General features: G+C 47.7%; 1 long non-coding RNA gene across 18 annotated transcripts; it reads right to left on the bottom strand.

Annotated features, from left to right (window-relative positions):
• Nucleotides 1-1,861: 1,861 nt before the first annotated feature.
• On the bottom strand, nt 1,862-48,712 carry LOC147090508 (uncharacterized). 18 transcript variants are annotated; one of them, XR_015075329.1, is made up of 20 exons: nt 48,556-48,707; nt 46,139-46,203; nt 45,130-45,194; nt 40,369-40,433; nt 39,089-39,153; nt 38,072-38,136; nt 33,649-33,713; nt 32,368-32,432; nt 31,359-31,415; nt 26,599-26,663; nt 25,385-25,449; nt 24,376-24,432; nt 19,682-19,746; nt 18,401-18,465; nt 17,392-17,448; nt 11,431-11,495; nt 10,422-10,478; nt 5,717-5,781; nt 4,309-4,365; nt 1,862-2,042 (listed from the first exon to the last, which is right to left on the bottom strand). It is a non-coding gene; the product is annotated as an uncharacterized LOC147090508 (long non-coding RNA). The 18 variants fall into 18 exon arrangements; XR_015075327.1 differs by lacking the exon at nt 26,599-26,663 and adding an exon at nt 12,643-12,707 and having other exon boundaries at nt 48,556-48,706; XR_015075330.1 differs by lacking the exon at nt 19,682-19,746 and adding an exon at nt 12,643-12,707 and having other exon boundaries at nt 48,556-48,704.
• Between the last annotated feature and the right edge of the window lie 12,236 nt (nt 48,713-60,948).

The following is a 60,948-nucleotide window of genomic DNA, read 5'->3' as shown; positions in this document are numbered from 1 at the left end:
GAGAGGGGGGGAAAGAGAGAGAGAGGGGGGGAAAGAGAGAGAGAGGGGGGGAAAGAGAGAGAGAGGGGGGGAAAGAGAGAGAGAGGGGGGGAAAGAGAGAGGGGGGGAAAGAGAGAGAGAGGGGGGGAAAGAGAGAGAGAGGGGGGGAAAGAGAGAGAGAGGGGGGGAAAGAGAGAGAGAGGGGGGGAAAGAGAGAGAGAGGGGGGGAAAGAGAGAGAGAGGGGGGGAAAGAGAGAGAGGGGGGGAAAGAGAGAGAGAGGGGGGGAAAGAGAGAGAGAGGGGGGGAAAGAGAGAGAGAGGGGGGGAAAGAGAGAGAGAGGGGGGGAAAGAGAGAGAGAGGGGGGGAAAGAGAGAGAGAGGGGGGGAAGAGAGAGAGAGGGGGGGAAAGAGAGAGAGAGGGGGAAAGAGAGAGGGGGGGAAAGAGAGAGAGAGGGGGGGGAAAGAGAGAGAGAGGGGGGGAAAGAGAGAGAGAGGGGGGGAAAGAGAGAGAGAGGGGGGGGAAAGAGAGAGAGAGGGGGGGAAAGAGAGAGGGGGGGAAAGAGAGAGAGAGGGGGGGAAAGAGAGAGAGAGGGGGGGGAAAGAGAGGGAGGGGGGGAAAGAGAGAGAGAGGGGGGGAAAGAGAGAGAGAGGGGGGGAAAGAGAGAGAGAGGGGGGGAAAGAGAGAGAGAGGGGGGGAAAGAGAGAGAGAGGGGGGGGAAAGAGAGAGAGAGGGGGGGAAAGAGAGAGAGAGGGGGGGAAAGAGAGAGAGAGGGGGGGAAAGAGAGAGAGAGGGGGGGGAAAGAGAGAGAGAGGGGGGGAAAGAGAGAGAGAGGGGGGGAAAGAGAGAGAGAGGGGGGGAAAGAGAGAGAGAGGGGGGGAAAGAGAGAGGGGGGGAAAGAGAGAGGGGGGGAAAGAGAGAGAGGGGGGGAAAGAGAGAGAGGGGGGGAAAGAGAGAGAGGGGGGGAAAGAGAGAGAGGGGGGGAAAGAGAGAGAGGGGGGGGAAGAGAGAGAGGGGGGGAAAGAGAGAGAGGGGGGGAAAGAGAGAGAGGGGGGGAAAGAGAGAGAGGGGGGGAAAGAGAGAGGGGGGGGAAGAGAGAGGGGGGGGGAAGAGAGAGAGGGGGGGAAGAGAGAGAGGGGGGGGAAAGAGAGAGAGGGGGGGAAGAGAGAGAGGGGGGAAAGAGAGAGAGAGGGGGGAAGAGAGAGTGAGGGGGGGAGAGAGAGAGAGGGGGGGAGAGAGAGTGAGGGGGGGAAAGAGAGAGAGAGGGGGGGGAAAGAGAGAGAGAGGGGGGGAAGAGAGAGAGAGGGGGGGAAAGAGAGAGAGGGGGGGAAAGAGAGAGAGAGGGGGGGAAAGAGAGAGAGAGGGGGGGAAGAGAGAGAGGGGGGGGGAAAGAGAGAGAGAGGGGGGGGAAGAGAGAGAGAGGGGGGGAAGAGAGAGAGAGGGGGGGAAAGAGAGAGAGGGGGGGAAAGAGAGAGAGAGGGGGGGAAAGAGAGAGAGAGGGGGGAAGAGAGAGAGAGGGGGGGAATGAGAGAGAGAGGGGGGGGAAGAGAGAGAGAGGGGGGGGAAAGAGAGAGGGGGGAGAGAGGGGGGGGAAAGAGAGAGAGAGGGGGGGAAAGAGAGAGAGAGGGGGGGAAGAGAGAGAGAGGGGGGGAAGAGAGAGAGAGGGGGGGGAAAGAGAGAGAGAGGGGGGGAAAGAGAGAGAGAGGGGGGGAAAGAGAGAGAGAGGGGGGGGAAAGAGAGAGAGAGGGGTGGAGGAGAGAGAGGGGGGGAAGAGAGAGAGGGGGGGTGGAGGAGAGAGGGGGGAAGAGAAAAAAACAAGAGACAGAGAAACTATAACTGCTTGAAACCAATGCTCTGAAGAATATTTAGCAGCCAAAACAGGGCTGTGTGTCCAGTCATTTTAATAAACATGCAAGCCAATAACATGTCGGCAAACAACACAATGTTTGGGCTCCAAGCTTCATCCAAGAGTCCAGGAAGGTTGAATTCATTTGGGGATTCTCCAGAAATCCTGCTGTGGCTTCACCCTGTCCCCAGCCTCCTTCATACCAGACGAGGAACCTCTCTGTGAGAAGATAGCACAAGATAATGAGATACTTCTTGAAGCGTAGCCTCTGTTGTAATGTCAGAAACGCGGCAGCCAATTTGCGCACAGCAAGCTCCCAGCCAGGACACCAGGGAGGAACTCCCCTGCACAGCGGCAATCTTATTCCAAAAACACACCCGAGTGATTCTGCAACAGTGGAAATGGCACATTAATAAGCACCCACCCCCCCGTGGCCAATAGCCTGCCAGCACTCTCATTCAGACTCTCATGGGAAGAATGGCCACTTGGCTGCAGTTACCCAGGCAACCGCACTGGAGAGAGAAGAGGAAGGAGGCGGTGGGGAAAAGCTAAACAGAAAACCCGTTCTGAACACACATTCCTCCTTAAATTAGCGAGGCCGCACAGCAAGATCACACCGTGCACTTTGAATGAATTTCCCTCCATTCAGCTTTCTATTTAACACACCTCATCTCAAGACTGGTTTAGACATTGCACCTTGACCTCTGGGTGCCAGGGTTCAAGTCAAAGGTCAAACGCATGGAGCTTCCGGCCAGATGTAAAGGCGGAGCAGGGTTGGCCAGGTCCCAGACCAGGGAGGGGGGGGGGGGGGTACTTCGCAAAACTTCCAGAGGCCACCAAGACAACAAGTTGGGGGGGGGCGGGGGGGGGGGGGGAAATGTCCTGCAAGCGGCGATTTGTTCGGCAGGGCTGGTTTATTTTAGTGAGGGGGAAGCCGGTGAGCGGCCTGCGCGGGACCTTTCCCATTGCTGCGCAGCTGAGAGGGAACTTTAGGGGTGGAGGAATATTCACGGCATCAATCAGGGTGTGAGCTACTGCGGCTAGAGATTGCACGGGAAAGCTCAGAGGGCGTTCGCTCTGCAACGACCTCCGGGAGTGACCGATGCAAATACTCCACAGTCCCAACAGCTTTTTCGGGGGAGAGAGAGTTCCAGATTTCCACTAGCCTTTGTGTGAAGAAGTGCTTCCTGACATAACCCCTGAACGGCCTGGCTTCAATTTTAAGGGTACGCTCTCGCGTTCTGGACTTCCACCCCCCCCCCACTACCAGAGGTTCCCCTACACTGTCCCATCAAACACTCCGAGGACAGGGAGAGCACGGGTTAGATACAAAGTAAAGCTCCCTCTACACTGTCCCATCAAACACTCCCAGGGCTGTTACAGCACGGGTTAGATACAGAGTAAAGCTCCCTCGACACTGTCCCATCAAACACTCCCGGGGCAGGTATGGCACGGATTAGATACAGAGTAAAGCTCCCTGTACATAGTCCCATCAAACACTCCCACTGCATGTACAGCACGGGTTAGATACAGAGTAAAGCTCCCTCTACACTGTCCCATCAAACACTCCCAGGACAGACACAGCACGGGTCAGATGCAGAGTAAAGCTCCCTCTACACTGCCCCATCAAACACTCCCAGGGCAGGTACAGCACGGGTTAGATACAGAGTAAAGCTCCCTCCACACTGTCCCATCAAACACGCCCAGGGCAGGTATGGAACGGGTTAGATTTAGCAGGAAATTCCTCTACTCTCTCCCAGCGAACGTCATTCTCACCCTCACAACGGCACCTTAACCTGCTGCAGTGCAACATTTAATTTCTCACACCAGTCGTCCTGAATGCAAGGAGTGAGATCGACCACTTAAGGCAGTCTTGGGCCATTGGCTCATGGCCATCAGGAGCTCTGTTCAGACTGCACCCCCCTTTAATCTGACACCCTTGCACTCCAAGAGACTGTCTTCCCCCTCATCCCCTTCCAAGTATTACAGCTGAAGGCCCACTGTCCAAACCACCACAAAACCAAGTGCCTCCATTTGTAATGGTTTCAAGTCACAGCTGAGGTCAACGTTCAGGGGTCAGACCCTCGCTGGCAGAGGTTACTCTGAGGCCCCACTGGATTACAGACGACAGGAGGCTCAATCCTCGACCGGTATTATAACAGATAACGTCCAACAGCTGGTCAAACATACCACAGAAATACACCTGCCATTCCCCTCCACTCCCCTACCCATAAATCAGAGCACAGTGGGCAGCGACAACCTTCCCACTGGCTCCGAACCATAGACAACAATCACATGGTCAGCTCAGGATTTGTCCCATTAACATTCGGCACAGCAGGGGTCACGGGTCAGACACTCGCTGCTTCCTAGTCTGGGTGTGTCGTTACTCTGAGCCACCTTTGGCAGTACACAATCCAGGGACAGGAGTAGGTACAGTGGCAGGTGGCTGGGGGAGACATTGAACACAGCAATACAGCAATCGTACCTGCGACACTGCGGGAACAATGGTCCACTTCCACATCTCAGAGCTTCAGACTCCAATCTGCAATTCCATCCCAGAAAAAAAAGCAGATTTAATCGGTGCAACAAATTCAGAAAATTGAGCTACAGCACGGGTTAAACACAGAGTAAAGCTCCCTCTACACTGTCCCATCAAACACTCCCAGGGCAGGTACAGCACGGGTTAGAGACAGAGTAAAGCTCCCTCTGCACTGTCCCATCAAACACTCCCAGGGCAGGTACAGCACGGGTTAGAGACAGAGTAAAGCTACCTCTACACTGTCCCATCAAACACTCCCAGGGCAGGTACAGCACGGGTTAGATGCAGAGTAAAGCTCCCTCCACACTGTCCCATCAAACACTCCCGGGGCAGATACAGCACTGGTTAGATACAGAGTAAAGCTCCCTCGACACGGTCCCATCAAACACTCCCGGGGCAGGTGCATCACGGGTTAGATACAGAGTAAAGCTCCCTCTGCACTGTCCCGTAAAACACTCCCAGGGCAGGTTCAGCACGGGTTAGATACAGAGTAAAGCCCCCTCCACACTGTCCCATCAAACACTCCCAGGGCAGGTACTGCACGGGTCAGATAGAGAGTAAAGCTCCCTCTACACTGTCCCATCAAATACACCCAGGGCAGGTACAGCACGGGTTAGATTTAGCAGGAAATTCCTCTACTCTCTCCCAGCGAACATCATTCTCACAACGGCACCTTAACCTGCTGCAGTGCGACATTTAATTTCTCACACCAGTCGTCCTGAATGCTCGGAGTGAGATCGACCATTTAAGGCAGTCTTGGGCCATTGGCTCATGGCCATCAGGAGCTCTGTTCAGACTGCACCCCCCTTTAATCTGACACCCTTACAATCCAAGAGACTGTCTTCCCCTCATCCCCTTCCAAGTCTTACAGCTGAAGGCCCACTGTCCAAACCACCACAAAACCAATTGCCTCCATTTGTAACGGTTTCAAGTCACAGCTGAGGTCAACGTTCAGGGGTCAGACCCTCGCTGGCAGAGGTTACTCTGAGGCCCCACTGGATTACAGACGACAGGAGGCTCATCCTCGATATAACCGACAACGTCCAACAGCTGGTCAAACATACCACAGAAATACACCTGCCATTCCCCTCCACTCCCCTACCCATAAATCAGAGCACAGTGGGCAGCGACAACCTTCCCACTGGCTCCAAACCATAGACAACAATTACAGGGTCAGCTCAGGAATTGTCCCATTAACATTCGGCACAGCAGGGGTCATGGGGCAGACACTCGCTGCTTCCTAGTCTGGGGTGTGTTGTTACTCTGAGCCACCCTTTGGCAGTACACAGTCCAGGGACAGGAATAGGTACAGTGGCAGGTGCTAGGGGGGAGACATTGAACACAGCAATCGTACCTGCGACACTCCGACGGTGCAGGAAAAATGGTCCACTGCCACATCTCACAGCTTCAGAATCCAATCTGCAATTCCATCCCAGAAAAAAAGCAGATTTAATAGGGGGCAAAAAAATTCAGGTACAACACGGGTTAGAGACAGAGTAAAGCTCCCTCTACACGGTCCCATCAAACACTCCCAGGGCAGGTACAGCACGGGTTAGATTTAGCAGGAAACCCCTCTACTCTCTCCCAGCGAACGTCATTCTCACCCTCACAACGGCACCTTAACCTGCTGCAGTGCGGACATTTAATTGCTCACACCAGTCATCCTGAATGCTCGGAGTGAGATCGACCATTTAAGGCAGTCCTGGGCCATTGGCTCATGGCCATCAGGAGCTCTGTTCAGACTGCACAAAAGAACATAAGTAGGAGCAGGAGTAGGCCATACAGCCCCTTGGGCCTGCTCCGCCATTCAATAGGATCATTCCTGATCTGAACCTTGACTCACCTCCACTTCCCTGCCCTCTGCCCGTAACCCCCAATTCCTTTATCTGCTTGGAAACTGTCTATCTCCGTTTTAAATTTATTTAATGTTGCAGCTTCCACAGCTCTCTGGGGTAGCAAATTCCATAGATTTACTATCCTCTGAGTGAAGAAGTTTCTCCTCATCTCAGAATAAGGGGCTGCCCTTTCAAAACTAAGATTATGCCCCCTAGTTCTAGTCTCACCCATCAGTGGAAACATCCTCACCAAATCCACCCGATCAAGCCCCCTCACAATCTTATATGTTTCGATAAGATCGCCTCTCATTCTTCTGAACTCCAATGAGTAGAGGCCCAACCTACTTAACCTTTCCTCATACGTCAACCCCCTCATCTCCGGAATCAACCGAGTGAACCTTCTCTGAACCGTCTCGAGAGCAAGTATATCTTTTCTTAAATATGGAAACCAAAACTGCACGCAGTATTCCAGGTGTGGCCTCACCAGTACCCTGTATAACTGCAGCAAGACTTCCCTGTTTTTATACTCCAGCCCCCTTGCAATAAAAGCCAAGATTCCATTGGCCTTCCTGATCACCTGCATACTAACTTTTTGTGTTTCATGCACCAGGAGCCCCAGATCCCTTTGTACTGTAGCACTTTGCAGTTTTTCTCCATTTAGATAATAACTTGCGCTTTGATTTTTTCTGCCAAAGTGCATAACCTCACACTTTCCAGTATTATACTTCATCTGCCAAGTCTCCGCCACTCACTTAGCCTGTCTATGTCCTTTTGCAGGTTTTTTGTCCTCCTCACTCACTGCTTTCCCCGTCCCATCTTTGTATCGTCAGCAAACTTGGATATGTTGCACTCGGTCCCTTCCTCCAAATCGTTTATATAGATTGTAAAAGAGTTGGGGTCCCCAGCACTGACCCCTGCGGAACACCACTAGTTACTGATTGCCAGCCCGAGAACGAACCATTTATCCCAACTCTTTGTTTTCTGTTAGATAGCCAATCTTCCAACCATGCCAGTATATTACCCCCAATCCCGTGATTTTTTATCTTGATCAGTAATCTTTTGTGTGGCACCTTGTCAAATGCCTTTTGGAAGTCCAAATACACCACATCCACTGGTTCCCCCTTATCCACCCTGTATGTTACGTCCTCAAAGAATTCGAGCAAATTTGTCAAACATGACTTCCCCTTCACAAAACCATGCTGACTGTCCTATTAAATTATGTTTATCCAAATGCCCTGTTACTGTTTCCTTAATAATGGACTCCAACATTTTACCAATCACAGATGTTAGGCTAATTGGTCTATAGTTTCCAGCCTTTTGTCTACTTCCCTTCTTAAATAAGGGCGTTACATTAGCAGTTTTCCAATCTGCCAGGACCTTTCCGGAGTCCAGGGAGTTCTGGAAAATAATCACCAATGCATCCACAATCCCTACCGCCACTTCTCGCAAGACCCTAGGATGTAAGCCATCAGGTCCAGGGGATTTATCCGCCTTAAGTCCCATTATTTTACCGAGTACCACCTCCTTAGTGATTTTAATCGTGTTTAGCTCCTCCCCCCCCATAGCCCCCTGTTTGTCCAGTATTGGGATATTTTTAGTGTCCTCTACTGTAAAGACTGATACAAAATATAGGTTCAGCGTTTTTACCATCTCCATGTTCCCCACCACTAATTTCCCAGTCCCATCCACTAAGGGACCAACGTTCACTTCAGCCACCCTTTTTCTTTTTATATAACTGCAGAAACTTTTGCTATCCGTTTTTATATTTTTTGCCAGTTTACTTTCATAATCTATCTTCCCTTTCTTAATTAATCTTTTGTTATTGTTTGCTGGCTTTTAAATGCTTCCCAATCTTCTATCCTCCCACTAGATTTGGCTACTTTATATGCCCTTGTTTTCAGTCGGATACTGTCCTTTATTACTTTACTAAGCCACGGATGGCTATCTTTTCTTTTACTCCCCTTTTTCCTCAGAGGAATATATTTTTCTTGAAAGTTGTGAAATATCTCCTTGAATGTAGACCACTGCTCTTGTACCGTCCTACACTTGAATCTATTTTCCCAGTCCACTTTAGTCAATTCTACTCTCATACCTTCATAGTCTCCTTTATTTAAGCTCAGTACGCTGGTTTGAGATCCAACTCTCTCACCCTCAAACTGAATTTGGAATTCAACCATGTTATGGTCACTCATTCCAAGGGGATCCCTTACTAGGACATTTTTTATTAATCCTGTCTCATTACACAGGACCAGATCTAAGATTGCCTGCCCCCTGGTTGGTTCAGTTACATACTGCTCAAGGAACCCATCCCTAATACATTCTATGAACTCTTCCTCAAGGCTGCCATGCCCAATTTGATTTGTCCAGTCAATATGAAAGTTAAAATCCCCCATGATTATAGCTGTCCCCTTATTAAAAGCCCCAACTATTTCCTGATTTATACTCCGACCAACAGAGTTGCAACTGTTAGGAGGCCTATAGACTACACCCACTAGTGACTTTTTCCCTTTATTATTCCTCATCTCCACCCAAACTGTTTCACTATCCTGATCCTTTGACCCAATATCATTTCTGACTATTGCAGTGATTCCATCCTCGATTAACATAGCAACCCCACCTCCCTTTCCTTCCTGTCTGTCCTGTCTGTCCTTCCTAATTGTCAAATACCCCTGTATGTTTAGTTCCCAGTCATGGTCACCTTGGTCAGGGACAGGATGGTGTGACTAGGAGTGAGGCAGGTACGGGGATCCAGGGGGTAGTGTTGGAGGAGCCGCAGCCCTTGCTCTTGTCAAACAGGTTTGAGGCTCTTACTCCCTGTGAGGATGGGAATGGTGACTGCAGGGAGGATGAGCAACCTGGCCACAGCACCATGGAACGGGGGGCAATTCAAGTGGGGGGGGAGTTAAAAGAAATGTTGCAGTGGTAGGGGATAGTACCGTTAGGGGGATAGATAGGGTTCTTTGCAGCCGAGAGCGAGAGTCCCGAAGGCTGGGTTGCCTGCCCGGTGCCAGGGTTAAGGACATCTCCTCTGGACTGGAGAGAAACTTGGAGTGGGAGGGGGAGGATCCAGTTGTCGTGGTCCATGTTGGTACCAACGACATAGATAGGACAAGGAAAGAGATTCTGCTGAGGGAGTTTGAGCAGCTAGGGGCCAAATTAAAAAGCAGAACCACAAGGGTAATAATCTCTGGATTACTACCTGAGCCACGTGCAAATTTGGCTAGGGTAAATAAAATTAGAGAGTTAAATGCGTGGCTCAAAGACTGGTGTGGGAGAAATGTGTTTTGCTTCTTGGGACACTGGCACAGGAGAGCGCTGTTCCGTTGGGACGGACTTCACTTCGCTAGTGCTGGGACTAGAATCCTGGCGAATCGAATAACTAGGGCTGTAGAGAGGGCTTTAAACTAATTAGAGTGGGGGAGGCATTAAGAGAGCAAAAAATTTAAATGGGAGAAGGCAATAGAGCACGGTAGCAGGGGAATTAAAAACCACAGGGTGTTAGGAAAGGACAGAATGTATAAAGATAAAGGTCAAGTAGTAAAAGCAGGAATAAATTGTCACAATACATATTTGAAAGTTCTTCATCTGAATGCACACAGCATTCATAACAAAATAGACGGGTTGACGGTACAAATAACTACACATGGTTATGACCTGGTGGCCATTACAGAAACCCCCCTTAAATCTGACACCCTTGCAATCCAAGAGACTGTCTTCCCCTCATCCCCTTCCAAGTCTTACAGCTGAAAGCCCACTGTCCAAACCACCACAAAACCCACTGCCTCCATTTGTAATGGTTTCAAGTCACAGCTGAGGTCAACGTTCAGGGGTCAGACCCTCGCTGGCAGAGGTTACTTTGAGCCCCCACTGGATTACAGACGACAGGAGGCTCAATCCTCGATATAACCGACAATGTCCAACAGCTGGTCAAACATACCACAGAAATACACCTGCCATTCCCCTCCACTCCCCTACCCATAAATCAGAGCACAGTGGGCAGCGACAACCTTCCCACTGGCTCTGAACCATAGACAACAATCACAGGGTCAGCTCAGGAATTGTCCCATTAACATTCGGCACAGCAGGGGTCACGGGTCAGATACTCGCTGCTTCCTAGTCTGGGTGTGTTGTTACTCTGAGCCACCTTTGGCAGTACACAGTCCAGGGACAGGAGTAGGTACAGTGGCAGGTGGCTGGGGAAGACATTGAACGCAGCAATCGTACCTGCGACACTGCGGGGATAATGGTCCACTTCCACATCTCTCAGCTTCAGACTCCAATCTGCAATTCCATCCCAGAATAAAAAGCAGATTTAATAGGGGCAAAAAATTCAGGTACAACACGGGTTAGAGACAGAGTAAAGCTCCCTCTACACTGTCCCATCAAACACTCCTGGGGCAGGTACAGCACGGGTTAGATACAGAGTAAAGCTCCCTCTACACTGTCCCATCAAATACACCCAAGGCAGGTACAGCACGGGTTAGATTTAGCAGGAAATCCCTCTACTCTCTCCCAGCGAACGTCATTCTCACCCTCACAACGGCACCTTAACCTGCTGCAGTGCAACATTTAATTTCTCACACCAGTCGCCCTGAATGCTCGGAGTGAAATCGACCATTTAAGGCAGTCTTGGGCCATTGGCTCATGGCCATCAGGAGCTCTGTTCAGACCGCACCCCCCTTTAATCTGACACCCTTGCAATCCAAGAGACTGTCTTCCCCTCATCCCCTTCCAAGTCTTACAGCTGAAGGCCCACTGTCCAAACCACCACAAAACCAAGTGCCTCCATTTGTAATGGTTTCAAGTCACAGCTGAGGTCAACGTTCAGGGGTCAGACCCTCGCTGGCAGAGGTTACTCTGAGGCCCCACTGGATTACAGACGACAGGAGGCTCAATCCTCGACCGGTATTATAACAGATAACGTCCAACAGCTGGTCAAACATACCACAGAAATACACCTGCCATTCCCCTCCACTCCCCTACCCATAAATCAGAGCACAGTGGGCAGCGACAACCTTCCCACTGGCTCCGAACCATAGACAACAATCACATGGTCAGCTCAGGATTTGTCCCATTAACATTCGGCACAGCAGGGGTCACGGGTCAGACACTCGCTGCTTCCTAGTCTGGGTGTGTCGTTACTCTGAGCCACCTTTGGCAGTACACAATCCAGGGACAGGAATAGGTACAGTGGCAGGTGGCTAGGGGGAGACATTGAACACAGCAATCGTACCTGCGACACTCCGACAGTGCAGGGATAATGGTCCACTTCCACATCTCATAGCTTCAGACTCCAATCTGCAATTCCATCCCAGAAAAAAAAGCAGATTTAATCGGTGCAACAAATTCAGAAAATTGAGCTACAGCACGGGTTAAACACAGAGTAAAGCTCCCTCTACACTGTCCCATCAAACACTCCCAGGGCAGGTACAGCACGGGTTAGATGCAGAGTAAAGCTCCCTCCACACTGTCCCATCAAACACTCCCGGGGCAGATACAGCACTGGTTAGATACAGAGTAAAGCTCCCTCGACACGGTCCCATCAAACACTCCCGGGGCAGGTTCAGCACGGGTTAGATACAGAGTAAAGCCCCCTCCACACTGTCCCATCAAACACTCCCAGGGCAGGTACTGCACGGGTCAGATAGAGAGTAAAGCTCCCTCTACACTGTCCCATCAAATACACCCAGGGCAGGTACAGCACGGGTTAGATTTAGCAGGAAATTCCTCTACTCTCTCCCAGCGAACATCATTCTCACAACGGCACCTTAACCTGCTGCAGTGCGACATTTAATTTCTCACACCAGTCGTCCTGAATGCTCGGAGTGAGATCGACCATTTAAGGCAGTCTTGGGCCATTGGCTCATGGCCATCAGGAGCTCTGTTCAGACTGCACCCCCCTTTAATCTGACACCCTTACAATCCAAGAGACTGTCTTCCCCTCATCCCCTTCCAAGTCTTACAGCTGAAGGCCCACTGTCCAAACCACCACAAAACCAATTGCCTCCATTTGTAACGGTTTCAAGTCACAGCTGAGGTCAACGTTCAGGGGTCAGACCCTCGCTGGCAGAGGTTACTCTGAGGCCCCACTGGATTACAGACGACAGGAGGCTCAATCCTCGATATAACCGACAACGTCCAACAGCTGGTCAAACATACCACAGAAATACACCTGCCATTCCCCTCCACTCCCCTACCCATAAATCAGAGCAGTGGGCAGCGACAACCTTCCCACTGGCTCCAAACCATAGACAACAATTACAGGGTCAGCTCAGGAATTGTCCCATTAACATTCGGCACAGCAGGGGTCATGGGGCAGACACTCGCTGCTTCCTAGTCTGGGTGTGTTGTTACTCTGAGCCACCTTTGGCAGTACACAGTCCAGGGACAGGAATAGGTACAGTGGCAGGTGGCTAGGGGGAGACATTGAACACAGCAATCGTACCTGCGACACTCCGACGGTGCAGGAAAAATGGTCCACTGCCACATCTCACAGCTTCAGAATCCAATCTGCAATTCCATCCCAGAAAAAAAAGCAGATTTAATAGGGGCAAAAAATTCAGGTACAACACGGGTTAGAGACAGAGTAAAGCTCCCTCTACACTGTCCCATCAAACACTCCCAGGGCAGCTGCAGCACGGGTTAAACACAGAGTAAAGCTCCCTCTACACTGTCCCATCAAACACTCCCAGGGCAGGTACAGCACGGGTTAGATTTAGCAGGAAACCCCTCTACTCTCTCCCAGCGAACGTCATTCTCACCCTCACAACGGCACCTTAACCTGCTGCAGTGCGACATTTAATTGCTCACACCAGTCATCCTGAATGCTCGGAGTGAGATCGACCATTTAAGGCAGTCCTGGGCCATTGGCTCATGGCCATCAGGAGCTCTGTTCAGACTGCACAAAAGAACATAAGTAGGAGCAGGAGTAGGCCATACAGCCCCTTGGGCCTGCTCCGCCATTCAATAGGATCATTCCTGATCTGAACCTTGACTCACCTCCACTTCCCTGCCCTCTGCCCGTAACCCCCAATTCCTTTATCTGCTTGGAAACTGTCTATCTCCGTTTTAAATTTATTTAATGTTGCAGCTTCCACAGCTCTCTGGGGTAGCAAATTCCATAGATTTACTATCCTCTGAGTGAAGAAGTTTCTCCTCATCTCAGAATAAGGGGCTGCCCTTTCAAAACTAAGATTATGCCCCCTAGTTCTAGTCTCACCCATCAGTGGAAACATCCTCACCAAATCCACCCGATCAAGCCCCCTCACAATCTTATATGTTTCGATAAGATCGCCTCTCATTCTTCTGAACTCCAATGAGTAGAGGCCCAACCTACTTAACCTTTCCTCATACGTCAACCCCCTCATCTCCGGAATCAACCGAGTGAACCTTCTCTGAACCGTCTCGAGAGCAAGTATATCTTTTCTTAAATATGGAAACCAAAACTGCACGCAGTATTCCAGGTGTGGCCTCACCAGTACCCTGTATAACTGCAGCAAGACTTCCCTGTTTTTATACTCCAGCCCCCTTGCAATAAAAGCCAAGATTCCATTGGCCTTCCTGATCACCTGCATACTAACTTTTTGTGTTTCATGCACCAGGAGCCCCAGATCCCTTTGTACTGTAGCACTTTGCAGTTTTTCTCCATTTAGATAATAACTTGCGCTTTGATTTTTTCTGCCAAAGTGCATAACCTCACACTTTCCAGTATTATACTTCATCTGCCAAGTCTCCGCCCACTCACTTAGCCTGTCTATGTCCTTTTGCAGGTTTTTTGTCCTCCTCACTCACTGCTTTCCCTCCCATCTTTGTATCGTCAGCAAACTTGGATATGTTGCACTTGGTCCCTTCCTCCAAATCGTTTATATAGATTGTAAAGAGTTGGGGTCCCAGCACTGACCCCTGCGGAACACCACTAGTTACTGATTGCCAGCCCGAGAACGAACCATTTATCCCAACTCTTTGTTTTCTGTTAGATAGCCAATCTTCCAACCATGCCAGTATATTACCCCCAATCCCGTGATTTTTTATCTTGATCAGTAATCTTTTGTGTGGCACCTTGTCAAATGCCTTTTGGAAGTCCAAATACACCACATCCACTGGTTCCCCCTTATCCACCCTGTATGTTACGTCCTCAAAGAATTCGAGCAAATTTGTCAAACATGACTTCCCCTTCACAAAACCATGCTGACTGTCCTATTAAATTATGTTTATCCAAATGCCCTGTTACTGTTTCCTTAATAATGGACTCCAACATTTTACCAATCACAGATGTTAGGCTAATTGGTCTATAGTTTCCAGCCTTTTGTCTACTTCCCTTCTTAAATAAGGGCGTTACATTAGCAGTTTTCCAATCTGCCAGGACCTTTCCGGAGTCCAGGGAGTTCTGGAAAATAATCACCAATGCATCCACAATCCCTACCGCCACTTCTCGCAAGACCCTAGGATGTAAGCCATCAGGTCCAGGGGATTTATCCGCCTTAAGTCCCATTATTTTACCGAGTACCACCTCCTTAGTGATTTTAATCGTGTTTAGCTCCTCCCCCCCCATAGCCCCCTGTTTGTCCAGTATTGGGATATTTTTAGTGTCCTCTACTGTAAAGACTGATACAAAATATAGGTTCAGCGTTTTTACCATCTCCATGTTCCCCACCACTAATTTCCCAGTCCCATCCACTAAGGGACCAACGTTCACTTCAGCCACCCTTTTTCTTTTTATATAACTGCAGAAACTTTTGCTATCCGTTTTTATATTTTTTGCCAGTTTACTTTCATAATCTATCTTCCCTTTCTTAATTAATCTTTTGTTATTGTTTGCTGGCTTTTAAATGCTTCCCAATCTTCTATCCTCCCACTAGATTTGGCTACTTTATATGCCCTTGTTTTCAGTCGGATACTGTCCTTTATTACTTTACTAAGCCACGGATGGCTATCTTTTCTTTTACTCCCCTTTTTCCTCAGAGGAATATATTTTTCTTGAAAGTTGTGAAATATCTCCTTGAATGTAGACCACTGCTCTTGTACCGTCCTACACTTGAATCTATTTTCCCAGTCCACTTTAGTCAATTCTACTCTCATACCTTCATAGTCTCCTTTATTTAAGCTCAGTACGCTGGTTTGAGATCCAACTCTCTCACCCTCAAACTGAATTTGGAATTCAACCATGTTATGGTCACTCATTCCAAGGGGATCCCTTACTAGGACATTTTTTATTAATCCTGTCTCATTACACAGGACCAGATCTAAGATTGCCTGCCCCCTGGTTGGTTCAGTTACATACTGCTCAAGGAACCCATCCCTAATACATTCTATGAACTCTTCCTCAAGGCTGCCATGCCCAATTTGATTTGTCCAGTCAATATGAAAGTTAAAATCCCCCATGATTATAGCTGTCCCCTTATTAAAAGCCCCAACTATTTCCTGATTTATACTCCGACCAACAGAGTTGCAACTGTTAGGAGGCCTATAGACTACACCCACTAGTGACTTTTTCCCTTTATTATTCCTCATCTCCACCCAAACTGTTTCACTATCCTGATCCTTTGACCCAATATCATTTCTGACTATTGCAGTGATTCCATCCTCGATTAACATAGCAACCCCACCTCCCTTTCCTTCCTGTCTGTCCTTCCTAATTGTCAAATACCCCTGTATGTTTAGTTCCCAGTCATGGTCACCTTGGTCAGGGACAGGATGGTGTGACTAGGAGTGAGGCAGGTACGGGGATCCAGGGGGTAGTGTTGGAGGAGCCGCAGCCCTTGCTCTTGTCAAACAGGTTTGAGGCTCTTACTCCCTGTGAGGATGGGAATGGTGACTGCAGGGAGGATGAGCAACCTGGCCACAGCACCATGGAACGGGGGGCAATTCAAGTGGGGGGGGAGTTAAAAGAAATGTTGCAGTGGTAGGGGATAGTACCGTTAGGGGGATAGATAGGGTTCTTTGCAGCCGAGAGCGAGAGTCCCGAAGGCTGGGTTGCCTGCCCGGTGCCAGGGTTAAGGACATCTCCTCTGGACTGGAGAGAAACTTGGAGTGGGAGGGGGAGGATCCAGTTGTCGTGGTCCATGTTGGTACCAACGACATAGATAGGACAAGGAAAGAGATTCGGCTGAGGGAGTTTGAGCAGCTAGGGGCCAAATTAAAAAGCAGAACCACAAGGGTAATTAATCTCTGGATTACTACCTGAGCCACGTGCAAATTTGGCTAGGGTAAATAAAATTAGAGAGTTAAATGCGTGGCTCAAAGACTGGTGTGGGAGAAATGTGTTTTGCTTCTTGGGACACTGGCACAGGAGAGCGCTGTTCCGTTGGGACGGACTTCACTTCGCTAGTGCTGGGACTAGAATCCTGGCGAATCGAATAACTAGGGCTGTAGAGAGGGCTTTAAACTAATTAGAGTGGGGGAGGCATTAAGAGAGCAAAACATTTAAATGGGAGAAGGCAATAGAGCACGGTAGCAGGGGAATTAAAAACCACAGGGTGTTAGGAAAGGACAGAATGTATAAAGATAAAGGTCAAGTAGTAAAAGCAGGAATAAATTGTCACAATACATATTTGAAAGTTCTTCATCTGAATGCACACAGCATTCATAACAAAATAGACGGGTTGACGGTACAAATAACTACACATGGTTATGACCTGGTGGCCATTACAGAAACCCCCCTTAAATCTGACACCCTTGCAATCCAAGAGACTGTCTTCCCCTCATCCCCTTCCAAGTCTTACAGCTGAAAGCCCACTGTCCAAACCACCACAAAACCCACTGCCTCCATTTGTAATGGTTTCAAGTCACAGCTGAGGTCAACGTTCAGGGGTCAGACCCTCGCTGGCAGAGGTTACTTTGAGCCCCCACTGGATTACAGACGACAGGAGGCTCAATCCTCGATATAACCGACAATGTCCAACAGCTGGTCAAACATACCACAGAAATACACCTGCCATTCCCCTACCCATAAATCAGAGCACAGTGGGCAGCGACAACCTTCCCACTGGCTCTGAACCATAGACAACAATCACAGGGTCAGCTCAGGAATTGTCCCATTAACATTCGGCACAGCAGGGGTCACGGGTCAGATACTCGCTGCTTCCTAGTCTGGGTGTGTTGTTACTCTGAGCCACCTTTGGCAGTACACAGTCCAGGGACAGGAGTAGGTACAGTGGCAGGTGGCTGGGGAAGACATTGAACGCAGCAATCGTACCTGCGACACTGCGGGGATAATGGTCCACTTCCACATCTCTCAGCTTCAGACTCCAATCTGCAATTCCATCCCAGAATAAAAAGCAGATTTAATAGGGGCAAAAAATTCAGGTACAACACGGGTTAGAGACAGAGTAAAGCTCCCTCTACACTGTCCCATCAAACACTCCTGGGGCAGGTACAGCACGGGTTAGATACAGAGTAAAGCTCCCTCTACACTGTCCCATCAAATACACCCAAGGCAGGTACAGCACGGGTTAGATTTAGCAGGAAATCCCTCTACTCTCTCCCAGCGAACGTCATTCTCACCCTCACAACGGCACCTTAACCTGCTGCAGTGCAACATTTAATTTCTCACACCAGTCGCCCTGAATGCTCGGAGTGAAATCGACCATTTAAGGCAGTCTTGGGCCATTGGCTCATGGCCATCAGGAGCTCTGTTCAGACCGCACCCCCCTTTAATCTGACACCCTTGCAATCCAAGAGACTGTCTTCCCCTCATCCCCTTCCAAGTCTTACAGCTGAAGGCCCACTGTCCAAACCACCACAAAACCAAGTGCCTCCATTTGTAATGGTTTCAAGTCACAGCTGAGGTCAACGTTCAGGGGTCAGACCCTCGCTGGCAGAGGTTACTCTGAGGCCCCACTGGATTACAGACGACAGGAGGCTCAATCCTCGACCGGTATTATAACAGATAACGTCCAACAGCTGGTCAAACATACCACAGAAATACACCTGCCATTCCCCTCCACTCCCCTACCCATAAATCAGAGCACAGTGGGCAGCGACAACCTTCCCACTGGCTCCGAACCATAGACAACAATCACATGGTCAGCTCAGGATTTGTCCCATTAACATTCGGCACAGCAGGGGTCACGGGTCAGACACTCGCTGCTTCCTAGTCTGGGTGTGTCGTTACTCTGAGCCACCTTTGGCAGTACACAATCCAGGGACAGGAATAGGTACAGTGGCAGGTGGCTAGGGGGAGACATTGAACACAGCAATCGTACCTGCGACACTCCGACAGTGCAGGGATAATGGTCCACTTCCACATCTCATAGCTTCAGACTCCAATCTGCAATTCCATCCCAGAAAAAAAAGCAGATTTAATCGGTGCAACAAATTCAGAAAATTGAGCTACAGCACGGGTTAAACACAGAGTAAAGCTCCCTCTACACTGTCCCATCAAACACTCCCAGGGCAGGTACAGCACGGGTTAGATGCAGAGTAAAGCTCCCTCCACACTGTCCCATCAAACACTCCCGGGGCAGATACAGCACTGGTTAGATACAGAGTAAAGCTCCCTCGACACGGTCCCATCAAACACTCCCGGGGCAGGTGCATCACGGGTTAGATACAGAGTAAAGCTCCCTCTGCACTGTCCCGTAAAACACTCCCAGGGCAGGTTCAGCACGGGTTAGATACAGAGTAAAGCCCCCTCCACACTGTCCCATCAAACACTCCCAGGGCAGGTACTGCACGGGTCAGATAGAGAGTAAAGCTCCCTCTACACTGTCCCATCAAATACACCCAGGGCAGGTACAGCACGGGTTAGATTTAGCAGGAAATTCCTCTACTCTCTCCCAGCGAACATCATTCTCACAACGGCACCTTAACCTGCTGCAGTGCGACATTTAATTTCTCACACCAGTCGTCCTGAATGCTCGGAGTGAGATCGACCATTTAAGGCAGTCTTGGGCCATTGGCTCATGGCCATCAGGAGCTCTGTTCAGACTGCACCCCCCTTTAATCTGACACCCTTACAATCCAAGAGACTGTCTTCCCCTCATCCCCTTCCAAGTCTTACAGCTGAAGGCCCACTGTCCAAACCACCACAAAACCAATTGCCTCCATTTGTAACGGTTTCAAGTCACAGCTGAGGTCAACGTTCAGGGGTCAGACCCTCGCTGGCAGAGGTTACTCTGAGGCCCCACTGGATTACAGACGACAGGAGGCTCAATCCTCGATATAACCGACAACGTCCAACAGCTGGTCAAACATACCACAGAAATACACCTGCCATTCCCCTCCACTCCCCTACCCATAAATCAGAGCACAGTGGGCAGCGACAACCTTCCCACTGGCTCCAAACCATAGACAACAATTACAGGGTCAGCTCAGGAATTGTCCCATTAACATTCGGCACAGCAGGGGTCATGGGGCAGACACTCGCTGCTTCCTAGTCTGGGTGTGTTGTTACTCTGAGCCACCTTTGGCAGTACACAGTCCAGGGACAGGAATAGGTACAGTGGCAGGTGGCTAGGGGGAGACATTGAACACAGCAATCGTACCTGCGACACTCCGACGGTGCAGGAAAAATGGTCCACTGCCACATCTCACAGCTTCAGAATCCAATCTGCAATTCCATCCCAGAAAAAAAAGCAGATTTAATAGGGGCAAAAAATTCAGGTACAACACGGGTTAGAGACAGAGTAAAGCTCCCTCTACACTGTCCCATCAAACACTCCCAGGGCAGGTACAGCACGGGTTAGATTTAGCAGGAAACCCCTCTACTCTCTCCCAGCAAACGTCATTCTCACCCTCACAACGGCACCTTAACCTGCTGCAGTGCGACATTTAATTGCTCACACCAGTCATCCTGAATGCTCGGAGTGAGATCGACCATTTAAGGCAGTCCTGGGCCATTGGCTCATGGCCATCAGGAGCTCTGTTCAGACTGCACAAAAGAACATAAGTAGGAGCAGGAGTAGGCCATACAGCCCCTTGGGCCTGCTCCGCCATTCAATAGGATCATTCCTGATCTGAACCTTGACTCACCTCCACTTCCCTGCCCTCTGCCCGTAACCCCCAATTCCTTTATCTGCTTGGAAACTGTCTATCTCCGTTTTAAATTTATTTAATGTTGCAGCTTCCACAGCTCTCTGGGGTAGCAAATTCCATAGATTTACTATCCTCTGAGTGAAGAAGTTTCTCCTCATCTCAGAATAAGGGGCTGCCCTTTCAAAACTAAGATTATGCCCCCTAGTTCTAGTCTCACCCATCAGTGGAAACATCCTCACCAAATCCACCCGATCAAGCCCCCTCACAATCTTATATGTTTCGATAAGATCGCCTCTCATTCTTCTGAACTCCAATGAGTAGAGGCCCAACCTACTTAACCTTTCCTCATACGTCAACCCCCTCATCTCCGGAATCAACCGAGTGAACCTTCTCTGAACCGTCTCGAGAGCAAGTATATCTTTTCTTAAATATGGAAACCAAAACTGCACGCAGTATTCCAGGTGTGGCCTCACCAGTACCCTGTATAACTGCAGCAAGACTTCCCTGTTTTTATACTCCAGCCCCCTTGCAATAAAAGCCAAGATTCCATTGGCCTTCCTGATCACCTGCATACTAACTTTTTGTGTTTCATGCACCAGGAGCCCCAGATCCCTTTGTACTGTAGCACTTTGCAGTTTTTCTCCATTTAGATAATAACTTGCGCTTTGATTTTTTCTGCCAAAGTGCATAACCTCACACTTTCCAGTATTATACTTCATCTGCCAAGTCTCCGCCCACTCACTTAGCCTGTCTATGTCCTTTTGCAGGTTTTTTGTCCTCCTCACTCACTGCTTTCCCTCCCATCTTTGTATCGTCAGCAAACTTGGATATGTTGCACTCGGTCCCTTCCTCCAAATCGTTTATATAGATTGTAAAGAGTTGGGGTCCCAGCACTGACCCCTGCGGAACACCACTAGTTACTGATTGCCAGCCCGAGAACGAACCATTTATCCCAACTCTTTGTTTTCTGTTAGATAGCCAATCTTCCAACCATGCCAGTATATTACCCCCAATCCCGTGATTTTTTATCTTGATCAGTAATCTTTTGTGTGGCACCTTGTCAAATGCCTTTTGGAAGTCCAAATACACCACATCCACTGGTTCCCCCTTATCCACCCTGTATGTTACGTCCTCAAAGAATTCGAGCAAATTTGTCAAACATGACTTCCCCTTCACAAAACCATGCTGACTGTCCTATTAAATTATGTTTATCCAAATGCCCTGTTACTGTTTCCTTAATAATGGACTCCAACATTTTACCAATCACAGATGTTAGGCTAATTGGTCTATAGTTTCCAGCCTTTTGTCTACTTCCCTTCTTAAATAAGGGCGTTACATTAGCAGTTTTCCAATCTGCCTGGACCTTTCCTGAGTCCAGGGAGTTCTGGAAAATAATCACCAATGCATCCACAATCCCTACCGCCACTTCTCTCAAGACCCTAGGATGTAAGCCATCAGGTCCAGGGGATTTATCCGCCTTAAGTCCCATTATTTTACCGAGTACCACCTCCTTAGTGATTTTAATCGTGTTTAGCTCCTCCCCCCCCCCATAGCCCCCTGTTTGTCCAGTATTGGGATATTTTTAGTGTCCTCTACTGTAAAGACTGATACAAAATATAGGTTCAGCGTTTTTACCATCTCCATGTTCCCCACCACTAATTTCCCAGTCCCATCCACTAAGGGACCAACGTTCACTTCAGCCACCCTTTTTCTTTTTATATAACTGCAGAAACTTTTGCTATCCGTTTTTATATTTTTTGCCAGTTTACTTTCATAATCTATCTTCCCTTTCTTAATTAATCTTTTGTTATTGTTTGCTGGCTTTTAAATGCTTCCCAATCTTCTATCCTCCCACTAGATTTGGCTACTTTATATGCCCTTGTTTTCAGTCGGATACTGTCCTTTATTACTTTACTAAGCCACGGATGGCTATCTTTTCTTTTACTCCCCTTTTTCCTCAGAGGAATATATTTTTCTTGAAAGTTGTGAAATATCTCCTTGAATGTAGACCACTGCTCTTGTACCGTCCTACACTTGAATCTATTTTCCCAGTCCACTTTAGTCAATTCTACTCTCATACCTTCATAGTCTCCTTTATTTAAGCTCAGTACGCTGGTTTGAGATCCAACTCTCTCACCCTCAAACTGAATTTGGAATTCAACCATGTTATGGTCACTCATTCCAAGGGGATCCCTTACTAGGACATTTTTTATTAATCCTGTCTCATTACACAGGACCAGATCTAAGATTGCCTGCCCCCTGGTTGGTTCAGTTACATACTGCTCAAGGAACCCATCCCTAATACATTCTATGAACTCTTCCTCAAGGCTGCCATGCCCAATTTGATTTGTCCAGTCAATATGAAAGTTAAAATCCCCCATGATTATAGCTGTCCCCTTATTAAAAGCCCCAACTATTTCCTGATTTATACTCCGACCAACAGAGTTGCAACTGTTAGGAGGCCTATAGACTACACCCACTAGTGACTTTTTCCCTTTATTATTCCTCATCTCCACCCAAACTGTTTCACTATCCTGATCCTTTGACCCAATATCATTTCTGACTATTGCAGTGATTCCATCCTCGATTAACATAGCAACCCCACCTCCCTTTCCTTCCTGTCTGTCCTTCCTAATTGTCAAATACCCCTGTATGTTTAGTTCCCAGTCATGGTCACCTTGGTCAGGGACAGGATGGTGTGACTAGGAGTGAGGCAGGTACGGGGATCCAGGGGGTAGTGTTGGAGGAGCCGCAGCCCTTGCTCTTGTCAAACAGGTTTGAGGCTCTTACTCCCTGTGAGGATGGGAATGGTGACTGCAGGGAGGATGAGCAACCTGGCCACAGCACCATGGAACGGGGGGCAATTCAAGTGGGGGGGGAGTTAAAAGAAATGTTGCAGTGGTAGGGGATAGTACCGTTAGGGGGATAGATAGGGTTCTTTGCAGCCGAGAGCGAGAGTCCCGAAGGCTGGGTTGCCTGCCCGGTGCCAGGGTTAAGGACATCTCCTCTGGACTGGAGAGAAACTTGGAGTGGGAGGGGGAGGATCCAGTTGTCGTGGTCCATGTTGGTACCAACGACATAGATAGGACAAGGAAAGAGATTCGGCTGAGGGAGTTTGAGCAGCTAGGGGCCAAATTAAAAAGCAGAACCACAAGGGTAATTAATCTCTGGATTACTACCTGAGCCACGTGCAAATTTGGCTAGGGTAAATAAAATTAGAGAGTTAAATGCGTGGCTCAAAGACTGGTGTGGGAGAAATGTGTTTTGCTTCTTGGGACACTGGCACAGGAGAGCGCTGTTCCGTTGGGACGGACTTCACTTCGCTAGTGCTGGGACTAGAATCCTGGCGAATCGAATAACTAGGGCTGTAGAGAGGGCTTTAAACTAATTAGAGTGGGGGAGGCATTAAGAGAGCAAAAAATTTAAATGGGAGAAGGCAATAGAGCACGGTAGCAGGGGAATTAAAAACCACAGGGTGTTAGGAAAGGACAGAATGTATAAAGATAAAGGTCAAGTAGTAAAAGCAGGAATAAATTGTCACAATACATATTTGAAAGTTCTTCATCTGAATGCACACAGCATTCATAACAAAATAGACGGGTTGACGGTACAAATAACTACACATGGTTATGACCTGGTGGCCATTACAGAAACCCCCCTTAAATCTGACACCCTTGCAATCCAAGAGACTGTCTTCCCCTCATCCCCTTCCAAGTCTTACAGCTGAAAGCCCACTGTCCAAACCACCACAAAACCCACTGCCTCCATTTGTAATGGTTTCAAGTCACAGCTGAGGTCAACGTTCAGGGGTCAGACCCTCGCTGGCAGAGGTTACTTTGAGCCCCCACTGGATTACAGACGACAGGAGGCTCAATCCTCGATATAACCGACAATGTCCAACAGCTGGTCAAACATACCACAGAAATACACCTGCCATTCCCCTCCACTCCCCTACCCATAAATCAGAGCACAGTGGGCAGCGACAACCTTCCCACTGGCTCTGAACCATAGACAACAATCACAGGGTCAGCTCAGGAATTGTCCCATTAACATTCGGCACAGCAGGGGTCACGGGTCAGATACTCGCTGCTTCCTAGTCTGGGTGTGTTGTTACTCTGAGCCACCTTTGGCAGTACACAGTCCAGGGACAGGAGTAGGTACAGTGGCAGGTGGCTGGGGAAGACATTGAACGCAGCAATCGTACCTGCGACACTGCGGGGATAATGGTCCACTTCCACATCTCTCAGCTTCAGACTCCAATCTGCAATTCCATCCCAGAATAAAAAGCAGATTTAATAGGGGCAAAAAATTCAGGTACAACACGGGTTAGAGACAGAGTAAAGCTCCCTCTACACTGTCCCATCAAACACTCCTGGGGCAGGTACAGCACGGGTTAGATACAGAGTAAAGCTCCCTCTACACTGTCCCATCAAATACACCCAAGGCAGGTACAGCACGGGTTAGATTTAGCAGGAAATCCCTCTACTCTCTCCCAGCGAACGTCATTCTCACCCTCACAACGGCACCTTAACCTGCTGCAGTGCAACATTTAATTTCTCACACCAGTCGCCCTGAATGCTCGGAGTGAAATCGACCATTTAAGGCAGTCTTGGGCCATTGGCTCATGGCCATCAGGAGCTCTGTTCAGACCGCACCCCCCTTTAATCTGACACCCTTGCAATCCAAGAGACTGTCTTCCCCTCATCCCCTTCCAAGTCTTACAGCTGAAGGCCCACTGTCCAAACCACCACAAAACCAAGTGCCTCCATTTGTAATGGTTTCAAGTCACAGCTGAGGTCAACGTTCAGGGGTCAGACCCTCGCTGGCAGAGGTTACTCTGAGGCCCCACTGGATTACAGACGACAGGAGGCTCAATCCTCGACCGGTATTATAACAGATAACGTCCAACAGCTGGTCAAACATACCACAGAAATACACCTGCCATTCCCCTCCACTCCCCTACCCATAAATCAGAGCACAGTGGGCAGCGACAACCTTCCCACTGGCTCCGAACCATAGACAACAATCACATGGTCAGCTCAGGATTTGTCCCATTAACATTCGGCACAGCAGGGGTCACGGGTCAGACACTCGCTGCTTCCTAGTCTGGGTGTGTCGTTACTCTGAGCCACCTTTGGCAGTACACAATCCAGGGACAGGAATAGGTACAGTGGCAGGTGGCTAGGGGGAGACATTGAACACAGCAATCGTACCTGCGACACTCCGACAGTGCAGGGATAATGGTCCACTTCCACATCTCATAGCTTCAGACTCCAATCTGCAATTCCATCCCAGAAAAAAAAGCAGATTTAATCGGTGCAACAAATTCAGAAAATTGAGCTACAGCACGGGTTAAACACAGAGTAAAGCTCCCTCTACACTGTCCCATCAAACACTCCCAGGGCAGGTACAGCACGGGTTAGATGCAGAGTAAAGCTCCCTCCACACTGTCCCATCAAACACTCCCGGGGCAGATACAGCACTGGTTAGATACAGAGTAAAGCTCCCTCGACACGGTCCCATCAAACACTCCCGGGGCAGGTGCATCACGGGTTAGATACAGAGTAAAGCTCCCTCTGCACTGTCCCGTAAAACACTCCCAGGGCAGGTACTGCACGGGTCAGATAGAGAGTAAAGCTCCCTCTACACTGTCCCATCAAATACACCCAGGGCAGGTACAGCACGGGTTAGATTTAGCAGGAAATTCCTCTACTCTCTCCCAGCGAACATCATTCTCACAACGGCACCTTAACCTGCTGCAGTGCGACATTTAATTTCTCACACCAGTCGTCCTGAATGCTCGGAGTGAGATCGACCATTTAAGGCAGTCTTGGGCCATTGGCTCATGGCCATCAGGAGCTCTGTTCAGACTGCACCCCCCTTTAATCTGACACCCTTACAATCCAAGAGACTGTCTTCCCCTCATCCCCTTCCAAGTCTTACAGCTGAAGGCCCACTGTCCAAACCACCACAAAACCAATTGCCTCCATTTGTAACGGTTTCAAGTCACAGCTGAGGTCAACGTTCAGGGGTCAGACCCTCGCTGGCAGAGGTTACTCTGAGGCCCCACTGGATTACAGACGACAGGAGGCTCAATCCTCGATATAACCGACAACGTCCAACAGCTGGTCAAACATACCACAGAAATACACCTGCCATTCCCCTCCACTCCCCTACCCATAAATCAGAGCACAGTGGGCAGCAACAACCTTCCCACTGGCTCCAAACCATAGACAACAATTACAGGGTCAGCTCAGGAATTGTCCCATTAACATTCGGCACAGCAGGGGTCATGGGGCAGACACTCGCTGCTTCCTAGTCTGGGTGTGTTGTTACTCTGAGCCACCTTTGGCAGTACACAGTCCAGGGACAGGAATAGGTACAGTGGCAGGTGGCTAGGGGGAGACATTGAACACAGCAATTGTACCTGCGACACTCCGACGGTGCAGGAAAAATGGTCCACTGCCACATCTCACAGCTTCAGAATCCAATCTGCAATTCCATCCCAGAAAAAAAAGCAGATTTAATAGGGGCAAAAAATTCAGGTACAACACGGGTTAGAGACAGAGTAAAGCTCCCTCTACACTGTCCCATCAAACACTCCCAGGGCAGCTGCAGCACGGCTTAGATACAGAGTAAAGTTCCCTCTACACGGTCCCATCAAACACTCCCAGGGCAGGTACAGCACGGGTTAGATTTAGCAGGAAACCCCTCTACTCTCTCCCAGCAAACGTCATTCTCACCCTCACAACGGCACCTTAACCTGCTGCAGTGCGACATTTAATTGCTCACACCAGTCATCCTGAATGCTCGGAGTGAGATCGACCATTTAAGGCAGTCCTGGGCCATTGGCTCATGGCCATCAGGAGCTCTGTTCAGACTGCACAAAAGAACATAAGTAGGAGCAGGAGTAGGCCATACAGCCCCTTGGGCCTGCTCCGCCATTCAATAGGATCATTCCTGATCTGAACCTTGACTCACCTCCACTTCCCTGCCCTCTGCCCGTAACCCCCAATTCCTTTATCTGCTTGGAAACTGTCTATCTCCGTTTTAAATTTATTTAATGTTGCAGCTTCCACAGCTCTCTGGGGTAGCAAATTCCATAGATTTACTATCCTCTGAGTGAAGAAGTTTCTCCTCATCTCAGAATAAGGGGCTGCCCTTTCAAAACTAAGATTATGCCCCCTAGTTCTAGTCTCACCCATCAGTGGAAACATCCTCACCAAATCCACCCGATCAAGCCCCCTCACAATCTTATATGTTTCGATAAGATCGCCTCTCATTCTTCTGAACTCCAATGAGTAGAGGCCCAACCTACTTAACCTTTCCTCATACGTCAACCCCCTCATCTCCGGAATCAACCGAGTGAACCTTCTCTGAACCGTCTCGAGAGCAAGTATATCTTTTCTTAAATATGGAAACCAAAACTGCACGCAGTATTCCAGGTGTGGCCTCACCAGTACCCTGTATAACTGCAGCAAGACTTCCCTGTTTTTATACTCCAGCCCCCTTGCAATAAAAGCCAAGATTCCATTGGCCTTCCTGATCACCTGCATACTAACTTTTTGTGTTTCATGCACCAGGAGCCCCAGATCCCTTTGTACTGTAGCACTTTGCAGTTTTTCTCCATTTAGATAATAACTTGCGCTTTGATTTTTTCTGCCAAAGTGCATAACCTCACACTTTCCAGTATTATACTTCATCTGCCAAGTCTCCGCCCACTCACTTAGCCTGTCTATGTCCTTTTGCAGGTTTTTTGTCCTCCTCACTCACTGCTTTCCCTCCCATCTTTGTATCGTCAGCAAACTTGGATATGTTGCACTCGGTCCCTTCCTCCAAATCGTTTATATAGATTGTAAAGAGTTGGGGTCCCAGCACTGACCCCTGCGGAACACCACTAGTTACTGATTGCCAGCCCGAGAACGAACCATTTATCCCAACTCTTTGTTTTCTGTTAGATAGCCAATCTTCCAACCATGCCAGTATATTACCCCCAATCCCGTGATTTTTTATCTTGATCAGTAATCTTTTGTGTGGCACCTTGTCAAATGCCTTTTGGAAGTCCAAATACACCACATCCACTGGTTCCCCCTTATCCACCCTGTATGTTACGTCCTCAAAGAATTCGAGCAAATTTGTCAAACATGACTTCCCCTTCACAAAACCATGCTGACTGTCCTATTAAATTATGTTTATCCAAATGCCCTGTTACTGTTTCCTTAATAATGGACTCCAACATTTTACCAATCACAGATGTTAGGCTAATTGGTCTATAGTTTCCAGCCTTTTGTCTACTTCCCTTCTTAAATAAGGGCGTTACATTAGCAGTTTTCCAATCTGCCTGGACCTTTCCTGAGTCCAGGGAGTTCTGGAAAATAATCACCAATGCATCCACAATCCCTACCGCCACTTCTCTCAAGACCCTAGGATGTAAGCCATCAGGTCCAGGGGATTTATCCGCCTTAAGTCCCATTATTTTACCGAGTACCACCTCCTTAGTGATTTTAATCGTGTTTAGCTCCTCCCCCCCCCCATAGCCCCCTGTTTGTCCAGTATTGGGATATTTTTAGTGTCCTCTACTGTAAAGACTGATACAAAATATAGGTTCAGCGTTTTTACCATCTCCATGTTCCCCACCACTAATTTCCCAGTCCCATCCACTAAGGGACCAACGTTCACTTCAGCCACCCTTTTTCTTTTTATATAACTGCAGAAACTTTTGCTATCCGTTTTTATATTTTTTGCCAGTTTACTTTCATAATCTATCTTCCCTTTCTTAATTAATCTTTTGTTATTGTTTGCTGGCTTTTAAATGCTTCCCAATCTTCTATCCTCCCACTAGATTTGGCTACTTTATATGCCCTTGTTTTCAGTCGGATACTGTCCTTTATTACTTTACTAAGCCACGGATGGCTATCTTTTCTTTTACTCCCCTTTTTCCTCAGAGGAATATATTTTTCTTGAAAGTTGTGAAATATCTCCTTGAATGTAGACCACTGCTCTTGTACCGTCCTACACTTGAATCTATTTTCCCAGTCCACTTTAGTCAATTCTACTCTCATACCTTCATAGTCTCCTTTATTTAAGCTCAGTACGCTGGTTTGAGATCCAACTCTCTCACCCTCAAACTGAATTTGGAATTCAACCATGTTATGGTCACTCATTCCAAGGGGATCCCTTACTAGGACATTTTTTATTAATCCTGTCTCATTACACAGGACCAGATCTAAGATTGCCTGCCCCCTGGTTGGTTCAGTTACATACTGCTCAAGGAACCCATCCCTAATACATTCTATGAACTCTTCCTCAAGGCTGCCATGCCCAATTTGATTTGTCCAGTCAATATGAAAGTTAAAATCCCCCATGATTATAGCTGTCCCCTTATTAAAAGCCCCAACTATTTCCTGATTTATACTCCGACCAACAGAGTTGCAACTGTTAGGAGGCCTATAGACTACACCCACTAGTGACTTTTTCCCTTGATTATTCCTCATCTCCACCCAAACTGTTTCACTGTCCTGATCCTTTGACCCAATATCATTTCTGACTATTGCAGTGATTCCATCCTCGATTAACATAGCAACCCCACCTCCCTTTCCTTCCTGTCTGTCCTTCCTAATTGTCAAATACCCCTGTATGTTTAGTTCCCAGTCATGGTCACCTTGGTCAGGGACAGGATGGTGTGACTAGGAGTGAGGCAGGTACGGGGATCCAGGGGGTAGTGTTGGAGGAGCCGCAGCCCTTGCTCTTGTCCAACAGCTTTGAGGCTCTTACTCCCTGTGAGGATGGGAATGGTGACTGCAGGGAGGATGAGCAACCTGGCCACAGCACCATGGAACAGGGGGCAATTCAAGTGGGGGGGGAGTTAAAAGAAATGTTGCAGTGGTAGGGGATAGTACCGTTAGGGGGATAGATAGGGTTCTTTGCAGCCGAGAGCGAGAGTCCCGAAGGCTGGGTTGCCTGCCCGGTGCCAGGGTTAAGGACATCTCCTCTGGACTGGAGAGAAACTTGGAGTGGGAGGGGGAGGATCCAGTTGTCGTGGTCCATGTTGGTACCAACGACATAGATAGGACAAGGAAAGAGATTCTGCTGAGGGAGTTTGAGCAGCTAGGGGCCAAATTAAAAAGCAGAACCACAAGGGTAATAATCTCTGGATTACTACCTGAGCCACGTGCAAATTTGGCTAGGGTAAATAAAATTAGAGAGTTAAATGCGTGGCTCAAAGACTGGTGTGGGAGAAATGTGTTTTGCTTCTTGGGACACTGGCACAGGAGAGCGCTGTTCCGTTGGGACGGACTTCACTTCGCTAGTGCTGGGACTAGAATCCTGGCGAATCGAATAACTAGGGCTGTAGAGAGGGCTTTAAACTAATTAGAGTGGGGGAGGCATTAAGAGAGCAAAAAATTTAAATGGGAGAAGGCAATAGAGCACGGTAGCAGGGGAATTAAAAACCACAGGGTGTTAGGAAAGGACAGAATGTATAAAGATAAAGGTCAAGTAGTAAAAGCAGGAATAAATTGTCACAATACATATTTGAAAGTTCTTCATCTGAATGCACACAGCATTCATAACAAAATAGACGGGTTGACGGTACAAATAACTACACATGGTTATGACCTGGTGGCCATTACAGAAACCCCCCTTAAATCTGACACCCTTGCAATCCAAGAGACTGTCTTCCCCTCATCCCCTTCCAAGTCTTACAGCTGAAAGCCCACTGTCCAAACCACCACAAAACCCACTGCCTCCATTTGTAATGGTTTCAAGTCACAGCTGAGGTCAACGTTCAGGGGTCAGACCCTCGCTGGCAGAGGTTACTTTGAGCCCCCACTGGATTACAGACGACAGGAGGCTCAATCCTCGATATAACCGACAATGTCCAACAGCTGGTCAAACATACCACAGAAATACACCTGCCATTCCCCTCCACTCCCCTACCCATAAATCAGAGCACAGTGGGCAGCGACAACCTTCCCACTGGCTCTGAACCATAGACAACAATCACAGGGTCAGCTCAGGAATTGTCCCATTAACATTCGGCACAGCAGGGGTCACGGGTCAGATACTCGCTGCTTCCTAGTCTGGGTGTGTTGTTACTCTGAGCCACCTTTGGCAGTACACAGTCCAGGGACAGGAGTAGGTACAGTGGTAGGTGGCTGGGGAAGACATTGAACGCAGCAATCGTACCTGCGACACTGCGGGGATAATGGTCCACTTCCACATCTCTCAGCTTCAGACTCCAATCTGCAATTCCATCCCAGAATAAAAAGCAGATTTAATAGGGGCAAAAAATTCAGGTACAACACGGGTTAGAGACATAGTAAAGCTCCCTCTACACTGTCCCATCAAACACTCCTGGGGCAGGTACAGCACGGGTTAGATACAGAGTAAAGCTCCCTCTACACTGTCCCATCAAATACACCCAAGGCAGGTACAGCACGGGTTAGATTTAGCAGGAAATCCCTCTACTCTCTCCCAGCGAACGTCATTCTCACCCTCACAACGGCACCTTAACCTGCTGCAGTGCAACATTTAATTTCTCACACCAGTCGCCCTGAATGCTTGGAGTGAAATCGACCATTTAAGGCAGTCTTGGGCCATTGGCTCATGGCCATCAGGAGCTCTGTTCAGACCGCACCCCCCTTTAATCTGACACCCTTGCAATCCAAGAGACTGTCTTCCCCTCATCCCCTTCCAAGTCTTACAGCTGAAGGCCCACTGTCCAAACCACCACAAAACCAAGTGCCTCCATTTGTAATGGTTTCAAGTCACAGCTGAGGTCAACGTTCAGGGGTCAGACCCTCGCTGGCAGAGGTTACTCTGAGGCCCCACTGGATTACAGACGACAGGAGGCTCAATCCTCGACCGGTATTATAACAGATAACGTCCAACAGCTGGTCAAACATACCACAGAAATACACCTGCCATTCCCCTCCACTCCCCTACCCATAAATCAGAGCACAGTGGGCAGCGACAACCTTCCCACTGGCTCCGAACCATAGACAACAATCACATGGTCAGCTCAGGATTTGTCCCATTAACATTCGGCACAGCAGGGGTCACGGGTCAGACACTCGCTGCTTCCTAGTCTGGGTGTGTCGTTACTCTGAGCCACCTTTGGCAGTACACAATCCAGGGACAGGAATAGGTACAGTGGCAGGTGGCTAGGGGGAGACATTGAACACAGCAATCGTACCTGCGACACTCCGACAGTGCAGGGATAATGGTCCACTTCCACATCTCATAGCTTCAGACTCCAATCTGCAATTCCATCCCAGAAAAAAAAGCAGATTTAATCGGTGCAACAAATTCAGAAAATTGAGCTACAGCACGGGTTAAACACAGAGTAAAGCTCCCTCTACACTGTCCCATCAAACACTCCCAGGGCAGGTACAGCACGGGTTAGATGCAGAGTAAAGCTCCCTCCACACTGTCCCATCAAACACTCCCGGGGCAGATACAGCACTGGTTAGATACAGAGTAAAGCTCCCTCGACACGGTCCCATCAAACACTCCCGGGGCAGGTGCATCACGGGTTAGATACAGAGTAAAGCTCCCTCTGCACTGTCCCGTAAAACACTCCCAGGGCAGGTTCAGCACGGGTTAGATACAGAGTAAAGCCCCCTCCACACTGTCCCATCAAACACTCCCAGGGCAGGTACTGCACGGGTCAGATAGAGAGTAAAGCTCCCTCTACACTGTCCCATCAAATACACCCAGGGCAGGTACAGCACGGGTTAGATTTAGCAGGAAATTCCTCTACTCTCTCCCAGCGAACATCATTCTCACAACGGCACCTTAACCTGCTGCAGTGCGACATTTAATTTCTCACACCAGTCGTCCTGAATGCTCGGAGTGAGATCGACCATTTAAGGCAGTCTTGGGCCATTGGCTCATGGCCATCAGGAGCTCTGTTCAGACTGCACCCCCCTTTAATCTGACACCCTTACAATCCAAGAGACTGTCTTCCCCTCATCCCCTTCCAAGTCTTACAGCTGAAGGCCCACTGTCCAAACCACCACAAAACCAATTGCCTCCATTTGTAACGGTTTCAAGTCACAGCTGAGGTCAACGTTCAGGGGTCAGACCCTCGCTGGCAGAGGTTACTCTGAGGCCCCACTGGATTACAGACGACAGGAGGCTCAATCCTCGATATAACCGACAACGTCCAACAGCTGGTCAAACATACCACAGAAATACACCTGCCATTCCCCTCCACTCCCCTACCCATAAATCAGAGCACAGTGGGCAGCGACAACCTTCCCACTGGCTCCAAACCATAGACAACAATTACAGGGTCAGCTCAGGAATTGTCCCATTAACATTCGGCACAGCAGGGGTCATGGGGCAGACACTCGCTGCTTCCTAGTCTGGGTGTGTTGTTACTCTGAGCCACCTTTGGCAGTACACAGTCCAGGGACAGGAATAGGTACAGTGGCAGGTGGCTAGGGGGAGACATTGAACACAGCAATCGTACCTGCGACACTCCGACGGTGCAGGAAAAATGGTCCACTGCCACATCTCACAGCTTCAGAATCCAATCTGCAATTCCATCCCAGAAAAAAAAGCAGATTTAATAGGGGCAAAAAATTCAGGTACAACACGGGTTAGAGACAGAGTAAAGCTCCCTCTACACTGTCCCATCAAACACTCCCAGGGCAGCTGCAGCACGGGTTAAACACAGAGTAAAGCTCCCTCTACACGGTCCCATCAAACACTCCCAGGGCAGGTACAGCACGGGTTAGATTTAGCAGGAAACCCCTCTACTCTCTCCCAGCAAACGTCATTCTCACCCTCACAACGGCACCTTAACCTGCTGCAGTGCGACATTTAATTGCTCACACCAGTCATCCTGAATGCTCGGAGTGAGATCGACCATTTAAGGCAGTCCTGGGCCATTGGCTCATGGCCATCAGGAGCTCTGTTCAGACTGCACAAAAGAACATAAGTAGGAGCAGGAGTAGGCCATACAGCCCCTTGGGCCTGCTCCGCCATTCAATAGGATCATTCCTGATCTGAACCTTGACTCACCTCCACTTCCCTGCCCTCTGCCCGTAACCCCCAATTCCTTTATCTGCTTGGAAACTGTCTATCTCCGTTTTAAATTTATTTAATGTTGCAGCTTCCACAGCTCTCTGGGGTAGCAAATTCCATAGATTTACTATCCTCTGAGTGAAGAAGTTTCTCCTCATCTCAGAATAAGGGGCTGCCCTTTCAAAACTAAGATTATGCCCCCTAGTTCTAGTCTCACCCATCAGTGGAAACATCCTCACCAAATCCACCCGATCAAGCCCCCTCACAATCTTATATGTTTCGATAAGATCGCCTCTCATTCTTCTGAACTCCAATGAGTAGAGGCCCAACCTACTTAACCTTTCCTCATACGTCAACCCCCTCATCTCCGGAATCAACCGAGTGAACCTTCTCTGAACCGTCTCGAGAGCAAGTATATCTTTTCTTAAATATGGAAACCAAAACTGCACGCAGTATTCCAGGTGTGGCCTCACCAGTACCCTGTATAACTGCAGCAAGACTTCCCTGTTTTTATACTCCAGCCCCCTTGCAATAAAAGCCAAGATTCCATTGGCCTTCCTGATCACCTGCATACTAACTTTTTGTGTTTCATGCACCAGGAGCCCCAGATCCCTTTGTACTGTAGCACTTTGCAGTTTTTCTCCATTTAGATAATAACTTGCGCTTTGATTTTTTCTGCCAAAGTGCATAACCTCACACTTTCCAGTATTATACTTCATCTGCCAAGTCTCCGCCCACTCACTTAGCCTGTCTATGTCCTTTTGCAGGTTTTTTGTCCTCCTCACTCACTGCTTTCCCTCCCATCTTTGTATCGTCAGCAAACTTGGATATGTTGCACTCGGTCCCTTCCTCCAAATCGTTTATATAGATTGTAAAGAGTTGGGGTCCCAGCACTGACCCCTGCGGAACACCACTAGTTACTGATTGCCAGCCCGAGAACGAACCATTTATCCCAACTCTTTGTTTTCTGTTAGATAGCCAATCTTCCAACCATGCCAGTATATTACCCCCAATCCCGTGATTTTTTATCTTGATCAGTAATCTTTTGTGTGGCACCTTGTCAAATGCCTTTTGGAAGTCCAAATACACCACATCCACTGGTTCCCCCTTATCCACCCTGTATGTTACGTCCTCAAAAAATTCGAGCAAATTTGTCAAACATGACTTCCCCTTCACAAAACCATGCTGACTGTCCTATTAAATTATGTTTATCCAAATTCCCTGTTACTGTTTCCTTAATAATGGACTCCAACATTTTACCAATCACAGATGTTAGGCTAATTGGTCTATAGTTTCCAGCCTTTTGTCTACTTCCCTTCTTAAATAAGGGCGTTACATTAGCAGTTTTCCAATCTGCCAGGACCTTTCCGGAGTCCAGGGAGTTCTGGAAAATAATCACCAATGCATCCACAATCCCTACCGCCACTTCTCTCAAGACCCTAGGATGTAAGCCATCAGGTCCAGGGGATTTATCCGCCTTAAGTCCCATTATTTTACCGAGTACCACCTCCTTCGTGATTTTAATCGTGTTTAGCTCCTCCCCCCCCCCATAGCCCCCTGTTTGTCCAGTATTGGGATATTTTTAGTGTCCTCTACTGTAAAGACTGATACAAAATATAGGTTCAGCGTTTTTACCATCTCCATGTTCCCCACCACTAATTTCCCAGTCCCATCCACTAAGGGACCAACGTTCACTTCAGCCACCCTTTTTCTTTTTATATAACTGCAGAAACTTTTGCTATCCGTTTTTATATTTTTTGCCAGTTTACTTTCATAATCTATCTTCCCTTTCTTAATTAATCTTTTGTTATTGTTTGCTGGCTTTTAAATGCTTCCCAATCTTCTATCCTCCCACTAGATTTGGCTACTTTATATGCCCTTGTTTTCAGTCGGATACTGTCCTTTATTACTTTACTAAGCCACGGATGGCTATCTTTTCTTTTACTCCCCTTTTTCCTCAGAGGAATATATTTTTCTTGAAAGTTGTGAAATATCTCCTTGAATGTAGACCACTGCTCTTGTACCGTCCTACACTTGAATCTATTTTCCCAGTCCACTTTAGTCAATTCTACTCTCATACCTTCATAGTCTCCTTTATTTAAGCTCAGTACGCTGGTTTGAGATCCAACTCTCTCACCCTCAAACTGAATTTGGAATTCAACCATGTTATGGTCACTCATTCCAAGGGGATCCCTTACTAGGACATTTTTTATTAATCCTGTCTCATTACACAGGACCAGATCTAAGATTGCCTGCCCCCTGGTTGGTTCAGTTACATACTGCTCAAGGAACCCATCCCTAATACACTCTATGAACTCTTCCTCAAGGCTGCCATGCCCAATTTGATTTGTCCAGTCAATATGAAAGTTAAAATCCCCCATGATTATAGCTGTCCCCTTATTAAAAGCCCCAACTATTTCCTGATTTATACTCCGACCAACAGAGTTGCAACTGTTAGGAGGCCTATAGACTACACCCACTAGTGACTTTTTCCCTTGATTATTCCTCATCTCCACCCAAACTGTTTCACTATCCTGGTCCTTTGACCCAATATCATTTCTGACTATTGCAGTGATTCCATCCTCGATTAACATAGCAACCCCACCTCCCTTTCCTTCCTGTCTGTCCTTCCTAATTGTCAAATACCCCTGTATGTTTAGTTCCCAGTCATGGTCACCTTGGTCAGGGACAGGATGGTGTGACTAGGAGTGAGGCAGGTACGGGGATCCAGGGGGTAGTGTTGGAGGAGCCGCAGCCCTTGCTCTTGTCCAACAGGTTTGAGGCTCTTACTCCCTGTGAGGATGGGAATGGTGACTGCAGGGAGGATGAGCAACCTGGCCACAGCACCATGGAACAGGGGGCTAGGGTAAATAAAATTAGAGAGTTAAATGCGTGGCTCAAAGACTGGTGTGGGAGAAATGTGTTTTGCTTCTTGGGACACTGGCACAGGAGAGCGCTGTTCCGTTGGGACGGACTTCACTTCGCTAGTGCTGGGACTAGAATCCTGGCGAATCGAATAACTAGGGCTGTAGAGAGGGCTTTAAACTAATTAGAGTGGGGGAGGCATTAAGAGAGCAAAAAATTTAAATGGGAGAAGGCAATAGAGCACGGTAGCAGGGGAATTAAAAACCACAGGGTGTTAGGAAAGGACAGAATGTATAAAGATAAAGGTCAAGTAGTAAAAGCAGGAATAAATTGTCACAATACATATTTGAAAGTTCTTCATCTGAATGCACACAGCATTCATAACAAAATAGACGGGTTGACGGTACAAATAACTACACATGGTTATGACCTGGTGGCCATTACAGAAACCCCCCTTAAATCTGACACCCTTGCAATCCAAGAGACTGTCTTCCCCTCATCCCCTTCCAAGTCTTACAGCTGAAAGCCCACTGTCCAAACCACCACAAAACCCACTGCCTCCATTTGTAATGGTTTCAAGTCACAGCTGAGGTCAACGTTCAGGGGTCAGACCCTCGCTGGCAGAGGTTACTTTGAGCCCCCACTGGATTACAGACGACAGGAGGCTCAATCCTCGATATAACCGACAATGTCCAACAGCTGGTCAAACATACCACAGAAATACACCTGCCATTCCCCTCCACTCCCCTACCCATAAATCAGAGCACAGTGGGCAGCGACAACCTTCCCACTGGCTCTGAACCATAGACAACAATTACAGGGTCAGCTCAGGAATTGTCCCATTAACATTCGGCACAGCAGGGGTCATGGGGCAGACACTCGCTGCTTCCTAGTCTGGGTGTGTTGTTACTCTGAGCCACCTTTGGCAGTACACAGTCCAGGGACAGGAATAGGTACAGTGGCAGGTGGCTAGGGGGAGACATTGAACACAGCAATCGTACCTGCGACACTCCGACGGTGCAGGAAAAATGGTCCACTTCCACATCTCACAGCTTCAGAATCCAATCTGCAATTCCATCCCAGAAAAAAAAAAGCAGATTTAATAGGGGCAAAAAATTCAGGTACAACACGGGTTAGAGACAGAGTAAAGCTCCCTCTACACTGTCCCATCAAACACTCCTGGGGCAGGTACAGCACGGGTTAGATAGAGTAAAGCTCCCTCTACACTGTCCCATCAAATACACCCAAGGCAGGTACAGCACGGGTTAGATTTAGCAGGAAATCCCTCTACTCTCTCCCAGCGAACGTCATTCTCACCCTCACAACGGCACCTTAACCTGCTGCAGTGCAACATTTAATTTCTCACACCAGTCGCCCTGAATGCTCGGAGTGAAATCGACCATTTAAGGCAGTCTTGGGCCATTGGCTCATGGCCATCAGGAGCTCTGTTCAGACCGCACCCCCCTTTAATCTGACACCCTTGCAATCCAAGAGACTGTCTTCCCCTCATCCCCTTCCAAGTCTTACAGCTGAAGGCCCACTGTCCAAACCACCACAAAACCAAGTGCCTCCATTTGTAATGGTTTCAAGTCACAGCTGAGGTCAACGTTCAGGGGTCAGACCCTCGCTGGCAGAGGTTACTCTGAGGCCCCACTGGATTACAGACGACAGGAGGCTCAATCCTCGACCGGTATTATAACAGATAACGTCCAACAGCTGGTCAAACATACCACAGAAATACACCTGCCATTCCCCTCCACTCCCCTACCCATAAATCAGAGCACAGTGGGCAGCGACAACCTTCCCACTGGCTCCGAACCATAGACAACAATCACATGGTCAGCTCAGGATTTGTCCCATTAACATTCGGCACAGCAGGGGTCACGGGTCAGACACTCGCTGCTTCCTAGTCTGGGTGTGTCGTTACTCTGAGCCACCTTTGGCAGTACACAATCCAGGGACAGGAATAGGTACAGTGGCAGGTGGCTAGGGGGAGACATTGAACACAGCAATCGTACCTGCGACACTCCGACAGTGCAGGGATAATGGTCCACTTCCACATCTCATAGCTTCAGACTCCAATCTGCAATTCCATCCCAGAAAAAAAAGCAGATTTAATCGGTGCAACAAATTCAGAAAATTGAGCTACAGCACGGGTTAAACACAGAGTAAAGCTCCCTCTACACTGTCCCATCAAACACTCCCAGGGCAGGTACAGCACGGGTTAGATGCAGAGTAAAGCTCCCTCCACACTGTCCCATCAAACACTCCCGGGGCAGATACAGCACTGGTTAGATACAGAGTAAAGCTCCCTCGACACGGTCCCATCAAACACTCCCGGGGCAGGTGCATCACGGGTTAGATACAGAGTAAAGCTCCCTCTGCACTGTCCCGTAAAACACTCCCAGGGCAGGTTCAGCACGGGTTAGATACAGAGTAAAGCCCCTCCACACTGTCCCATGAAACACTCCCAGGGCAGGTACTGCACGGGTCAGATAGAGAGTAAAGCTCCCTCTACACTGTCCCATCAAATACACCCAGGGCAGGTACAGCACGGGTTAGATTTAGCAGGAAATTCCTCTACTCTCTCCCAGCGAACATCATTCTCACAACGGCACCTTAACCTGCTGCAGTGCGACATTTAATTTCTCACACCAGTCGTCCTGAATGCTCGGAGTGAGATCGACCATTTAAGGCAGTCTTGGGCCATTGGCTCATGGCCATCAGGAGCTCTGTTCAGACTGCACCCCCCTTTAATCTGACACCCTTACAATCCAAGAGACTGTCTTCCCCTCATCCCCTTCCAAGTCTTACAGCTGAAGGCCCACTGTCCAAACCACCACAAAACCAATTGCCTCCATTTGTAACGGTTTCAAGTCACAGCTGAGGTCAACGTTCAGGGGTCAGACCCTCGCTGGCAGAGGTTACTCTGAGGCCCCACTGGATTACAGACGACAGGAGGCTCAATCCTCGATATAACCGACAACGTCCAACAGCTGGTCAAACATACCACAGAAATACACCTGCCATTCCCCTCCACTCCCCTACCCATAAATCAGAGCACAGTGGGCAGCGACAACCTTCCCACTGGCTCCAAACCATAGACAACAATTACAGGGTCAGCTCAGGAATTGTCCCATTAACATTCGGCACAGCAGGGGTCATGGGGCAGACACTCGCTGCTTCCTAGTCTGGGTGTGTTGTTACTCTGAGCCACCTTTGGCAGTACACAGTCCAGGGACAGGAATAGGTACAGTGGCAGGTGGCTAGGGGGAGACATTGAACACAGCAATCGTACCTGCGACACTCCGACGGTGCAGGAAAAATGGTCCACTGCCACATCTCACAGCTTCAGAATCCAATCTGCAATTCCATCCCAGAAAAAAAAGCAGATTTAATAGGGGCAAAAAATTCAGGTACAACACGGGTTAGAGACAGAGTAAAGCTCCCTCTACACTGTCCCATCAAACACTCCCAGGGCAGCTGCAGCACGGCTTAGATACAGAGTAAAGTTCCCTCTACACGGTCCCATCAAACACTCCCAGGGCAGGTACAGCACGGGTTAGATTTAGCAGGAAACCCCTCTACTCTCTCCCAGCAAACGTCATTCTCACCCTCACAACGGCACCTTAACCTGCTGCAGTGCGACATTTAATTGCTCACACCAGTCGTCCTGAATGCTCGGAGTGAGATCGACCATTTAAGGCAGTCCTGGGCCATTGGCTCATGGCCATCAGGAGCTCTGTTCAGACTGCACAAAAGAACATAAGTAGGAGCAGGAGTAGGCCATACAGCCCCTTGGGCCTGCTCCGCCATTCAATAGGATCATTCCTGATCTGAACCTTGACTCACCTCCACTTCCCTGCCCTCTGCCCGTAACCCCCAATTCCTTTATCTGCTTGGAAACTGTCTATCTCCGTTTTAAATTTATTTAATGTTGCAGCTTCCACAGCTCTCTGGGGTAGCAAATTCCATAGATTTACTATCCTCTGAGTGAAGAAGTTTCTCCTCATCTCAGAATAAGGGGCTGCCCTTTCAAAACTAAGATTATGCCCCCTAGTTCTAGTCTCACCCATCAGTGGAAACATCCTCACCAAATCCACCCGATCAAGCCCCCTCACAATCTTATATGTTTCGATAAGATCGCCTCTCATTCTTCTGAACTCCAATGAGTGGAGGCCCAACCTACTTAACCTTTCCTCATAAGTCAACCCCCACATCTCCGGAATCAACCGAGTGAACCTTCTCTGAACCGTCTCGAGAGCAAGTATATCTTTTCTTAAATATGGAAACCAAAACTGCACGCAGTATTCCAGGTGTGGCCTCACCAGTACCCTGTATAACTGCAGCAAGACTTCCCTGTTTTTATACTCCAGCCCCCTTGCAATAAAAGCCAAGATTCCATTGGCCTTCCTGATCACCTGCATACTAACTTTTTGTGTTTCATGCACCAGGAGCCCCAGATCCCTTTGTACTGTAGCACTTTGCAGTTTTTCTCCATTTAGATAATAACTTGCGCTTTGATTTTTTCTGCCAAAGTGCATAACCTCACACTTTCCAGTATTATACTTCATCTGCCAAGTCTCCGCCCACTCACTTAGCCTGTCTATGTCCTTTTGCAGGTTTTTTGTCCTCCTCACTCACTGCTTTCCCTCCCATCTTTGTATCGTCAGCAAACTTGGATATGTTGCACTCGGTCCCTTCCTCCAAATCGTTTATATAGATTGTAAAGAGTTGGGGTCCCAGCACTGACCCCTGCGGAACACCACTAGTTACTGATTGCCAGCCCGAGAACGAACCATTTATCCCAACTCTTTGTTTTCTGTTAGATAGCCAATCTTCCAACCATGCCAGTATATTACCCCCAATCCCGTGATTTTTTATCTTGATCAGTAATCTTTTGTGTGGCACCTTGTCAAATGCCTTTTGGAAGTCCAAATACACCACATCCACTGGTTCCCCCTTATCCACCCTGTATGTTACGTCCTCAAAAAATTCGAGCAAATTTGTCAAACATGACTTCCCCTTCACAAAACCATGCTGACTGTCCTATTAAATTATGTTTATCCAAATTCCCTGTTACTGTTTCCTTAATAATGGACTCCAACATTTTACCAATCACAGATGTTAGGCTAATTGGTCTATAGTTTCCAGCCTTTTGTCTACTTCCCTTCTTAAATAAGGGCGTTACATTAGCAGTTTTCCAATCTGCCAGGACCTTTCCGGAGTCCAGGGAGTTCTGGAAAATAATCACCAATGCATCCACAATCCCTACCGCCACTTCTCTCAAGACCCTAGGATGTAAGCCATCAGGTCCAGGGGATTTATCCGCCTTAAGTCCCATTATTTTACCGAGTACCACCTCCTTCGTGATTTTAATCGTGTTTAGCTCCTCCCCCCCCCCATAGCCCCCTGTTTGTCCAGTATTGGGATATTTTTAGTGTCCTCTACTGTAAAGACTGATACAAAATATAGGTTCAGCGTTTTTACCATCTCCATGTTCCCCACCACTAATTTCCCAGTCCCATCCACTAAGGGACCAACGTTCACTTCAGCCACCCTTTTTCTTTTTATATAACTGCAGAAACTTTTGCTATCCGTTTTTATATTTTTTGCCAGTTTACTTTCATAATCTATCTTCCCTTTCTTAATTAATCTTTTGTTATTGTTTGCTGGCTTTTAAATGCTTCCCAATCTTCTATCCTCCCACTAGATTTGGCTACTTTATATGCCCTTGTTTTCAGTCGGATACTGTCCTTTATTACTTTACTAAGCCACGGATGGCTATCTTTTCTTTTACTCCCCTTTTTCCTCAGAGGAATATATTTTTCTTGAAAGTTGTGAAATATCTCCTTGAATGTAGACCACTGCTCTTGTACCGTCCTACACTTGAATCTATTTTCCCAGTCCACTTTAGTCAATTCTACTCTCATACCTTCATAGTCTCCTTTATTTAAGCTCAGTACGCTGGTTTGAGATCCAACTCTCTCACCCTCAAACTGAATTTGGAATTCAACCATGTTATGGTCACTCATTCCAAGGGGATCCCTTACTAGGACATTTTTTATTAATCCTGTCTCATTACACAGGACCAGATCTAAGATTGCCTGCCCCCTGGTTGGTTCAGTTACATACTGCTCAAGGAACCCATCCCTAATACACTCTATGAACTCTTCCTCAAGGCTGCCATGCCCAATTTGATTTGTCCAGTCAATATGAAAGTTAAAATCCCCCATGATTATAGCTGTCCCCTTATTAAAAGCCCCAACTATTTCCTGATTTATACTCCGACCAACAGAGTTGCAACTGTTAGGAGGCCTATAGACTACACCCACTAGTGACTTTTTCCCTTGATTATTCCTCATCTCCACCCAAACTGTTTCACTATCCTGGTCCTTTGACCCAATATCATTTCTGACTATTGCAGTGATTCCATCCTCGATTAACATAGCAACCCCACCTCCCTTTCCTTCCTGTCTGTCCTTCCTAATTGTCAAATACCCCTGTATGTTTAGTTCCCAGTCATGGTCACCTTGGTCAGGGACAGGATGGTGTGACTAGGAGTGAGGCAGGTACGGGGATCCAGGGGGTAGTGTTGGAGGAGCCGCAGCCCTTGCTCTTGTCCAACAGGTTTGAGGCTCTTACTCCCTGTGAGGATGGGAATGGTGACTGCAGGGAGGATGAGCAACCTGGCCACAGCACCATGGAACAGGGGGCAATTCAAGTGGGGGGGGAGTTAAAAGAAATGTTGCAGTGGTAGGGGATAGTACCGTTAGGGGGATAGATAGGGTTCTTTGCAGCCGAGAGCGAGAGTCCCGAAGGCTGGGTTGCCTGCCCGGTGCCAGGGTTAAGGACATCTCCTCTGGACTGGAGAGAAACTTGGAGTGGGAGGGGGAGGATCCAGTTGTCGTGGTCCATGTTGGTACCAACGACATAGATAGGACAAGGAAAGAGATTCTGCTGAGGGAGTTTGAGCAGCTAGGGGCCAAATTAAAAAGCAGAACCACAAGGGTAATAATCTCTGGATTACTACCTGAGCCACGTGCAAATTTGGCTAGGGTAAATAAAATTAGAGAGTTAAATGCGTGGCTCAAAGACTGGTGTGGGAGAAATGTGTTTTGCTTCTTGGGACACTGGCACAGGAGAGCGCTGTTCCGTTGGGACGGACTTCACTTCGCTAGTGCTGGGACTAGAATCCTGGCGAATCGAATAACTAGGGCTGTAGAGAGGGCTTTAAACTAATTAGAGTGGGGGAGGCATTAAGAGAGCAAAAAATTTAAATGGGAGAAGGCAATAGAGCACGGTAGCAGGGGAATTAAAAACCACAGGGTGTTAGGAAAGGACAGAATGTATAAAGATAAAGGTCAAGTAGTAAAAGCAGGAATAAATTGTCACAATACATATTTGAAAGTTCTTCATCTGAATGCACACAGCATTCATAACAAAATAGACGGGTTGACGGTACAAATAACTACACATGGTTATGACCTGGTGGCCATTACAGAAACCCCCCTTAAATCTGACACCCTTGCAATCCAAGAGACTGTCTTCCCCTCATCCCCTTCCAAGTCTTACAGCTGAAAGCCCACTGTCCAAACCACCACAAAACCCACTGCCTCCATTTGTAATGGTTTCAAGTCACAGCTGAGGTCAACGTTCAGGGGTCAGACCCTCGCTGGCAGAGGTTACTTTGAGCCCCCACTGGATTACAGACGACAGGAGGCTCAATCCTCGATATAACCGACAATGTCCAACAGCTGGTCAAACATACCACAGAAATACACCTGCCATTCCCCTCCACTCCCCTACCCATAAATCAGAGCACAGTGGGCAGCGACAACCTTCCCACTGGCTCTGAACCATAGACAACAATTACAGGGTCAGCTCAGGAATTGTCCCATTAACATTCGGCACAGCAGGGGTCATGGGGCAGACACTCGCTGCTTCCTAGTCTGGGTGTGTTGTTACTCTGAGCCACCTTTGGCAGTACACAGTCCAGGGACAGGAATAGGTACAGTGGCAGGTGGCTAGGGGGAGACATTGAACACAGCAATCGTACCTGCGACACTCCGACGGTGCAGGAAAAATGGTCCACTTCCACATCTCACAGCTTCAGAATCCAATCTGCAATTCCATCCCAGAAAAAAAAAAGCAGATTTAATAGGGGCAAAAAATTCAGGTACAACACGGGTTAGAGACAGAGTAAAGCTCCCTCTACACTGTCCCATCAAACACTCCTGGGGCAGGTACAGCACGGGTTAGATAGAGTAAAGCTCCCTCTACACTGTCCCATCAAATACACCCAAGGCAGGTACAGCACGGGTTAGATTTAGCAGGAAATCCCTCTACTCTCTCCCAGCGAACGTCATTCTCACCCTCACAACGGCACCTTAACCTGCTGCAGTGCAACATTTAATTTCTCACACCAGTCGCCCTGAATGCTCGGAGTGAAATCGACCATTTAAGGCAGTCTTGGGCCATTGGCTCATGGCCATCAGGAGCTCTGTTCAGACCGCACCCCCCTTTAATCTGACACCCTTGCAATCCAAGAGACTGTCTTCCCCTCATCCCCTTCCAAGTCTTACAGCTGAAGGCCCACTGTCCAAACCACCACAAAACCAAGTGCCTCCATTTGTAATGGTTTCAAGTCACAGCTGAGGTCAACGTTCAGGGGTCAGACCCTCGCTGGCAGAGGTTACTCTGAGGCCCCACTGGATTACAGACGACAGGAGGCTCAATCCTCGACCGGTATTATAACCGACAACGTCCAACAGCTGGTCAAACATACAACAGAAATACACCTGCCATTCCCCTCCACTCCCCTACCCGTAAATCAGAGCACAGTGGGCAGCGACAACCTTCCCACTGGCTCCGAACCATAGACAACAATCACATGGTCAGCTCAGGATTTGTCCCATTAACATTCGGCACAGCAGGGGTCACGGGTCAGACACTCGCTGCTTCCTAGTCTGGGTGTGTCGTTACTCTGAGCCACCTTTGGCAGTACACAGTCCAGGGACAGGAGTAGGTACAGTGGCAGGTGGCGACATTGAACACAGCAATCGTACCTGCGACACTCCGACAGTGCAGGGATAATGGTCCACTTCCACATCTCATAGCTTCAGACTCCAATCTGCAATTCCATCGCAGAAAAAAAAAAGTTAAATAGGTGCAAAAAATTCAGAAGTTTGAGCTACATCATGGGTTAGATACAGAGTAAAACTCCTTCTACACTGTCCCATCAAACACTCCCAGGGCAGGTACAGCACGGGTTAGATACAGAGTAAAGCTCCCTCTAGTCACATCAAACACTCCCAGGGCAGGTACAGCACGGGTTAGATACAGAGTAAAACTATCTCTACACTCTGTCACAAAAATATCTAGTGCAAGACGTAAAATTATGCGGGATATCTTGCAGAAATATTCGAGTAATTAGCCTCCAAAATGATTCAGTATTTTTTCTCTCACATGGCAGCTGTCGATCTTTCAGCCTTCCCCATTTACACCTCATCTAGAGTCATCTTCTGTTTCTTAACTTGTCCCATTACCATCTCCTTTGGCTTGGCACCATCATCCCTTTTGTCTCTTAATCTCTCCTGCCTTCCATCCTATCACAGACCTTCCCTTTTGTTCTTTCCTCCCCTCCCCCCTCCCCTACACTTGCCGAAAAACCTGTTCCATCTCCAACTTTTTCCAGTTCTGACGCAGGGTCATCGACCTGAAACGTTAACTCTGTTTCTCTCTCCACAGATGCTGCCTGACCTGCTGAGTATTTCCACCATTTTGTTTTTATTTCAGATTTCCAGTTCTGCAGTATTTTGTGTTATTCAATGTGTTTGGGGTTTTAAATAAATTGTCAACAATGATGCTGCATCTGCCTTTTTCAGTTCGATGTTATAGGACCCAGGGTCCTACTGGAAGAAAGCAGGTTCTCCCAATGTCCTGCTCACCAGAAACAAAGGGCCTCATCATTCATCTCAGTGCTGCATGCAGGACCCCGTGGGTGGAATGGCTACTACATAAGAGAAGGAAGAGGAGTAAGCCATGCGGCCCCTCGGGCTTGCTCCGCCATTCAATAAGATCATGGCTGATCATCGACCTCAACTCCACTTTCCCGCTCGATCTCCATATCTCTCAATTCCAAAAATCTATCGATCTCGGCCTTGAATATACTCAACGACTGAGCATTCACAGCCCTCTGGGGCAGAGAATTCCAAAGATTCACCACCCTCCGAGTGAAGAAATTCCTCCTCATCTCAGTCCAAAATGGCCGACCCCTTATCCTGCGACTATGCCCCCCTGTTCTAGACTCAACAGCCAGGGGGCTACAGCCTCTCAGCATCTACCCTCAGAATCTTGTATGTTTCAATGAGATCACCCCTCATTCTTCTAAACTCCAGAGAGTAGAGGGCCAATCTACTCAATCTCTCCTCATAGGACAACCCTCTCATCCCAGGAATCAATCCAGTGAACTTTCCTATCACCGCCTCTAAGGCATGTGCCCTTTCTCAGATAAGGTCAATTGGGCTTGTACTCGCTGGAGTTTAGAAGATTGAGAGGGGATCTCATTGAAACTTATAAAATTCTAACAGGACTAGACAGACTAAATGCAGGAAGGATGTTCCTGATGGTTGGGGAATCCAGAACCAGGGGTCACAGTCTAAGGATAAGGGGTAGGCCATTTAGGACAGAAATGAGGAGGAATTTCTTCACCCAGAGAGTGGTGAACCTGTGGAATTCTCTACCACACAAGGCAGTTGAATCCAATTCATTATATTCAAGGAGTTAGATATATTTCTTAAGGCTAAAGGGATCAAGGGGTATGAGGAGAAAGCAGGGACAGGGTACTGAGTTTGGATGATCGGCCATGATCTCATTAAATGGTGGAGCAGGCTCGAGGGGCCGACTCCTGCTCCTAGCTTCTATGTTTCTCTCCACAGACGCTGCCTGACCTGCTAGAGCATTTCCAGCATTTTCTGTTTTTATTTCGGATTTCTAGCATCCGCAGTATTTCGCTTTTGTAACATAACCTGCCTCAAACCTACAAAAATAAGTTATCCTTTTCAAACTACAGTAGAACCATCCCAGTGAACTTTCCTCCAGCATTGCATTAGTTGCAAAGGCCCATTACTTAGCATTTAATATCAAAATGCTCCCCAGTGGAAAGAGAAATCCTGTTTTTAATTTAACTTAAGATAAATGATTTTTGCATTTGGTGGATAAATGGTCTCAGGTTAAGATTTGGAAATATGCAACCAGAAAATATATGCAATAAATAAAAGTACCCATTTGAAACAGGTAATTTGACCAGGATCCTAAAAATTGGTGCAGATAATATGAGTTGCAAACCTTTTTAAATGGGTCAGCTACTATCCTTCTGCAGAAATCCCTTGCTTTGCTGGCTTTAAAGGGGACACGCTGGGGTCAGAAAAGTATTTAACGCTTTTTTCAAGTATTTTTCAACTCAATCTTGGTGTTGGCTTACCGGTTGCGGTTGCGGCTGTCGAATCCAACTGCCAGTTGCTTAATGCAAGGCTCCAGGACGACGGATGGCGATGGATTCAGAATAAGGGACCACGGCACACTTACCTCAGCTCCGATCATGGCGGCTGCGCTGGGAGAAAAAAGGCAGAACTGGGCGGCGCTCGACAACTTCCGGAGAAAGCCGAGACCCAAAGAGCCTTCGGCACTTTCCGGCGGCAGCCGACTCCCGCCGAGCCTTCGGCACTTTCCGGCGGCAGCCGACACCCGAAGAGCCTTCGGCACTTTCCGGCGGCAACCGACTCCCGCGGAGCCTTCGGCACTTTCCGGAAATAGCCGACTCCGCAGTCCCGCATTGGCCAAGTCCCCGCCGCCGCCATTTTGTCATGTAGAATTCCCACTGTTGATGTTTATTCTCAATTACTCTGATTTATTTTTTAAAAATTAAAGAAGTGTGAGGTGATGCATTTTGGCAGAAGGAACAAGGAGAGGCAATATACACTTAATGGCACAGTTTTACAGAGTGTGCAGGGGCAGAGGGACCTGGGAGTTAATGTGCAAAAGTCCCTGAAGGTGGTGGGACATATAAAGGGATGATAATGCACCATCATCCCTTTTGTCCCTTAATCTCTCCTGCCTTCCATCCTATCACAGACCTTCCCTTTTGTTCTTTCCTCCCCTTTCCCTGCCCCTACACTTGCTTAAAAATCTGTTCCATCTCCAACTTTTTCCAGTTCTGACGAAAGGTCATCGAACTGAAACTTTAACTCTGTTTCTCTCTCCACAGATGCTGCCTGACCTGCTGAGTATTTCCAACATTTTCTGTTTTTTACTTTATAAAGCGCTGGTTAGGCCACAACTGGAGTATTGCGTCCAGTTCTAGTCACCATAGAAACATAGAAGATAGGAGCAGGAGTAGGCCATTCGGCCCCTCAAGCCTGCTCCGCCATTCAATGAGATCATGGCTGATCATCCAAATTCAGTACCCCGTTCCTGCCTTCTCTCCATATCCCTTGATCCCTTTAGCCTTAAGAAATATATCCAACTCCTTCTTGAATATATTTAATGAATTCGCCTCTACTGCCTTCTGTGGTAGAGAATTCCACAGGTTCACCACTCTGAGTGAAGAAATTTCTCCTCATCTCTGTCCTAAATGGCTTACCCCTAATCCTTAGACTGTGACCCCTGGTTCTGGACTCCCCGACCATCGGGAACATCCTTCCTGCATCTAGTCTGTCTAGTCCTGTTAGAATTTTTAAAGTTTCAATGAGATCCCCTCTCATTCTTCTAAACTACAGCGAGTATAAGCCCAATCGACCCAATCTCTCCTCATGCGTCATTCCTGCCATCCCAGGTATCAGTCTGGTGAATCTTCGTTGCACTCCCTCCATGGCAAGAACATCCTCAGATAAGGCGACCAAAACTGCACACAATACTCAAGATGTGGTCTCACCAAGGCCCTGTACAACTGCAGCAAGACATCCTTGTTCCTGTACTCAAACCCTCTCGCTACGAAGGCCAACATACCATTTGCCTTCTTAACCGCCTGCTGCACCTGCATGCTTACCTTCAGTGACTGGTGCACAAGGACACCCAGGTCTCGTTACACTTCCCCTTCTCCCAATCTATTGCCATTCAGATAATAATCTGCCTTCCTGTTTTTGACACCAAAGTGGATAACCTCGCATTTATCCACGTTATATTGCATCTGCCATGCTTCTGCCCAATCACCCAACCTGTCCAATTCATACTGGAGTTTCTCGGCATCCTCCTCACAGCACACACGCCCACCCAGCTTTGTGTCATCTGCAAACTTAGAGATATTACATCTAGTTCCCTCGTCTAGGTCATTAATATATATTGTGAATAGCTGGGGTCCAAGGACCGATCCCTGCGGTACCCCACTAGTCACTGCCTGCCACTCGGAAAAAGACCCGTTTATTCCAACTCTTTGCTTTCTGTCTGCCAACCAGTTCTCTATCCAAGTCAATACCTTGCCCCCAATCCCATGTGCCTTAACTTTACAAGCGAATCTCTTATGCGGGACCTTATCGAAAGCCTTCTGAAAGTCCAAATACACCACATCCACTGGTTCTCCCTTATCTATTTTACCAGTTACATCCTCAAAAAATTCCAGTAGATTAGTCAAGCACGATTTACCTTTTGTAAATCCATGTTGACTTTGTCTGATCCTGTCACTGTTTTCCAAGTGCTCTGCTATTGCATCTTTTATAATGGACTCTAGCATTTTCCCCACTACCGATGTCAGGCTTACCGGTCTGTAATTCCCCGTTTTCTCTCTACCACCTTTTTTGAATAGTGGGGTAACATTAGCTACTCTCCAATCCATGGGTACTGTTCCAGAGTCTATCGAATGTTGGAAGATGACCAGCAATGCATCTACTATTTCTAGGGCCACTTCCTTACGTACCCTAGGATGTAGATTATCAGGGCCTGGGGATTTATCGGCCTTCAATCCCATCAATTTCCCTAACACCATTTCCCTACAAATACTGATTTCTTTCAGTTCCTCCCTTTCATCAGACCCTATGTTCCCCGACATCTCTGGGAGGTTATTTGTGTCCTCCTTTGTGAAGGCAGAACCAAAATATGTATTTAATTGGTCAGCCGTTTCTTTGTTCCCCATTATAAATTCCCCCGATTCTCACTGCAAGGGACCTACGCTTGACTTCACCAATCTTTTTCTCTTCACATATCTATAAAAGCTTTTACAGTCAGTTTTTATGTTCTCTGCAAGCTTACTCTCATACTCTATTTTCCCCCTCTTAATTAATCCCTTTGTCCTCCTTTGTTGAATCCTAAACTGCTCCCAATCCTCAGGTTTACTGCTTTTTCTAGCCAATTTATATGTCCTCTCCTTGGATCTTATGCTATCCCTAATTTCCCTTGTTAGCCACGGTTGAGTCACCTTTTTTGTTTTATTTTTATGCCAAACTGGGATGAACAAATTCTGTAGTTCATCCATGCGGTCTTTGAATGTTTGCCATTGCCTATCCACTGTCAGCCCTTTGAGTGACATTCCCCAATCAATCCTACCCAACTTTTGCCTCATGCCATCGTAGTTTCCTTTATTTAAATTCAGGACCCTAGTCTCTGAGCCAACTACTTCACTCTCCATCTTAATGAAGAATTCTATCATATTATGATCGCTCCGACCCAAGGGGCCTTGTACAACAAGATTGCTAATTAATCCTTTCTCACACTTTAGGAAGGATGTGAAGGCCCTTGAGAGGGTGCAGAGGAAATTTACCAGAATGGTTCTGGGGATGGGGGATCTTAGCTACAAGGACAGGTTGGAGAAGCTGGATTTGTTTTCATTAGAACAAAGGAGGTTGAGGGGTGATTTGATCGAGGTGTACAAGATTATGACGGGTTTGGATAGGCTAGACGGGGAAAGGCTGTTCCCACTAGTTGATGGTACAAGGACTGGGGGACACAGATTTAAGGTTTTGGGCAAGAGATAGAGGGGGGATGTGAGGGAAAACTTTTTTACACAGCGAGTGGTGAGGACCTGTAACTCGCTGCTGACGGAAGTGGTGGAAGCGGAGACACTCAATGTTTTCAAGGGGAGACTGGAGAGGCACTTGAGGGAAATAAACTTGCAGGACTACGGGGATAGAGCTGGGGAATGGGACTGACTGAATTGCTCTACAGAGAGCCGGCATGGACTGGATGGGCCGAATGGCCTCCTTCTGTGTCATTGTTATGACTCTAAGATGCACCTTTTGAGTGAATATGTTGTTTTTACGAGTGCATTTGTTGTTTTTGTTCTGCAAAAGAGGCAGTTTCATTGCATTTTGTGCAAATTGCTTATGTAAAAAGCCATGTTGTGCCTTAATGTCTCATTGCACCACTTACACGGGACATGGTATACAACAGTTCTTTCCACAAAGACCGTTCCTCTGCTCCCTTCATTTCCTGAAGGCATTGGTTCTTGGGTGGGTTACAGTTCTGCGGTCAGAGCGCCATCATGTCAGCAGCCCAAAAGCCAATGGATGTGTCAGCCGTGGCTCACTCTCTCACCTCTGAGTCAGAAGGTTGTGGGTTCAAGTCCCACTCCAGAGACTTGAGCCCATAATCCAGGCCGTACGCTCCCAGTGCCAGTGCTGAGGGAGCGCTGCACTGTCGGAGGTGCTGTCTTTCAGATGAGACGTTAAACCGAGGCCCCGTCTGGTCTCTCAGGTGGACGTAAGAGATCCCATGGCCACTATTTCGAAGAAGAGCAGGGGAGTTCTCCCCGGTGTCCCGGGGCCAATATTTATCCCTCAACCAACATCACTAAAAAAACAGATGATCTGGCCATTGTCACATTGCTGTGTGTGGGAGCTTGCTGTGTGCAAATTGGCTGCCGGGTTTCTTACATTTACAACAGTAATCACACTTCAAAAGTACTTCATTGGCTTTGGGACGTCCTGAGGTTGCGAAAGGCGCTATAGAAATGTAAGTCTTTTTTTTTTCTAAGCCCACATACTTAAAAGAAAGCACTATCTGAAAGCAATGTTCCCTATCATTTTTTGGGGGGCTGCGCTGGCCATTCTAAATACCACGCATGCGCAGTTTTTGCATTGAAAAGCCGGCAGGCCGGCTGCAGTGGATCCCTTGAGCGCTGGGCAGCCACGCAGCTTAAAGGGAACATTGCCTGAAAGCATCAACAGGAAATGGGTCTTCTCACAAACTGGGTTTTTGTTCTATGATTTTCAATGGTCAACAAGTGCAAAAGACACAGCTGAAACGTTTGCAACCATCTAAATGTCAGCTGTGGCTCAGTGGGTCGCACTCTCTCTAGCCTCTGAGTCAGAAAGTTGTGGGTTCATAGTCCCACTCCAGGGACTTGAGCACGTAAAGCTAGGCTGACACTCCCAGTGTGGTGCCGAGGGAGCGCCGCGCTGTTGGAGGTGCCGTCTTTCAGATGAGACGTTAAACCGAGGCCTCGTCTGCCCTCTCAGGTGCACGTAAAAGATCCCACGGCACTATTTCGAAGAAGAGTAGGGGACTTATCCCTGGTGTCCTGGCCAATATGTGTCCCTCAATCAACATAACAAAAACAGGCTCAGAAATTGGTGCCGGGGGCTTCCTGCGGGTGCAAGCCCCCGACCTACACTTACATAGCGCGCCGACAGTTGAAGCCTGGCCCTGCGTGGATTTCCTGTCAGTGGCCCGGATCAGCTCCCGGCGCGCTGTGCTTGCGTGATCCAGCGGTGTAGTTAGTTCGATGAGCCGGCTGGGATCACGTGAGCACTGGGCAACCAATCGGAGGTTGCAAAAGTTCATTCATGAGTTTGATAGTAAGAACTGTCAAACTCATGAAAACTCCAGGTGCCCAAAACAGTACTTAAACTTCAAATAAAAGTTTTTTTTAAATCCCACTAATTAAATGAACTATTAATAACTGTAAAAAACGAATTTAAACAATTATTCAAATTTTTGAAAAAAATGTTTTAACAAATCGGGTCTAAAAATACACTTACCTTACTGTAAAGTCTTTAAAAATAATAAACCTGTGGAAAAAAAATTCTAACTTTAATTAATAGACCACTTACCTTTTAAAACTAAGTACTTACGTCTGCTTTTTTCTCGCATAAAAACTGGAGGCCTTATCGCACGGGCAACCCTGTAAAAAAAAAAGGAATTTCAACGCACACGCGTTCGACCTCTGAACCCCTTGGTTCAGAGGATCGGAAATGCCGGTTTCCCGCGCATGTGCTGTGCATGCTGAAAACCGGCAATTCCATCGGTTCCACGCGTGAGTACACGGTGCTTACTCACGCGTTGGGACCTGAATTACTAGGCCATAATCTGCTCATTATCACATTGCTGTTTGTGGGAGCTTGCTGTGTGCAAATTGGCTGCCGTGTTTCCCACATTACAACAGTGACTGCACTTCAAAAGTACTTCATTGGCTGTAAGGCGCTTTGAGACGTCTGGTGGTCGTGAAAGGTGCTATAGAAATGCAAGTCTTTCTTTCTTTCAGCCAGAAGTGCCGAGTGGATGATCCATCTTGGCCCCCTCCTGAGATCCCCATCATCACACAAGCCAGTCTTCTGCCAATTTGAATAATTCCACCTGATATCAAGAAACGGCTGAGCGCACTGGATACAGCAAAGGCTATGGGCCCTGACAACATCCCGGCTATCACATTGAAGACTTGTGCTCCAGAATTAGCTGCTCCTCTAGCCAAGCTGTTCCGGTACAGCTACAACACTGGCATCTACCCGACAAAGTGGAAAATTGCCCAGGTATGACCTGTCCACAAAAAGCAGGACAAATTCAATCCAGCCAATTACCACCTGTAAGGAATTAGCACACGCTAGTGGGGCTGGGGTTATTTGTCTCTGGCCAGTCAGAAGCCTCTGAGCTGCTCCAGGGACCCCCTTGCAGTTTCGAAGCGCTCCCCTATTCCTGAGTTCTGACCCCCGGACTTATTCAGTGGCGATGTGGACAGAAAACAACGTGACTCGTGGTTTGGGTGCAAAACAGAGCAGTATTTATTGAAAACAAAAGAAAGAAACAACTTAAAATAACACTTTTGCTTAAACGCAGTACACTTAGTGTCCACTAGAGTGTTCCCTGCTCAGTGCAACACTGCTTTTACTTTAAATCCAGTACTTTTTACTTAAAAGACCCTTTACTCACTACAGCACCTCAGCTTAGTGGCTTTTACTTAAAAACACAGCACTTTAATACAGTTACTTTAAAACAGCTAACAGCGCTCACCACAGCACTCAGCTTGATGCAACACTCCTTTTAATACAGTTTTAAATACAGTACTTTAAAACAGCTACTCCTTTTAATACAGTTTTAAATACCGAATCAAGTGTTCACTATAGCACTTCTCTGCTAGGTGCAACACTGTCTTACTTAAATAGGGGAGGAAAAACGGACACAATGAGGGAAATCAACTAAAATACACAATTCTAACGAAATTCCCACTTTACTCCCACCCCTATGCCTATCCTAAGTTGCCTTGTGGAAGGCCAGAAAAATATATGCTCACCACTGTAATGCCAGCTCCGTGCCCTGCGAACTTAGATCTTCACTGCCCCGAAGTGAAAAACACCCCAGTGTTTTAAAAGGAAACTGCTGGTGTTTCGCTTCCACAGGCAGACTCCCACGCTGTAGAGGCACACAGAGGCAAGGCCAGAGAGAGAGAGCTTCTGGGAAGCTATCTTTTATACCCCCTTTTGGGGCCCGCCCAGCTCCGGATGTTTCTGGGCTAAAACAAAAGGGATCCAAACTGCCCCATTGTCTAGGGTGGGTTTGAATAAAGTTGCAGTTTAAATGTGTCCATTGTCTGTGATGGCTATCGAATAAAGCTGCAGTGGTTTGAATGTGTCTTCATTGTCTGTGATGGGCCATCGAATAAAGCTATTTCCTTGATTGCTTGAGTAAATAGCCTTGAAGGTATTGTAAACAGAAAGTCATTGTTCTGTGGTCAACTGAAACTGCAGTCTCAAGTGGTTACTCCCTTGCGTACACAAAGTAGCAGTTTCTGTAAACACATCGATTGTCTCTGCAGGGAGGGGGGGGAAACTCCCCTTTGATTGGCAGTTTTGACTGCTCCATTGTCCTTTTCTCACAGACACAAGACATTCTTTCCAAGTCCTTTTTCTTTGTCTTTGGCCATGCAGTCCAACAGCCATTTTTTTGATCCCTGAAAAATTTAAAGGCACATCGCCCAGGGATTCTTTAATCAAAAATAATTAATCTTCAGAACTGTAAAATTATTGCGAATTCTTACACCCCCCATCAGTCTACTCTCAATCATCAGCAAAGTGATAGAAGGTGTCGTCGACAGTGCTATCAAGTGGCACTTACTCACCAATAACCTGCTCACCGATGCTCAGTTTGGGTTCCACCAGGACAACTCAGCTCCAGACCTCATTTCAGCCTTGGTCCAAACATGGACAAAGGAGCTGAATTCCAGAGGTGAGGTGAGAGTGACTGCCCTTGACATCAAGTCAGCATTTGACCGAGTGTGGCATCAAGGAGCCCTAGTTACCTTGGTGTCATATTTGACCCTGAAATGAGCTTCCGACCACTCCTCAGATAATGAAGCAGTCCATGCCCGAATGCAGCAAGACCTGGATGACATTCAGGCTTGGGCTGATAAGTGGCAGGTAACATTTGCGCCACACAAATGCCAGGCAATGACTATCTCCAACAAGCGAGAGTCTAACCACCTCCCCTTGACATTCAACAGCATTACCATCACCAAATCCCCCACCATCAACATCCTGGGGGTCAACATTGACCAGAAACTTAACTGGACCAGCCACATAAATATTGTTTCAACAAGAGCAGGTCAGAGGCTAGTAATTCTGCAGCGAGTGTCTCACCTCCTGACTCCCCAAAGCCTTTCCACCATCCACAAGGCACAAGTCAGGAATGTGATGGAATACTCTCCACTTGCCGGGATGAGTGCAACTCCAACAATACTTAAGAAGCTCGACACCATCCAGGACAAAGCAGCCCGCTTGATTGGCACCCCATCCACCATCTTAAACATTCACTCCCTCCACCACCGGCGTACCGTGGCTGCAGTGTGTACCATCTACAAGATGCACTGCAGCAACTCGCCAAGGCTTCTTCGGCAGCACCTCCCAAACCCACGACCTCTTCCAGCTAGAAGGACAAGGGCAGCAGGCACATGGGAACACCACCACCTCCAAGTTCCCCTCCAAGTCACACACCATCCTGACTTCATCGTCGCTGGGTCAAAATCCTGGAACTCCCTCCCTAACAGCACTGTGGGAGCACCTTCACCACACGGACTGCAGCGGATCAAGAAGGCGTCTCACCACCACCTTCTCAAGGGCAATTAGGGATGGGCAATAAATGCTAGCCTTGCCAGCGACGCCCACATCCCATTGTCGGGAGCGGTGAGAGCAGAGCCTCAGTGAGTATTTAAACTCACTTTCGCGGGCTTTCTTTCACAGGCTTACCAATCTCGCAGACTGGCGGCGGCGTTCCAGAGCCACGTCATGACTCAAAATGTGACACAGGCAGGAGGGAGCAGCTGATTGGGTGAGTACGACCAGGTGAGTACTTATACTACTCTATAGTTTGACAGTTAAGGTTCACAGTTTATAAAGTTTAGAAGGTCTTAATTTTGTGGTTATAGTTTCTAAGGTCTCTGTTGTGCAGCAGGGAGTGGTAGTAAACAAGGGCCCTTGAGTATATCATTTAATTGTAGTATAATTGGTGGTATTAATTTAATTTAAATTAATTAAAGGGTAAGTCATGGCAGGACAGCTCGGCCCCGTGGCATGCTCCTCCTGCACTATGTGGGAAATCAGGGACACTTCCTGTGTCCCTGACAACCATGTGTGTGGGAAGTATATCCAGCTGCAGCTACTGGCAGACCGCATTGTGGCGCTGGAGCTGCGAATGGATACATACTGGCGCATTCGCAATGCTGAGGATGTCGTGGATATCACGTTTAATTAGTTGGTCATGCCAGGCAGAGTAGTAGGCGCAGGCAGGTAGTGCAGGGGTCGCCTGTGGCCATCCCCCTCTCAAACAGATATACCGCTTTGGATATTGTTGGGGAGGAAGGCAGCAGCAACCAACTTCCCGGCACCATTGGTGGTTCTGCCGCATGGGACGGGAGGAAAAAGAGCGGGAGAGCTATAGTGATAAGGGATTCTATTGTAAGGGGAATAGATAGGCATTTCTGCAGCCGCAAACGAGACTTCAGGATGGTATGTTGCCTCCCTGGTGCAAGGGTCAAGGATGTCTTGGAGCGGCTGCACAGCATTCTGGAAGGGGAGGGTGAACAGCCAGTTGTCGTGGTGCATATAGGTACCAACGATATAGGTAAAAAATGGGATGAGGTCCTAAAGGCTAGGGAGTTAGGAGGTAAATTAAAAAATAGGACCTCAAAGGTAGCAATCTCAGGATTGCTACCATTGCCACATACTGGTCAGAGTAGAAATAGAAGGATATTTCAGCTGAATACGTGGCTAGAAGAATGGTGCAAGGGGGAGGGATTCAAATTCCTGGGACATTGGAACCGGTTCTGGGGGAGATGGGACTAGTACAAACTGGACGGTTTGCACCTGGGCAGGACCGGGACCGATGTCCTAGGGGGAGTGTTTGCTAGTGCTGTTGGGGAGGGTTTAACCTAAAATGGCAGGGGGTTGGGAACCTGGGCAGGGAGACAGAGGAAAGGGAAGCAAGGATAGAAGAAAAGACAGGAAGGAGAAAAGCAAAAGTGGAAGTCAGAGAAATCAAGGGAGTAAATCAAACATGGCCGCAGTAAACAATAATTCTAAAAGGTCTAAGAGTGTTAAAAAAAACAAGCCTGAAGGCTTTGTGTCTTAATGCGAGGAGCATTCGTAATAAGATGGATGAATTAGCTGCACAAATAGATGTACACGGATATGATATAATTGGGATTACGGAGACATGGCTCCAGGGTGACCAAGGCTGGGAATTCAACATCCAGGGGTATTCAATATTCAGGAAAGACAGGCAAAAAGGAAAAGGTGGTGGGGTAGCATTGCTGGTTAAAGAGGAGATTAACACAATAGTAAGGAAGGATATTAGCTCTGATGATGTGGAATCTGCATGGGTAGAGCTGAGAAATACCAAGGGGCAGAAAACGTTAGTGGTAGTTGTATACAGACCCCCAAACAGTAATGCTGAGGTTGGGGATGGCATTAAATGGGAAATTAGAGACGCGTGCAATAAGGGCACAGCAGTTATCATGGGTGAATTTAATCTACATATAGATTCGTCCAACCAAATTAGTAACAATACTGTGGAAGAGGAATTCCTAGAGTGTATACGGGATGGTTTCCTGGACCAATATGTCGAGGAACCAACTAGAGATCAGGCCGTCTTAGACTGGGTATTATGTAATGAGAAAGGATTAATTAGCAATCTTGTTGTGTGAGGCCCCTTGGGGAGGAGCGATCATAATATGATAGAATTCGTCATTAAGATGGAGAGTGAAGTAGTTGATTCAGAGACTTGGGTACTGAATTTAAATAAAGGAAACTACGATGGAATGAGGCGCGAGTTGGCTAGGATGGATTGGGGAATGTTACTTAATGCGTTGATGGTGAATAGGCAATGGCAAACATTTAAAGATCGCATGGATGAACTACAGAATTTGTTCATCCCTGTTAGGCATAAAAATAAAACAAAAAAGGTGACTCAACATTGGCTAACAAGGGAAATTAGGGATAGCATAAGATCCAAGGAGAGGAAATATAAATGGGCCAGAAAAACCAGCAAACCTGAGGATTGGGAGCAGTTTAGGATTCAGCAAAGGAGGACAAAGGGATTAATTAAGAGGGGGGAAATAGAGTATGAGAGTAAGCTTGCAGGGAACATAAAAACTGACAGTAAAAGCTTTTATAGATATGTGAAGAGAAAACGATTGGTGAAGTCAAGCGTAGGTCCCTTGCAGTCAGAATCAGGGGAATTTATAATGGGGAACAAAGAAATGGCAGACCAATTAAATACATACTTTGGTTCTGTCTTCACAAAGGAGGACACAAATAAACTCTCAGGGATGTCGGGGAACATAGGGTCTAATGAGAGCGAGGAACTGAATGAAATTTGTAGGGAAATGGTGTTAGGGAAATTGACGGGATTGGAGGCCGATAAATCCCAAGGGCCTGATAATCTACATCCTAGGGTACTTAAGGAAGTGGCCCTAGAGATAGTAGATGCATTGCTGGTCATCTTCCAAAATTCTCTATACACTCTGGAATAGTTCCCATGGATTGGAGGGTAGCTAAGGTAACCCCACTATTTAAAAAAGGTGGTAGAGAAAAAATGGGGAATTATAGACCGGTAAGCATGACAACGGTAGAGGGGAAAATGCTAGAGTCCATTATAAAAGATGTAATAGCAGAGCACTTGGAAAACAGTGACAGGATCGGACAAAGTCAACATGGATTTACAAAAGGTAAATCATGCTTGACTAATCTACTGGCATTTTTTGAGGATGTAACTGGTAGAATAGATAAGGGAGAACCAGTGGATGTGGTGTATTTGGACTTTCAGAAGGCTTTCGATAAGGTCCCGCATAAGAGACTAGCATGCAAAGTTAAAGCACATGGGATTGGGGGTAAGGTACTGACTTGGATAGAAAACTGATTGGCAGACAGGAAGCAAAGAGTTGGAATAAACGGGTCTTTTTCCGAGTGGAAGGCAGTGACTAGTGGGGTACCGCAGGGATCGGTCCTTGGACCCCAGCTATTCACAATATATATTAATGATCTAGACGAGGGAACTAGATGTAATATCTCCAAGTTTGCAGACGACACAAAGCTGGGTGGGCGTGTGTGCTGTGAGGAGGATGCAGAGAAACTCCAGTACGATTTGGACAGGTTGGGCGATTGGGCAGATAAATGTGAGGTTA

The sequence above is a fragment of the Somniosus microcephalus genome, unplaced genomic scaffold (assembly GCF_052327205.1).
Source record: "Somniosus microcephalus isolate GS21.2 unplaced genomic scaffold, FLI_Smic_1.0 unresolved_chr4, whole genome shotgun sequence".
Lineage (NCBI taxonomy): Eukaryota > Metazoa > Chordata > Chondrichthyes > Squaliformes > Somniosidae > Somniosus > Somniosus microcephalus.
Note: the sequence above shows the minus strand (reverse complement) of the source record. Positions and strands in the feature narration are given on the sequence as shown.